This window comes from Canis aureus, chromosome X (genome assembly GCF_053574225.1).
Source record: "Canis aureus isolate CA01 chromosome X, VMU_Caureus_v.1.0, whole genome shotgun sequence".
Taxonomy (NCBI): Eukaryota; Metazoa; Chordata; class Mammalia; order Carnivora; family Canidae; genus Canis; species Canis aureus.
Genome location: NC_135649.1, coordinates 122,347,628 through 122,417,410, shown reverse-complemented (window position 1 = coordinate 122,417,410; position 69,783 = coordinate 122,347,628). Strand labels below are relative to the sequence as shown.

The following is a 69,783-nucleotide window of genomic DNA, read 5'->3' as shown; positions in this document are numbered from 1 at the left end:
TTAATTTAATAAATCAAACATTCATTAACTTGTTAAATTATTATATTAATATAACATAATAAATATCATTATATTCATATAATATAATAAATATCATATAAACATTATATTAATATAATATAATAAGTATCATATGAATATTATTATATCAATATGTAATATTAATATATAATATATTAATATATTAATATTGTATATATTAATATACAATATTACTATATAAATAAATATATTCAAAATATAATTAGATTATATTTAATTTAATAGTAAGTCAAATATACAATATTGATATATGTCATAACACACAACATATAGCATATTATAATTTAATAAATATATTACAATTGATAAATTATTGTGTGCATAAATTATTTATTAGTATATAAATTATTATATAGATTATAATTAAATATTAAATGTGTATTTTATATATTATATAATAAATAGATATTTACTATATATGTATTTTGTGAAGTGCTTGTTCAAATATTTTGTCAATAGCTTATTAGTTTGTCTTTTGGAATAAAGTTCTTTAGACATTCTGAATATACACCTATAAATATAAATATGTAATAATATTTTCTCCAGGATGTGGCTTATCATTTAACTTTCTTAATGCTGTCATCCCAAGAGGGGATGATTATTAATTTGGATAAAGTCCAATTTGTCAATTTTTCTCTAGTATGGTTCATGATTTCCATGTTCTAGGACGTCTGCGCGTATCGCAAATTCCGTAAGATTCCCTGGTGTGTTTTCTCCCGGAAGGTTGATAGTTGCAGGGCGTACATTCAGGGCTATGGGTCATCTTGTGTGTGGAAATAAAGCCCAGCCATGTGAAAAATGCAAGGCGGGTTTATTATTCAGAGGTCACTTTAGCAGGGGTGTTGGCCACCATCTCTGTGTCTGGTGGACGCTGGTACGCAGCTGGGGGTGTGGGACAGGTTTGTTGGTGGGAAAAAGGAAGGCTTCAGGGGTGCCCTGAGCAGAGCCTACGGGTGTGGGGAGGATGCGGGTGGCTCTCTACAAGTAGGGCATCCCATAGGATGGGTTAGGGGACCATGTCTGGCTCTCTGGTTGGTCCTAAATAGGAAGTTGGTCAAAACATAGGGAAGCCTTTAGTTACTGATCAAGTCCTGTCCAATGGGGCCTGGTTGTTCCAGAAGTGATGGTTTAATTCCTTGGAAAGTCATGGGGACGGACATCTGGCTCCTTGCATGACTGATGTGGAGATAGCAGGCTGGCTTTCTGGGCTGGTCCCCGTAGATGAGGGCTGGTCCCCTGGGTAGCTCGTGGGCCGGGTTCTGTTCTTAAACATGCTCTGCCCATTGTCCGTTTGTATATTGAGTCTCCCAGTAATTGTGTGTTGTCCCGCTTTGTGGGATGTTGTTATGCAGCAAACACACCCACACAGTTGAGTTTAGGGGCTCTTCTTGCTCAAGTGGTCAGGACCTGTGTGATGATGGCCACCAGCCAGCAGCAGTAGCCGAGGATTCCAGCCTCTAGGCTGGGGTGACCCTGTCCACTCCTGGGCAAAAACCCGTTTCTGCTCTGGCTGGTGTAACACAAGTAGCATCAACAACATCCCCAAACGTCCCTCCTCTGCCATTAGCTTACCAGGCTGTCTCCAGCTGTTGTTTGCATCTTGGGACAACTCAACATTTTTAGAAAGCGGTCAGCTTCCCAAAGCTACTTGTTAGCTGGGTGAACTGGTTAAATGTTTTTTTTTTCTCAAAATATTGATCCACCCAGTGCAAATATCACTTGTTTTCCTGACGCTTTTCATCACTGTCCTGAGACAGTCTCTTCAGTCTGCTGATAAAGCCTGAAAATGCTCTATAGGAACTTTTTGTTACTCCTGGGACTGAGATTCAGGGAATAAAAGGGCGATGTCGATACCTACTATCTTATTTTTTTTCTGGTCCGTAATATCGTTGGTTAACAAATGTATTGTGGAAAATTATTTTTGGATTTCCTAAGGGCGTTGTAAACTTTGTTGAAGAATGACCTGAAATATTGCCAAAAAACGAAATCACTTTGGAGAGGATGGAGATTTATCTCTGTGGGGATGGCCTTAATAATGCATGAAATACAGTCAGGGTCACAGGAAAGTGAGCTCAGTGCAGACATGAAAGATTGTGCTCTGGGCTCTGAAGATGTTTCTAGAAGGAAGGAATTTCCAAGCATGTGAATCAATAGCAGCACCTCTGAGTGTGTGATTAGCTCCGAGGAGGTGATTTCAAAGGACTCCACATACTTGGCTTGGACACCTGCAGAGATTTAAACGAGATACCAGTGTATTCTAGAACGTGCAACGTTGTCACTTGCGTATCATACCTGGCACTTTGCAAAACTCATTATGCCTGCCACCCTCGGGTCCAACACGTGGGTCTGGACGTGGAAGTTGAAAATACACCCATTTCTGCGATCTGCGTATCCAGTTCACCCCTGCAAATGGAAAATGCAGACACCACCACATTGTCTTCACTCCATCTTTCAAGAGAAATGCGCTGGAGAATCAGGGGTCATTTTGTTTATTTTGATTTTTGCTTTGGGGATCCAAGAAATATTCTTACTCCCCTCTGTGTTCATTACCCAAAAGTTCTTACTTGTGTTATTCTGGATAAATGATTTCTGTGGGGTTTTTTTCCTTCTTATTCTTGCACAAATATGTTGATACTCGGTCTAAGCTATGTGATACTATTTTTTTTTTTTCTGGCTTCCTAGAAATTCCTAAACTGCAAGACATGGTTTTGTTTTTAATTCATTGCAAAAGACTCGGGTCACAAGAAAATGAGCTTTTTTTTTTTTTTTTTTTTTTTTTTTGACTTTGCAGACTCATTGTAAAGATGAAGTTATATATATAAATGGGTTACACATCAAAACAGTCTCTAAGTGTAAAAAAAAAAGACAGATGTTTGATCAATGATTAAATTTTTACTTTGCAGCCTGTGTTCCTGGCTTTCCTTCACAATGTGCTAATTCAGATGGCTGGATTTATGTGGCATCTAAATAAATGAGTAAGAAGGACGATCAGGGACTCTAATCTCATCTCTGAAAATATCTGGATATTTGACCAAAAGGAAGAAGCGATTTGTGGTGTAGTGGTGTGGGAGTCATCGGTCCCTCATTTTCTCTGAATTTAGAGAGCATTCAAAGACTCTTAGACAAGAGGCATACATACAAAGCCTTAATATTTTCTCCTTGTCCTAGTTCTTGGATGATGACTTGTCACAATTCCACTATATTCACCATTAAAAATAGAAAAGAAAACCCCTTACTATGCAGAAATTAGATGCAGTGTGCCCTTTGGGAAGGGTCTTTCTTTGTCTTAAAGAACTGTTTCCCCTCATTAGGGGACCAGATGTCAGAAGATTCACCATAGTGTCATCTTTGGATTGTACAGTTCTTCTGTTTGCCTCTAAGAATATTTTCCCCAGGCGTGGATCATCATAGGGCAATAATTAGACTCTTTCTAACTATTTACTTTGAAGAGCAAGTTTATTTATTCACCACAGGCCCATCTCTGGCATGAGATGAAGCCAAAGACCATCATTTAAGCCACTGGAAAAGGTATTTCGAAATCTCAAGAGTCCACGCTAAATGATTTATTATTTAAGGGAGAAAGCCCAACACTATAAATCATTTTTCATGAAATTTAAAATCGGTTGTCTCATGAAATTCATGAAGAGTGTCATAAAAACTCTTACACCTTTTAAGAGTTCATTTTGTCCCCCTCCTTTATTAGGGAGTGAGACAGCCATGCCCCCAAGACTTCGCGAGGCACGTCTCAGTTTCTGAGCAGAGCGGAGAGGGTTTTGTCGTCCTACCAACAAGGCAGATCCCCTTCCCCTGAGGTTCTAAGCACAGAAGAGGGTAAAAAGATAGGATTGATTCTAAATGATGGATGACCTGATGCCTGGCAGTTACAATAAGCCCCGGTCCCCTGAATGCTGACTTTGCAATAACATCCATCAACAGAGAATGTTTCACAGAAAGACAATAGCCATGGGCTCCTTTTCCCGGTTCTTAAAAATTTCCACTTGAGAAAATATCCATCAATGTGAAGAAAAAAAAAAAAAAAAACAGAGACACTTTCTTTTCCTGAAATGAGAATGTCATGATGTAAATGATAAATTCGTTTATAGAAAAAGCCCAAAAGATGGTGCTTCGAGAAGCATCGCAAGTAGAGCGAGGGCACCCTTGCAGATGAAGGAGCTACAAGGTGGTGATCGTTGCACGGCGGCTGTAGTCACCGTGTGCACCATCGGTGGTAGAAAGTGCTGAGGCATGAAGATTTCTCAGGAAGCTGAATTCATGAATTTAAATGAGATCCAGCCCTCCGGGCCTAAGTTCTGATTTGAAACGGGGAGATGGCAGTGGTAACCCACTTCATCAGGCTCTTGAAAGGTGTCAACGGTAGACATGCAAGGCACATTTTACCTAAGCAAATCTCATCAACAGGAGAACAGAGGTGGTTACGGAGGCGCTGAATTTATACTATGTTCTGAGAATGCATTTCTGAATATCTCAAATCATTGCAACATTAAAGAAACAACACCGCATCCCTGACGAGAACACCTTTTTATTCATGAGATTTACACTGTATCACTAGGGGGTCTTTCACATTCTCTTATGTCTAGTGGCCAAGCTCATCATCATTATTAAATCATTGTGCATGATTTGGGGTAGTAGAATTCAGCTTTCTGATTTTCCTTGAGAGAGGATCATCCCACATGTCATTAGCTTGGGAAAAGATCCAATTCAAAATTTCCAGTAACGTTTCTAATGAAGGCAGACTGCTTTCACACCACCATAAAGTCGAAAAATCAAAGTGGAGGGCAGCTCCGGTGGCTCAGCGGTTTAGCGCCGCCTTCAGCCCAGGGCCTGATCCTGGAGACCTGGGATCGAGTCCCACGTCAGGCTCCCTGCATGGAGCCTGCTGCTCCCTCTGCCTCTGTCTCTGCCTCTCTCTCATTCTCTCTCTGTCTTTCATGAATAAATAAATAAAATCTTTAAAAAAAAAAAAAAGAAAAAAGAAAAATCAAAGTGGAACCATCCTAAGTGGAGAACTGCCTGTGTTTGAGGAGCAAAGTTTGCCTTAGCTTGTTTGGATGGACCAGTTCCCAATGCTGGGCCAAGTTTTAGGTCTATGAATTTCTCTTCCAGAGATTGCTTAGTGTAGGATGTCAGCCTCCCTGGAGATGGGAGGGGAACATTTTTACTGAGTCTTTTATTGTTTTAGAACTTTTGTCTTTTACCTGGGCATCTGAGTTTGAAATCTACTAAACACGGTGTTGGAAGCTAACAATGTAGGACCCTGGGATTCCTGTTTTGTGGGGAAGGTTGGACCAGAGATGCTCAGAGCATGGCCCCCAGGCCAACATCACCAGCAGGGCCAGAGATCCCAAGAGAAATGCAAATTCTCAGCTATTGCCCCTTATCTACTGAACCCAATCCCTGATTATTAATATGTGAAGGTAATTTTATCTCTCTGAGCCTTAGATTCCACAAATATCCTGCTGCTTTCATAATCTATTCAAGGGTCTAGACATGGCATCCTGGCAAATGGGGAGGAGAATCCAACATGAATGGTTTTGCCATGTGTTGATGCTAGGGAGATGGGTAAGCTTCCCAAAGGCGCCAACGGACCATTATTTGTCTTTCTCTGTGTGGATTTGGGCAGTAGAGCTGAGCCACAAGTGTGTTCTTTGATGAATGGGTTCAGGAGATGGTGTTAGCTCAGACTTCCTTCTCTACTGGCTTTTGTATTTGCTGTTGCTTTTTTCATGGCTCCAGTAAGTGACATTCAGTGGAGACTTCGGTCCTAGGTGAGCAGGTGTATATATCTCTCCTGACTTGAGAGTCTGGAGTCAAACATTAGCTCTTGCTATGACATGACAGAAATGCTTTGTGAATAAAAATAATATTACAGGAAACAAAAAAAATATCTTGCCCCTGAATCAGTTGAAGAAGATGATGCAAAAAAAATAAAAAATAAAAAATAAAATAAAAATAAAAATAAAAATAAAAATAAAAAAAAGAAGAAGATGATGCAGAGAAAATTATCTGACATGCTAAATAAAATTTTAAAAAGTGAGTAGGGAAAAAGTAAGCTGCTTTGACTATTTTAGAGGGATATGGTAAACATATTCTAACACAGTTGTTATTAAGATAGACTCCAGGTACTGCACGTTAAATTATTTTGTTCTGAACCCTCCTTCAGTACATTGAAACACTTGATCTAACCAGGCTTGTGATGGGGATATAAATTCTACTCAGAAAATAGTGTAATAAATTCTATTGTAATCCCAAATTGTTATTAGTACTGGCACTCCTTGGCAAAACTGAAGAACCGAAGTTCACAAATACTCCAACTCTTATTTATAAGTATTTTATTAGATATTAATTATGTTATGAAGTAATTATTAGGCATTTTAAGTATTAAGTAGTATAAGTATTAAGTATTCGACATTCAAAATATCTTTAAACAAAATGCCTTTAATTTTTTTAAATTTTTATTTATTTATTCATGAAAGACACACACACACACACACACACACACACACAGAGAGGCAGAGACACAGGCAGAGGGAGAAGCAGGCTCCTCGCAGGGAGCCTGATATGCGACTCCATCCCGGGTCTCCATCCCGGGTCTCCAGGGTCACACTCTGGGCCGAAGGTGGTGCTAAACTGCTGAGCCACCAGAGCTGCCCTAAACCAAATATCTTAAAAAATTAAGTCACCTACTATCTAGTCATGGATATAAGTTGGCCCTGTTTTCTTTCTTTTTTTTTTTTAATTTTTATTTATTTATGATAGTCACAGAGAGAGAGAGAGGCAGAGACACAGGCAGAGGGAGAAGCAGGCTCCATGCACCGGGAGCCTGATGTGGGATTCGATCCTGGGCCTCCAGGATTGCGCCCTTGGCCTAAGGCAGGCGCCAAACCGCTGCGCCACCCAGGGATCCCAGTTGGCCCTGTTTTAATTAATTTTATATATGTGCATGTTTTTAAAAAGCTGATATTCTGAATGTTTCTGAAAGTCACAAGTTATCAGGAAAGATCATTTTAGTTTTGTTAAGGTCATGTCTATATTTCCTTTCCAAGCCCTCACAAACCCTTGGGATGGCCAAGTGGCCTATGGGAGGGACATTGATTTGCAGGGCTGTTGATAACTGCAGTGCTTTATGGTCTTTATTTTCTCAGTCACTGTAGTTTTATATTGCTGATAAAACTTACCCAACAGAGAAAAATAAAGTTCTGTGAATGAGCCTATTTCCCTGCACAGAAATGGATTCCATTGTTAGCACAAAATAGGAGGAAAAGAAGCAAATAAAATATTTCAATGTTGAATTAGTATTAAGTGTTCCTTGATAAATTTGTGTCTACAGGTACGTGGCAACAGGGAATCAGTCATGTGTTTCTGGTAGTACCCCACCCCTGACACCCGTGGCTAAGACTAATAACTATTTTGCAGCTTGCGAATCTCTGGTTTTACAATAGGAGCTGGTTTTGGCTGGTGGTTCTGCTGGTCTTGCATGGACCACCTCATGGTGTGGAATTGGCTGCAGAAAGCCCGCTCAGAGTGACAGTCCCACCGCAGGGGACTTGGACAGGGAGGGGTGTGGCTGGTAGGGCGTTTGCAACTAACCCCACATAGGAATATGTACTACTGTCAGGATGTCTTAAGTGGTGTCATGTTTCAGCACAAAACGGCAAACAAATATTCATGTTGAAATCTCATGGGGTAAGATCCATCTAGGGAAACCTTTAGGCTTTCATACTAATTACGATGATAAGAAAACTCAAACTGTATTGAATCCGTTTGCAAACTGACAAAGAAGTGGTGCAGAATTTTCATGGAACTTCCCAACAATGTGTTACAAAAGAATATTTAAACCCAAGAAGAGGAGGCAGGCATTGTCAGATGGGGGCAATTTAATTCAAGGCTATGCAGATTTGTCACCAAAGTGTTATTTGACTTTGGCCTTGAAACAATGGATTCTCATTTTGTTTTATTTATAATTGAGATATGGTTGATATACTATGTTATTTTTTATTCTCCTATTTTTGATAGGAGAATTCTCTCTCAGGCATTCTCTATCATTCTCTATCTCATATCAAAATGATAGAGAATGCATTAAAAAAAAGAAAGAGAATGCATAATGTTTACATCAGGAGAGGGGGAATATAAGAATATATTTAACTTAATCCAAGCAGAGGTAAAAAAAAAAAAAGAAGAAGAAGAAAAGGAATAATATATTAAATGGAATATACAAAATAAGTAGGAGAAAACCAGCCCAAATATATCAGATATAATAATAAATAAATAAATTAATTAATTAATAATAATATTAATAATAAATAAAGTTCAACTTACCTCAGAAGAGACAGATTTTTCTAAGTGATCAGACAGTAAAATAAAAATAAAAAAAAAATCCAAGGAGACTCCATCGAAGCACAAAAACACAAAAGTGTGAAAGTAATATTAGGAAAAAGGAAAGCCAAAGTAAGGCTGAGAGGTCGTAGTGTAACAGAAAAGAAAAGACTTCCAGGCAGAAATGATTATGGTGGATCCTGAGAGTTGTTACTTAAAGAAGAAAATGGAACAATGTATCAGGAAAATACAATAATGTTTAACGGATCAGAATCTAACAACATAGCCATAAATATAGAATGGAACGAGGGTCACATTACACGGAGAAATGGAGAAATCTCAAGGACAAAGAGAAAACTTAACACTTTCTCTTAAAATCCATCAAACAGACCAAAAACTAGAAGAATGTGAACATTAGTGAGTCCAACACATAGAGAATTCAGGCTCATTTCAAGCATAGAGGTGGATGGTATGAGATCTGAATAATTAAAATTAACAAACTGACCAAATGGTAGGAGACAGAGAACCTTTATTTCAACACAGAAGATACACATTTTCCCAATCATTTTGACACATTTGTATTAGATAAGCACAGAGTTGATCGCCAACAATTTTTTTTACAACTGATAAGTACTATGAATTGAAATCATATTCTCTAACTGAAATGAAAAAATGAAATAATTTATAAAAAGATTCCTTACCTGTACATTTGGAAAGCAAAAAGAGAAATAAAATAAAATAAAATAAAATAAAATAAAACAAAACAAAATAAAATAAAATAAAATAAAATAAAATAAAATCACTAGTGAGACATAAAACTACAAAACATTTCAGAAAATATTTAGCATAACAACCCATGGAAGTTCCATGGACCCAAACAGGTACAGTTACATAAGAAGGAAATATATAATTTTAAATGCATATTCTAGAAAAGAAAATATGCAATGTTCATGCACTCAATATTCCATTGAAGAAATTTTTCAATAGGAAACAACAGAATCAAAAAAGCACAACCACTCAAATGAGCGAAGAACAGAAAAGCGTGAAAGGCAAAGCAGCAAACGTGAAAACAAGCATGAAAGAAATACCAAAAAAAGTGGATAATTACACTCAAAGTTATTTTTTTTTCTTTGCAACTACTAATAAAATAGAAACATCTGGGAAGAATAAGCAAGAGAGCTGGCATCAGCAAACAGTGTTAGGAATGAACAAGGAGTCAAAATATTAGATAAGAGATCAAATAAAAGTCTTAATAGAGTTGTAGGGGGAAAAAAAAACCCAACCCTGATGCCTATAGATGAAAAAAGCAGAGAAATGGGTATTGCTTTAGGATGACGATGACGTTGAGTTGAAATTCTGATTATGTGACCTCAACCCTGTGCAACTGATATATTTCATTACTCACAGTAAAAAAAAAAAAAAAAAAAAAGTGATCGCAAGCATCCTGATTAGTGAGCAGCCTGCCAGATACTTGAATCACCAACCTACATACAGTTTCTATGTAGAATCACGATAAATGACTCAAAAGAGATCCTGGTAATAGGTTGAGGGGGTATTTTGTCTTTGTGGGTAGGTTGTAGAGTTGTATCATGGGGGCACTTCGGCAGATCAAAGAATTAGGTTTTACTTTGCAAGGATAACAAGACTGACCTCTATTTGGAGAGCATTTGAGACGTCCCTTTGTTTAATCTCTGAAAATTTTGCCGGGCGAGGCAGGTCATTGTGTGTCCTTTCCTCGGCGGCTTGGCAACATCTCATGTGGTCCTCACATGGGCAATAGAATGTCATAATTTCACAAAGACGCCGCCATGTTACATTTTTATTTTGCTTAACACGCTGCAAAACATGCTCATGGGATGATATCTATTTGCTGATGTGCAATCTGTCCGAAAAAGCATGTTTTATTTTTTTGGTCATCATCTCAATATTATAATTCTGAATGAAGACACGAATGAAGACACTTAGCATAAATGAGGGTGACCAGTCTTAGTTTCATTTCGGCTGTTAAAACAAAAATACAACAGGTCACGTGGCTTATAAATAACAGACATTGATGCCTCACAGTTCAGGAGGCTGGAAGTTCAAGATCAAGGTACCAGGAGATTTGGGGTTTGCAGAGCCTTCTTTGGGGTTCACAGACCTGTGCCTTCTCACTATGTCCTCACATGATGGAAGAGGCTAGGGAGCTTGTGGGGTCTCTTTCATGGGAGCCCTATCCCACAGATGAGGGTTCTAGTCCATGACTAGTCTGATCACCTCCCAAACTCCCCACTTCCTAATACCATCGATTTAGGGATTAGGTTTTTAATATATGGGTTTTAAGGGAGACACAAACATTCATTCTATCGCATTGAGATCGGTCACCTGGCTTGTTAACAGATGTTGTGCTTCTGGGAGCCAATGACCTGGCGACTCAAAGCAACAGTGAACATCGAGTGTCATGTACCGAAGACATGATCTACAGGCATTGATGGGAGGGTCAGTGTAATGGGCACATCCTCCTACTAAGCAAGCTGAATATATGAATACCTCCTTGAGACGTGCTATAACCTACACGATAGGTGACCAGCCTCCGTAGTGATATTATCTGAGATCCAATGAAATCCGCTGAAAATGTAGACGCTACAGTCTGATACATAGGACATGGAGCCACTGATTTTAAAAAGAACACCCCCGGGGACACATAGGTTGCTCAGTCCATTAAGTGTCTGCCTTTGGTTCAGGACATGACCTCAGGGTCCTGAGATCAAGCCCCGAGTCACGCTCCGTGCTCAACGGGGAGTCTGCTTGTCCTTCCACCCCTCCCCACCGCTCGTGTTCTCACTCTGTCTCAAGTAAATAAATAAAATCTTAGAAAAAAAACGACACTCCCAAATAAATATTTTCAAATCTCAGTAGTCGAGCAGTGTGATATTGTGATTTAGAATAAGAAATATCTATTTATTCCTCATCCAGGTCCTGCCACAGAGCTAAGACCCTTGGGATTTCCTAAGGAAGAGTCATAAGGGTGTCTTCTGTGATGTCAAGGATGGGGGCTGGTTGCCAGGGGAACCAACCAGGTGATTGGAGGGTTGGAATTCTCAGGGGAGAGGAGAGGGCTGGAGATTGAGTTAATCCCTCAATGGTCAATGATTTCATCAATGTGCTATAGGATGAAGCCTCCATAAAACCTCAAGACAGGATGGGATCTGGAGAGCATCCAGGCTGGTTGACCCAGAATACATCCAGGTGCCCAGAGGTGGTGCCTCCAAGGTTCTCAAGGACAGAAGCTCCCGTGTTTGGGGCCCTTCTGGACTTCACCATAGGTAGCTCTTCTACTGATGGTTCTTTTGTGTTTTTTTTTTTTTCATATTCCTTAATAAGCTAATAACTTGTAGGCACTTCTGATTTACAGCTGGTGGGTCTGGAGCACACGTGACCATGGGGGAAAATAGGGAAGGCAATGTTTCTGGAACGTGATGCAATAGACCACCAAGCAGGCAAGTCCTGTTCTGGGTTTTCAAGACCTTCTGTATGCTGGATGCTGTCTTGGTCATTCCTGTCTTCTTCCTGTGAATCCTTATCACCTGTGGAGATATACCCAGTGGTGGGATTATTAGATTGTATGGTATTTGTGTGTTTAACTTTCTGGGGAGGCTCCACACTGTTTTCCAGAGTGGCCACACCTGTTTGCATTCCCACCAACAGTATAGCAGGGTTCCCTTTTCTCTACATGCTCCCCAACACCTGATATTTCTTGTCTTTTTGATTTTAGCCATTTTGACTGGTGTGAGGTGGTTCTGATTTCCATTTTCCGGGTGAGGAGTGATGGTGAGCATCTGTTGGCCATCTGCCTGTCTGCTTTGGAGAAATATCTATTCCAGTCTTCTGCCCATTTTTTAAAAATTATTTATTTATTCATGAGAGACACACACACACACAGAGAGAGTGGCAGAGACACAGGCAGACGGAGAAGCAGGCTCCATGCAGGCAGCTCGATGTGGGACTTGATCCTGGGTCTCCAGAATCACACCCAGGGCTAAAGGCAGCGCTAAACTGCTGAGCCACCCAGGCTGCCCTTCTGCAGGTTTTTAAATCACATTTCTTGTTTTCTCTATTCAGTGGTAGGAGTTCTTTATATATTTTAGATATTAATCCCTCGTATCTGTTTTCTCTTATCACCCCATAGCAAATTATGGCTAATTCAGAAGCTGAAAATCACATATGTTTATGATCTCATCATTTCTTTGGGTTGAGGGTCTGGAATGTTTTAATGGGTTCTCTGGTTCAGATCTCACAACATTGGAGTCAACATGTTGGCTGACTCTGTTCTCCCTGAGGGCTTGACCCATGGAAAATATTGCTGTCAAGCTTCCTTAGCTTGTTGGCAAAATCCTTTTCTTGGAGCTGGAAGACTGGGGTCTGTTTCCTTGTTAGGGGTTGACTGGGTGCCACTCAGTTCACAGGCTGTCCTCGGGTTCTTGCCTCATGGCCCCTTCCATAGACAGTTGACGGCATGACTGCTTGGTTTTCAAGGCTAGTGGGACAATCTCTCTTACTCTGAATATCTCCCTCGGTGAAGGTCTGGATCCAATTTAAGATGGCTCAACTGACTAGGCCAGGCCCACCCAGGAGCATCTCCCTTTTATTAACTCCCTGTGAGCACATTAGGGACCCTAATGACATTTCCAAAATCCCTCCAGCCTTTGGCATATAATGCCACATAATGAAGAGATCAAGCAGCCCATTGTATTCACAGGGCTTCCTTGCCAAGTAGCAAGAATCATAGAACTTATCTTGGAAATTCTACCTACTAAGCATGCAACTCTTACCTTAGAGTTATGAGTTCGAGCTCCATGTTCGATGTAGAGATTAGTTAAATAAGCTTAAGGAAAAAAATTAAAAAATAAGATAACCTCTGCCTGCTGGAGTCCATCCTTTGAGTCCCAGAAGCTCACATCTCTCCCAATGAAAAATACATTCATTTCCTCCCAAGGTTTCTGGGTATGTTATCTTCCCTGTCTTAGAAGGATGCCTCTCTCTCAGAAAGTTTTATTCGTGGTGCTGGCCTCCAAGAGTGATCTGCAAATTCTTTTAAAATGCCATTTCCCGATCAATGGACTCATGTGCATTGTTTTCCTCTTCAACTATTCGTTGTGTGATGGTGGAATGGAGAGTAAAATGTAGCTTCATGACGTTGTGTGGGATGCACAAATACTCTCGGACCTACAGAAACGTTTTACACTGCAAGTCTGCAAAAATTCAGGGAGCATAAAATAATGATCTTCCTCAGAGGTGGAATAAACACCAGAAGGAGGAAGAGGAGCCACACAAGCTAAGTTCTCAACTACTTCAAAAAAGATTAAATGCTATTTAGAATATTATATGATTCTCACAAATCCTAATAAATTTATTTGATTATATTATAGAATATATGATTCTCACAAATTCTAATAAACTTATTTTATTTTTTAATTTATTTCGTTAAAGAATACTATATGATTCTCACTAATTCTAATAATATTATTAGAATATTATATGATTTTCACAAATTCTAATTAATTTATTTTATTATATTATGGAATATATGCTTCTCACAAATTCTAATAAATGTTTTTTATTATATCATAGAATACTATATGATTTTCACAAATTCTAATTATTTTATTATAGATACTATATGATTCTCACAAATTCTAATTAATCTATTTTATTATATTGTAGAATATTCTATCATTCTCACAAATTCTAATAAATGTATTTTATTATAGAATACTCTATAGTTCTCACAAATTCTAATAAATTAATTTTATTATATTATAGAATATTATAAGAGTAATTCTAATAACTTTATAATATATTGAGTGTAACATGGAGAGGAAAAGTTGTGACTTATGGAGAGACGTCAGACATTGCATAATGGACATTATCTAATAAGGAAATGCAGGTTTAATATCTGGACCGAAATGGCCAAATCTTTGGTACCGGAAAATGCTACAAGAGGTTTGGATTTGGACACGCGCCTCACCCTGCCCTGCAGCACGTCCGGGGTGGTCTGAGGGGTGTCTGGTTTCTCCACCTGCTCAGAAGCCCAGCGGGTCACCGCGTGGTTGCCTCTTCTTCTGCTCCAGTGAGTGGGAAAGCGTTGGGGGCGGTAGAGGGGGCTGTTGCCCCACGGAAGATGAATGCCCTCGGAGCCCTGCAGGCCTTCCCTTCCATTTCAACGGAAACATTAAAAGGAAAGCCAAGCAGGTCAGGGAGCAAAGGAGGGCTACGCTTATCCTGGAGGAGCACACTGTGCAGGGCTGCACGTGGGGATGGCGCCCTGGGTCTGCTCAGCTGAAGACAGACCCTGTTCATGACTTAAAGGTTGCACGTGGTCGAGTCAGTAACCTGATTCATCTCCCCCGTCCTCCCCAGTGGGGCTCTGTGGGCACTTTCGGGTTCACTCATTAGCTGCAGGGGTAAATAAAGCCAGACGGGTGCTCTTATGGAGCCAAAGGAGGGAGAGAGAAGAGAAGGGAAGCGTGTGTGAGTCCATCTGTGCCAGAAGGAGCTGTGGGAAAGAAAAGTGCATGGTGATCCCATCGCTGAAGACGAAACAAGGTTCCCTGGTAGACCAGTTCACCACCTTCCAGTTCACATTTTGATTGCTTTCAATGTTCTGCACTCTGTGCCCCCAGCTGTTTGCATATTGGAGTCTACAATGCATGCACCTGTCTCTCAAAATGCAGCCGCCCTATTCCCCACCCCACGGAGAGCTGCATGGTTGGCATCAGCCCCCCTGATAGGAGACAATTCCTTAGCCAAGTGCTCAAAACTCCTGGGTCAGGTATGTGGTCTCAGGCAAGCGGGTGGATATGCCTATACTTCTTGCTTTTGGTTTTGTTTTTTTCTCAGTTTGTGTTTTCATTGAAGATTTTCATCCTTATATGTTTCATGCAAAATTCTCTTGGTATTTGAGTAGCCTCTTTTTTCTCTCCCCATAGTTTCATTTTTATTTATTTATTTATTTATTTATTTATTTATTTATTTATTTATTTATTTATTTTAGAGCTCTCCCCATAGTTTTATTGAGGTATAATCGATACACCGCAAAAGCGTGCAAATCTGTGATATGCACCATTTGATGAGTTTGGACAGACATCTACATCTGTGACACCATCTCACTTCGATCAACATAATGAATGTACGTTTGTTTTTTATTGATGTTTTTGCTTGGATCCCCCATTTTTGGGTGGTGAAGTCAATTAACGTGAGATGGACCCTCATAACCCACCTTTTAAGTGCTTAAAATGCTGCCTGGTTGCACTCACATGAGGTCTTTAAAATGGCTCAATTTATAGAAGCAAAAAAAAAAAAAAACAAACCCCATAATGATGAAGGCAAGAGGAGAGTTGTTGATCAGTGGGCATAGGGTTTCACCCATAACAGATGAGTAAGTTCTAGAGATCTGCTGCACGGTGTCGTGCCTGGAATTAGCAATGTGATTTTGCACGCTTTGGAGCAACTCTTAATAAGAGATTGATCCTGATTTTGACCCAGCAAGTGACGGTAGCAGAGGCAACCAAAAATCCCTCGATATGATTTCCAAAAACTCATGATGCTGCGCAGAAGCTTTGAACATCAACACACAGGTGTGTGAGGTCTTCACCTTTTGTGATGATGGCTTTATTTCTTTTGAATGAAAAGGAACATATTTCACTGTACTTCACCTGTGCTTTTTGTCTCTCGGTAGCTGGAAATTCAGAATCCCCCAGATTTTTCTCATCTGGTAGACAGGAGCTAGTGCATAGTTTTTTGTTTTGTTTTGTTTTCCTCCTTTATGTCTGTCTTTCATATTCCAGCTGGATAGGTTTGAAACTCAAAACTTTTCCTTTGTTTTCATATGAGGTGTTTAGCTTCTTTGGAACAACTTCCAGACCTCAGAGGTGGAGACAGCTGCCAAATGCACTGGTGGATCTCATTGCAAATAAAATCACATTCACTTTGGTGGAGAGCTGGTGGCCTGGGTGGTGTTAAATTGTGTCAGGTGGCAAGAAAGAAATAGGGCACGACAGTCAAAGCCGGATTATATGTCTCATGGGTGTACTTTGGAAAGGCAGGAGCTCAGCTAGAACAAAGCATAGTCATGGGGGGAAAGGAGGAGTTGAGGTGTTCCAGACCAACATGTAGATGGCACCCATGTCTTTAATGGGTCGTTGTGTGCTGTGATATAGAATCATACAAGACAAAACAATCTATGCCTACCTATCAGAGGCATCCAAGCAAGACCTGGTGGGAGGAAATCTGGGTGAGAAAACTCTTGCCCTGTGTTCTCCTTTGTGACACAATATGTCTGAGATGGTTGTACATGACAGTTGAGATAACTGGTGACTTGGACCTTGCTCCCACCTCTCATGCTGAAGGGTCTGATAGAGCTTTTTGTAAATTTTTATCACCTGCTGTGGGGCAAAGTCCCTCTCAAGCATTATTGGTGGGCTGGTTCCAACGTACCGTGCCTTCTCCCTCCATGGGAACCATGATTGAGAATTTTATCAGGTCAATGCCAACTTAGAACTTATGTTCTAAGGGAGATGTCCAGGATGTGTCCTTGAGTCTCCCAAAGAGTGGGGTATCTACTTCAAAATGCTGACTACAGAGTTTAGGGAGGTATTTTGATCTGCACAAAAAGGCATGGGGCATCTCATCTGGAAACCGAAAGGGTTAATCGGCCAGTGGTCTTTAGAACTTCACTACCCAGAGAAGGCTAATCCCCTTTAACTTTGACATCCTGGGCCAGCTGTTCACCTGCTCTGTGTTGGGCAGTTGAGGCTACCAGCACCTGCTGTCAAGATGATGAGGAGATGAGGAAGGGTGGTGATTAACCCAGCTTTATTCTTGACCTCATCCGCGTCTAAGGAGGGATATGGATATCTGTCCCCAAAAGTGAGAAAGGAACAGCATTGAAGATTGTCTTCTGTTTTTGATCAGTCATGCCTGGTTCCTCTTTTTAAAAAAAAAAGTAATTAATTTTTTTTAGAGAAGCAGGGGTGGAGCAGAGGAAGAAGGAGAAAGAGAAAACCTTAGGCAGGCTCCACACTGAGCATGAAGCCCGCCGTGGGGCTCGATCTCATGACCCTGTATTATATTTTATGTAAACATGTTTGAATTTTTATATACTTAATTGATAAAACATATTTGCTACTTGTATATCTATATATAACTTTATGGATATAGTGTGCATATATTATTATAAATTAGATAATATAAAATATAAATATTGCATCATAGTACGTACAGGTATCATATATATGAGATTATATTTTCCACATAATACATGATTAATAAAACATATGAATACATTTATTTTTTGGTATACATTTGTATTAACAAAACAGATTTACTATTCATATATTTATATAAAATATAACCACACTACTGTAATGTACTTATATTATTATAAGTATAATTTTTTATACTCCAGATATCAGCTATATAGTTATATATTACATACACTATAAGTTATGCAATTTATGTAAATATATTTGTGTTTAATTATGTATTCATATTAATATAATTTAATTAATTAAAAATCAATATAAATGTGTGTACATATATTAGGTTAGGTACTGTTATCATTGCATTATTATGTATAACCCATATATAATTCATAGTGACAGCTCATCTTTTAGACACTTTGAAAGGGTGCATTTCCAACAATTCCAGCGTGATCTTGAATGATACTTTTTCTGATTCCAGTTTTTGAACACAGTCCACAGGTTGTGATTTGATGAATGTATGATTGAGTCAAATGGTCTGCTAATGCTTCTTCTCCTTGAGTTAATTGCAGATCTATCCTTTCTCTTATATAATATGGACATTTCCCATTTTACATGGGTCCTATAAATTAATGCCACTGGCAAGATGTTGAAGCATCCAAAGAATTACTGAAGCCATGGTTTGCAGGTGCAAAGGGCAACATTGTGTAAAGTAAAGGCTGCACAGCAGAGGCGCCCTTTTGCATTCCCGCCAACAGCAGACAAGGTTTCCAGTTGGTCTTCAGGCTCTTATTGTCCCTTGGGAATGGAATTTCCAGTTGTATCAGGAAAATCATGTAAGATATCCCGCTTGTCACTTGGAGACTTCAATCTTAATGGATGACGACCAACCGATAAAAACATTGTATGTGAATTTTGTATGTGAATTCGTTGTATGTGAATTTATTTTTTTTTTTAAATAAAAATACAGCTACAAAACATGATGGAGGATGGCCATTACCTGTGACAAGATGAGGGCTCACAGGTGGGTACAGAAATGGTTGAGTGCCTTGCATGGAGCTGCTCTTGGTGGGAATACTCTCGATCTGTGCGTGATCCGTGAGAGTCCTACAGAGCAAACTATTATTCTAAAGTATCCGATTCCTCTATGTGTTGAATTTTTAACAAAAGTGCACTGCATGATTTAAAAATAACTAGCTGCATTTCCCTTACCCCCAAAGCTGAGCACATTAGGCACGTTGTTGCCTCCTTCGGTAACTGGGTGTGTCTCAAGACAAAGGGCTGAACCAGCAACTTCTGTTGCCACAACTCAGTCCTTGTCTTTCTCCAGGTGTAGGCTGGTTGTTTATTTTCCCCTCTGCAAATATTTCACAGGCTCTGTTGTTTGTCAAAAATATAAAAGGGATCAATGGAGCATTGAGGTTTAAAAGAACAACTGAGGTAGATCTGAGGTCCCCTTAATCTTGCAGTGCTAGCAGTGCTGGTAGGGTATTTCCATCACAAATAGTGTTAATTGGTGTTGTCCATGATCCTTTGGTGTGGAGTCATGGCCACCATTTCTTCTTTAATGACCTCATCAACATGTGCTATTCTTTCATCAATGCACTTAGTCTGAGTATTTTTCCCAATGAATAGCTTATGAGGACAGTCACAGAAGGATACCTCCTTAGACTTTGAGCAGTGAGGCGGGATCAATGTATGGCAACAACAAAATGATCAGTAGTCTAAAATATCTAATACATTGACACAACTTCTAATTTCTCAAAAAAAAAGTGTAGGTACTTATTTTGGGGGGCAAATTTTCAACATGATAATATATATCCAAATACACACAATTATTCTCTACATTACTGAAGAGACATGGAACTGTAGGTGCCACTGAATAGTTGATTAAAACTTATTTTAATTTTGTCCTTATTAATGCTTCAATTTGCAATTTGTTCCCTACAGAGTATATCCCTTTTAGTTTTATTAATTTCCCTTTATAATTAATGCTACTTTTCATCCCTGGGAAAGCAGGGATTACTGAAAAGATGGGCATAGGGGATGCCACCCAGAGGAGGGGTGTGGGGAGTCATTTGGGAATCAAACATTCGCTCTCAATAAGTAGCACTTGAATTAAAATTTGGCTGGAAACTGACACTGCATGCAATTTCCTGCGAGAAAATACATTGCAAGTCAAGTTCAGACGGCCTGGGCTTGCATCTCAGCTCAGGGGATCATGAGCACATTGACTCTAAAAATTTGGAGACTTAATTACTTCTTTTCAAAGTACAGATGGGAAGGCACAGCTGGAGGGTTATTGTAAGGAGAGTGTGGTGTATTTTGTGTGGATTTTCTGACCTATTGGGTGATTGTCCAGTGGTAGAGTGGGTGACAGGAGGGTCCTTTGAAGGAAGCCAGCTCCTTTTGGGAGGTCACGTGATCACCGGCTACTAGCTCTCTGCTGTTAGTATTTGCCACTTCAGTTTGCTTTTGTAAATGACAACTCGGCCAACATCCCTGTATGAATCGGTGAAGCCCTCAGGAGACGTCACCACGTTGGTTTTCTAGAGAAGCTGGCATGTGTGTGTTTACCAAAGGGAGAATCTAGACCCATGAATAAGACAAGTTGATCTCAGGTGCTTTGTGTACTGAGGTCTCTAAGCATCAAGGACCAAGTAGAAGGCAGTGCAAGATGACGATGCTTACATAACACAACACCCCTGGCACCCAGTTAAGATGCTCCGTGGTTTAGAGATGGTTGATGAGCCTCTGTGTACTCAAGAATCTGCACATTGAGGTGTTTTTCCTTCGGTTTGCCATCTGCAAGTTGCCTTGATGAGGTTCCACCAAGGGCGAGTAGATGACTTGCAAACCATTCAATCAAGCCGGTGACAGTGGGATGTTGGAGGGGGGCAAACAACCAATATGGTTTCTTTTTATTGGGCTATTTGTCTCCTTAGTGTCAGGTGAATAAAAGCATAGGGAATTCTAGGGACTCCTTTTCCATCGGCACCGGATACTGTGTTTCTCTGCTTCTCTCCCTGTAGAAGACATCAGCACAAGAACAACAGGTCCTAAATTGTGTCTTTCGTGAGCTGCTGCCATAAGAGTCTTTTCTTGATGATGGAAGATATAGAAACAGTCACAGAACAGGGGAAGCATCCTGTAGGCACTATTTTGGTGAAGACTATGACTTTGGGGAAAAGGATGAACACATAGGAGAAGGAGGTGGAAGATCTATTAAATGTACAAATTTCTCTTCAACAAACGTTTCCACTAGAAGACTGACGTGGGATCCTGGACGATACCTTGTGATGATACAGCCTTGAAAGAACAGAGTGCCATGACCCCAAGAGTGGCATTTTGAGCTGGGGATTTTGAACATTTTTGGTGGTCGCCCGTTGTAAGGAACGTATTGCACACTGTTTCTGGTGGGCTGAATTATGTCCTTCAAAATCTGTGCCCGTTGGAACCTCAGAATGAGACCTTGTAGAGAAATAGGGTCTCTGTTGAGGCAGTTCATTAGGATGAACTCATCCTGGATGAGGGTGGCCTTGAATCCAACAACAGGAGTCCTTGTAAGAGAAGAGGAGACACAGACACAGAAGAGGAGCCCCCTGAGGATGGAGGCAGAGACGGGAGGAATGTGGCCACCAGCCCAGGGACACCTGGAGCCCCAGACGCTGGAAGAGTCAGGAAGGACACTCCCCGAGCGTCAGGAGGGATCATGGCCCTGCCCCACCTGGGTCTCAGACTTCTGGTCTTCAGAGCTTGGAGGAGATGAACTAACTCCTATTGTTTTACGCCACTAATTTTGTGGCCCTTTGTTACAGCAACGCCAGGAAACATAAATACTGGCCTACTGATGTCTCCTGGGCTCATGTCTTAAGTAACACTTTGTCATAAAATCCTTTGTCATAAAATCCTGTTCCAGAGAACAGAATCCTGTTCTCTGGGATGTAAGGCTGAGGAGGAGTGTTCCCAGCTGCTTCTGTGGAATGGACTCCCGAGACATTCCATGGCACGAGAGGAACATGTTTTCGCTGTTCACATCCCAATTTTCTTAATCGAGACAAATTTCCTTCAGCACCTTTCAGGAATATTGTGGTACGTGGAAATGCAGGATACCTGTCTTTCTGCACCAGCTCCCAGGTTGGTATGGATGGGCCAACTGGAAAATTAGCCCTTGGATCTAGGATAGTAGAAGACAGTGCAGGATCATCCTTGGAAGAGTCAGGATTTGTCAGTGCTGGGTTGAGTGTGGAGGAGCCACTCAACCTCCAGCATCATGCAGATCTTCTAATTCGGAACAGCAAGCAGGTAGGCTGTCAAAGTGGGGACGGAGCATTGCCATGGCATATGGCCCTGCTTCCCATATAGGATTAAAACATGCAGCCGGGCAAAGTTTGGCTGCCACGCTCCTGGAGTTGTCTACGTGTTCACACGGCAACGTGGAAGAACAGTGTGATCAACATAGATGGCTTGGTTCACACATTGTGTGGGGTGCGTGAAGGTGTTTATCACATCAGCCCGGTCACTGGGAACCCAGGGGGTGCTGCAGCACCCATTTGCAGATCCCTGCAGCCGGAGGTAGTACTGTCAACATGCTTCTGTCGGGGAACTTGCACGTTTTGGGGTGCTGGGAGCGATCCCTCTGTGTGTGTCAGTTAACACCTGGCTCCCACCTCCCCTGCCCAGCCAAGGGCAGACCTTTGGCCAAGAGGTGGCACTTCTTTTTCCACCTTACTGGCTGGGGAAGCTTGGCTTGTGCTTTCCTGCCTTTCTCAATTCCTACCCACTTCAGTGAGCCCAGGCCAAGTGCAGACAATGAAAAGGTTATTGAAAGAAGGAATAGAAGGTTCCAGGCTGGTGCTGGATGGATGGTTATCCCTCTGGTGGGCTCTCTCCCCACTTGTGCCTTTGGAAGAGAGATGCCCCTGTCACTTGCCAATTGGCTAAGGAAGGATAACAATATATAGTATATAAAATAGTTATAAATAAAATTTATTATATTTATTATGATAAAATCTATTGTTATATGATATATTATCATAATATCATATAACATAATTATAATATTATTATGTATTTTTATTTTATAACATAATTCATATATTATAATCATATAATCATATTATTATATTTTTTTATTTTATAAAATAAATCATATAATATAATATAATTATATGATATAATAGGATCTATCATATATTATATAAAATATAAAAATATTTTATAAAATAAAAATATAATATTATAATTATGTTATATGATATAAATAATAATTTATTGTATTGTATATTATAATATATAGTTTAATAAATTAATTTTTTATTGGTGTTCAATTTGCCGACATACAGAATAACACCTAGTGCTCATCCCATCAAGTGCCCCCCTCAGTGCCCGTCACCCATTCACCTCCACTCCCCGCCCTCCTCCCCTTCCATCACCCCTAGTTCGTTTCCCATATTTAGGAGTCTTTATGTTCTGTCTCCCTTTCTGATATTTCCCACACATTTCTTCTCCCTTCCCTTATATTCCCTTTCACTATTATTTATATTCTCCAAATGAATGAGAACATACACTGTTTGTCCTTCTCCGATTGATTTACTTCATTCAGCATAATACCCTCCAGTTCCATCCACGTTGAAGCAAATGGTGGGTATTTGTCATTTCTAATGGCTGAGGAATATTCCATTGTATACATAAACCACAGCTTCTTTATCCATTCATCTTTCGATGGACACCGAGGCTCCTGACACAGTTTGGCTATCGTGGTCATTGCTGCTAGAAACATCGGGGTGCAGGTGTCCCTGTGTTTCATTGCATTTGTATCTTTGGGGTAAATCCCCAGCAGTGCAATTGCTGGGTCGTAGGGCAGGTCTATTTTTAACTCTTTGAGGAACCTCCACACAGTTTTCCAGAGTGGCTGCACCAGTTCACATTCCCACCAACAGTGTAAGAGGTTCCCCTTTCTCCGCATCCTCTCCAACATGTGTGGTTTCCTGCCTTGTTAATTTGCCCCATTCTCACTGGTGTGAGGTGGATCTCATTGTGGTTTTGATTTGTATGTCCCTGATGGCAAGTGATGCAGAGCATTTTCTCATATGCATGTTGGCCATGTCTATATCTTCCTCTGTGAGATTTCTGTTCATGTCTTTTGCCCATTTCATGATTGGATTGTTTGTTTCTTTGGTGTTGAGTTTAAGAAGTTCTTTATAGATCTCGGACACTAGCCCTTTATCTGATACGTCATTTGCAAGTATCTTCTCCCATTCTGTAGGTTGTCTTTGAGTTTTGTTGACTGTATCCTTTAAGATTTTATTGATTCATTTGAGAGAGCAAGAGAGAACATGAGTGGGGAAAGGCACAGAGGGAGAAGCAGACTGTCTGCTGAGCAGAGAGCCTGAGGTGGGACTCGACCCCAGGACCCTAAGATCATGACCTGAGCTGAAGGCAGATAGATGCTTAACCAACTGAGCCGCCCAGGTGCACCTAATATATTTTACATTATAAACAATAATGTATTACTGTGTTATATATTATATCACGAATAATTTATTATTATACTCTATATTATAGTATAAATAATTTATTATATTCTATTAATATAAACATTAATTTATATGCCATACTCTATCTTTATAATATAAATAATTCTTTATTGTATTATGTTATATGTTAATAATAAATATTTATTATTATTATTATTATTATGTCTATACTACAGAAGTAATGTTGGGTCCTTTTCAGAGTGTTATATCATCAACGATGTTGATATATCTCTTTATGAGTGTTATTAATTCTGATCCTTTGGTGAAGGTGGTGCTGCTATTGCAACTGCCATTTTTCCCTATTTAGCTAATGAGTGTTTGTGCTAGTTACTTTGGGATCGTGCAGATACCCCATTTCTCATCCTACAGTTGACCTACTTATTTTAGCCCCTGTGCGCGACCCTTTCCTGTGATGATTATTGTGATTTTTCTACTTCTGTCGTTTCTTCTACATTTATCAGTTGGGTTTCTGGTGTAAGGGAGGGCTGTCCCTTCTCCGCCATTTATTTATTTATTCAGTTAATTATTGATACCAGTATGGGACCATACGTATTACATTTTTTATGGGTAGCATCCATTCCTATCATTATTCATTTTTCTTGCTCCAGTTGTCCCATATTTGGCCACTGGGAGCTCGGAATGTCCTTCCTTGTTAAAGAGAAGCCAGCCCCCTTGTTTCAGCTGTTTCTATTCCTGGTAGTTATGAGAGCGTTAGGAATATTGAAGGAGGCATCTGTGCAGCCGTGTCCTCAGGGCACCTGCACCCAGGAAGGCTGTCCCAGCGATGACGAACACTTCTAGACGTCCTTTGAATAATTCCTTGGGTGACCGTGTTCTCTGCTTCTCCTGTTTCTGTCCTTAGCTATTCATTTTCACGACTGTCAGCCTCCTGGCCATGGGTCCCCATCTGCTTTCTGATTTGATACGTAACTGTCGGGTGAAGGTATGAGGGTGAGGGTTCCCCTTTTCCAAACTCACAGGCTGGTGGCAGGATTTGTTTGGTTGCTCACTCCCATTTCTGTGTTGTGCCTACAGTGGGTTGTGTTTGATCACATCGAGGTCACTAGATGGGAGGAGGTATGATCTTTCCTTTCCAGGAGGATTCCGGGAGGATTCTTTCTCGTTCCTGCCACCCCTGTAATACGAGCCACGCAGTATGAGATGCGCAACGCGACACCTGTAGACAACACGTCACCTAGAGAGTCGTGGACCAGCACGGCAAACACGAAGCATTTACTCAGAACTGAGAAGAGTAGAAATAATAGCCCAATGGAAATATCAAAACTATGGAAAGTTACAAAAGGTTTTACACGTCTCCCAGCACCAGCTTCCTGCAATACTGGACAAGGCATGGAATCTCATGGCAACAGCACAGGGTCACGCGGTCATTAGTAGACCTTGGAATAGGATAAAAATAATGACTCACCTAGTCCAAGTGTGCACTGGAGTGTGTCAAATGGTGGATTTAACCCGCAAGGTCACATTATGGGAAGTATCGCAAAAGACGTAGCTTCATAGGCATGGAGTGGTTGGTTGGTTGTTGCCTCTGCAATTTGCTACATATCCCTTCCCAAGTCACACATCATTTTTGTATATATAATATAATATGCATGTTATATATTATTATAAATAATTATACCATATATTACACAACTATAATGATTTTGCATTACAGCTATCATAAAATCGTGGCATATTATAAATTACTAGAATCATACATTACATTATGAATATAATTAGAACTATTATGTAATACATAAAATATATAATCTATAAACTAAAATTTATATGATTAATTATATTATACATTGTGTTATACAATTAAAATTATTATACAATTAAAATTATACAATTACAATTATTATAGTAATTTAATTATAATTAATTATACAATCAAAATTATACAATTATACAATTGTTATACAATTAAAATTATTATAGTAATTTAATTATAATTAATTATACAATCATATATTATAGCTAAATATATATCATGATAATATATAACTATATTATTAATAGAATTATATAACTATATAATAGGTAATTATTAGTCATATACTCATACATATAATTTGTTATAATAATTAATAATTTATAATTATTCCTACAAAATATTTAAAAATAAAATAAAAGATACATTATATATTATAATATGTACATATAGCAAATAACACTTTTCATGATATATTATAGCTAAATATATATCATAATAATATATAACATAATATATAATTATATTAATTTTAATAGAATTATATAATTATACAATAGGTAATTATTAGCCATATACTCATATATAATTTATTATAATAATTAATAATTTATAATTATTCCTACAAAATATAAATAAATAAAATAAAAGATACATTGCATATTATAATATGTACATATAACAAATAACACTTTTCATGATTATATAACAATATATTTATGATTATTATAGTATTATTATAATGCAATTATATTAATATATAAAATTATGTGTTTATAATATGTAGCATGACACATAATTATATAATCTGCAATAACATCATAACAATTGCTAATATTATACATATCTATAAATTATTAGGGTTTTCCAAAGAAACGGAACCAATTACAGGTAAACATGTCTATGGAGGCTGAAAAGTCCTGTGGACCATCACAGACACACAGACACAAAATCACACAGCCTCGAGTACATAGGGGTGCTGGTTGCTCACAGGAAAACATCGGGGTAGCGTTCTGAGAGCAGGTTACGTTGCATACCACAGTGGGTTTCCCCATCATAAGGCTCCGGATTATGGGTAGACAAATCCAGAAAGCTTGGGTGAGAGCCAGGAATTCATCAGCTAAATCAAAACCAAGGGGAAGATCACGATTCTGTTCCTACAAGGGTTGTGAAAGTTTGCAGATTTGGGGACGGGAGAACCAGTATTCCGACTCTGGTGGGTGCTCACACTTTGGCAGCTGCTACAACGCACAAAGCACATCCCTACCCAGTGGCTTGTGGAGGCCCAGCAATGAGTATTTTTGGCCGATCACTATTTTCGTTTTCAGGACCCTGGGGTTAAACTCCAAATGTCTATTGACTGTGGAAGCTCACGCCACTCTTCAACTCGGAAGCCTGGTTTCAGGTATTTTTAAAGACACTCTCATGGCCTTTGAGGGAAAATAAACTTTAAATTGAGTATATATTTTTGTTTGTATGATGACATTAGTGGGTTGGTGTGATTAATCAAGATTTTCGTATCAGATGCCCAAGGACCTGATGTAACTAAATGAGCCTGCAGTGCTCAAGGACAGGTCACATCAAAAGGGATAGCTTCGTAGGATGCTTTTTTTCCCTTTAAATTTCAACGAGAACGAAAATAAATGACAGGAGTGAATTCCCAGGAATATATTTGTGAAACAAAATTCCTTAATTATATATATAATATAGTTATATTATATTTAATATACACCACTGCATGCTTCGTTTTGTTTTACCGACAGTTCCCTGAATTAACTCTTCAAGATAGTTTTGCAGGGCAGCTTTCACGCCACACGCAATATTTAATGAATCACATTGGGGGTAGATAGTGGAAAATTGAACTGCGTAACAATACTCAGGTTAACGTCCTGTAAAATCTTGCAGAAGCAAAGGGAAACAATTGCTAACACAGGACTCTAACTCTGAAAGTAACACTCCCACACAACGTGTGTAACCGGTTGCTCGTGTGCTGACTCGTTCACCCAAGAAATGCCCCTGGACGCAGGCTGGGCAGTGTACGGACTTCACCAAGGGGTAAAACACAGTCACTCCTGTCGTGGACACAGAAATCTGTGCCCCTGAGCCACCTCATGGACGATCTTGCTGTCCAGGATCGCTGTCTGGTGCAGAGTTAGCTTTCCGGGGGCCCCGGTCTTCCCAGGGGGACCGCGTGTCCAGCGATGGAATCTGGGCTAAGGACTGGCCAGTTGGGTTCAACTCAGGTGGTCGGTGCTTGCTTCAGAGCTCAGGTGCGTGAAGCCGCGGGGGATCTGCTTTGCAGTTTGCTGCGTGTGTCTCTCTCTGACCAGCCGTGCTTTCCTTCTAGAGCCCCGATGTCTCGTAAACATCCTGCGCCCACAAATCCGTATCAGCATCTGCTTCTGGAGAAGCCCACCTGCGGGAGTTGGTACCTGGAGAGGTTTGAGATACAGAGACCACAAGGTGGCTAGAAGGTAGGTCAGTTGCCACCTGCTGGGAGCGAGATCTCCATGAGTCCTGTGGGTGGCCCACATGGGTAAAAGCTTGCTGGCGATGTGTCCTGATGGTGTGCGGGTGCAGGGGGTGTGACACAGCAGAGATCCCCGTGCTCTTTAGGGAAGGAGATAGTAGCTATGGAGAAATGGCCTTGCGGGGATGTGCTGACCAGCATGGCTCCTGCACCACGGGGAAGCGACTGAGAGGACAAACCGCCAACTGGAAGCCAAGCCTGAAAGTCAGAGATGCCTTTGTTGGCCAGCGTCTCCACGAGAAGGCAGAGAGGCTGGGACCCATGGCAAGCGCAGGAGTCCACTGGGCGGACCGTCAGAGAACGTCAGGTGCCCAGGGAAGGTCCACCTGTAAACGGGTCTGGAGCGCTGGTTGCCAAACTCTGGGACCCAGACCCAAGAGCCAGAGGCGTTTGGGAGCAGCCGGCGTAGGTTCTGGGCAATTTGAGACCAGTTGTCTTCCCATCGTGCAAGGCCGTTCGTCAGCATCGGGATACATTTTCAAAGTCGTATGAGGAATCGGGGCCTGCTCTACACTTTGCTGGTGACTGGTTTTCCAAAGCTGCCCCAGCGTGGCCAACAGTTCCACTTTTAAGACCTAATCGCAGGAAACATAGCTTTGTTTTGACATACCTGTCCCTCTAGATGTGATGGTGTCACCACCCCGAATGATCATCCAGTCATATAAACACAGCCCTGGACCAAATGACACTTTGTTGTATATCAGAACGATGGAAGTTGTGGGTCATGGACCATGGAACTCATGGCTTGGTCTGTGGGATATCCCAGAAGATGCTGACCCTGCCCGGTGATCCCATTCGGGCTCCTGTTGGGCGACATGGACACGCACGTGCCTGCCACCTGTTGTGTGCAACAGCGTGGTCTGTAGGAGGGCAAACGCGCCTGCCTCCTTCTGAGAGCCTGTAAAGCTGCGAAGGTGGCGGGTGGACACGTATTTCTGAGGCCTCGGGAGAAAGGCTCAGCTGTGGCTATACCAGGTGCTTCTCCCGGGACGGACCCACGTACGCTGCACACGGCATCAATGACGGAGGGGACAAGGGACAAGGGAAGGGGAGAGCGTCCAGGAGGCCTGTTGTCACTCTCTTCATTATGTGTCTTTCCGTAGACGTGAGATGCCATTTCCTTTACCCCAACAGAGCAATGGGAGACGCACGGTCACTCCACCCATCACCTTCCTATTCCTCATCCTGCCCTTCTCCTAGGAAGAATGTGTCTTAAACTTTTGTTCTCCATTGTCCATACCGCTCGCCATGTTATTGATGGCGGCTGAGGCCATTAGGCAGAAATGACATCTATCGGGGGGCTGTCACATACATTGGGCTGTTTTTCTGCCTCACTTGTTCTGTAAGGCACTTCTCCGTAGATTAATGGATCCAGACCCTCATTTCAATTATTTTTATTATGCCTGGCTACTGCTTTCTCCTATTAAAAATGAGAGTGTACAGTTCATTTAAGGATTCAATATTCCTGTTAAGCAGTAATTCACGTCGGTTTCTCCATTACCACGCCACCGACTCTTGGGATTTGTTTGATTTATGGAAGCACTTGGCGCTGGAAGTTTGCCTCTGTCCACTGAACACTGCATCCCGGGGACTTGCCCTCGAAATGCTTAATAATTACGAATGAAGTTCTCTACAGTTTGTTCAGCTACATGCACAGTGATTATCAGGGGGAACTCGAGGCAGAACTGTGAACGTTAATGCGTTTCTAGAGGAAGAGGTACTGTTTTGCTTGCAGTGGTACCAATAGGGGTGAATTCTGTGTGTGCAAATAGCTGAAAACCTACAGAAACAGCTGTCACTCACTGACATTTCTTCTGTATAGTTGCACTGTCGATTGAGATCTATTTTCATGCTAATTTTTTAAAAGATTTTATTTATTTATTCATGAGAGACAGAGAGAGCGAGAGAGGCAGAGACACAGGCAGAGGAAGATGCAGGCTCCATGCAGGGAGCCCGACATGGGACTCGATCCTGGGTCTCCAGGATCACGCCCTGGGCCGAAGGCAGGCACTAAACCCGCTGAGCCGCTCAGGGATCCCTATTTTCCTGCTAATTTGGTGATGTTTTGACTCCCCTTGCCTCATTGGAAATTTTTGAACAATGGAGTGTCATTCCCCTAATATTTATTGAGTAATGCACGGGATAGTGACGTTGGATGTGTATTAATTTCCTACACTAGGTAATAAATTGTCCCAAATGTCACATCTTAAAGCTACATCCATGTATTGGCTCAGAGTCCCGTGGGTGAGAAGTCCAGCAGGGCATGGTTGCATGGTTGAGGTCCATCTGCTCATGGTTGGTTCCACAAGGTTGAAATCAAGACGTTGGCTAGATTGAGTTCTTACCCAGAGGCTCTGGGGAAATAACACCCGCCTCCATGCTCGTCCTTGCTGTTGGCAGAGTGGAATTCCTTACAGTCGTAGGATTTAGCTCTCTGTACTTTTTGCTCTCTGGCTATCATCTGGGGACCTCTCTCAGCCTCTAGAGGAGATCCATATTCCTTCTCACGTGATCTCCTCATATTCAAGCCAGCACATCGAATGCTGGTCATCCTTCACGTATCTGGCTTTCTCTTCTGCCAAGAGCCAGAGAAAACTCTCTGTCTTTAAATCTCATGTGATTAGGTTAGTGCAACTGCATAATCTCTCCATCTTAGACTCAATGCAGTTGGGATTTTGATTATATCTGCAAAAATCCCTTCAGCGTGGTCTCTTGATAAGGTTTAGCTTGAATACCTTGCAGAAGTTGTGCATATACCAGGAGCAGGCCATCTGACCATCTGTTTTCCCTAAGGCTACATTTTTGGGTCTCCCCAAGTGGAATTATACAATAATCGAAGGGCTCACCAAGTCCCAAGGTTTAGCTCTGTTCTTTCCAAATATCCAGTGAAAGCAAAAAGGGAGAGGATCCATTTGCAACCGGACTGAGAATTTGGCCATAAATACAGAGTCGCAGAAAGTTTAAGTTTAAACAAGAAAAACACATGTTTGAGGATGATGCTTACCTGCTCCTCTCCATTACACGAAAGAACTTGGAACTTGACTTAATTGGAGTATATGTGCTGCCGAAGCGAGCACGATTGACTTAATCGAGTAAACTAATCCTTGGGCCATAAGAAGTTGTGACCTACATCCCATAGGTAGTGTTTCTTTGTTAATAAACATCTTGTTACCATATTTCACTATTTTTAATTAATAGCATTTAATAGTATCATTTATTTATGTTAGTTTATTACTAATAATTTTGTGGATAGACCACGGCAATCTTCTAAATTAACTCATTCCGTTGAGCTGTCTGGTTTCTTCTTGCATCCGTTCAAAGACAGGGCAATTTTCTGGTGGCATCTGAGCTTGTTTGAAACTCAAAATGTGCTTCAGGAGTCTTCTTTCTATGCTCTAAGATTTGGATGGATGGAAGTGCTCCATGGTAAATTACCATGATATATTATATTACATAACTATCCTTTTAAGCACATGAATTATACATCAGAAACATACCCTCCCCGTGCCCATTACCATGGCTCATTAGTACAGTTCCATTCTCTAACAGAAATGCCGTCATTCCCATTTCACAAAGGAGGAAATCGCTCCAGGAGAGCTGGGTTTATGTGGCTTCCCCATTATAAATTCTTCCCCAATAAGAGAAGTCTGACTGTAATAATTAATGTACCAAAATATAATATTAAAAAAGAGAAATTACCCCTCTCCAATGGAGATGCCAGTTCTGAGTCAGGGTTTCTCAACATGGACACTACTGATGTTTTGGGGCAGACCACTCTTCATCGTATGAGGCTGTACGGTGTGTTCTAGGATTCCTACTAGCATCCCGGGGTCCTTTCTGTAGATGCCACTACCAACTCTCCAATTCTTTTGTTTTGGTGACAATATTCATTTTTATTTAAAATTACATTTCAAAAAACTACATTTAATCCAATCCCTCAAACTGTGACAACCGGAAATGTCTCCGGATATTGCCAAATCTCCCATGGGGGGATAAATCATCCCCCTTGAAAGCCACTGCTCTGGATCATCAACCTAAATAATGGAATTCATTGAAAAGTTGCTCTTTGCAATAGTTACACATCTTGCTCTGAGAAAAGGGACTCTCAAAGCACCAGATCACTATGGCATCCAACCCAAGGAATGAGTCATTACAAAAAATCACATGAAGATTAGGATCCAACAATTCTCTTCTGATGACACTCTTGAACCTCTTTAGGGAATAGAAAAAGTCTTTAATTTTGTAACGACCTTCAGCACTGATACAGCTTAGGCTTTTCAAGGGCAGTGTCTCTGCTTCACACAGGTGCCATGTCCTGGGGGTTCCCACTTTCTCCGGGAGAATGGCCTCACCACTGGGAGATTCCTACCAAATTCCACAAATGACACATTTTGTCTCATTAAAAGCCTGCAAGGAGATACATGATGTTGGGAACCAGTGTTAGAGGAGGACGTCCTTCCCACAAAAGATGTAACCATCTTTAATTAATTTATTAATGTAATCAGTGTTTATTTTATATAGTATCATAATTAGGATTTCATGAATATTTAATACCTGATATTTGATTAATATATATTAATTAAGTCATTAATTAAATAGAAGAAAAGATTTGGACATGCGGAAAGTTTGTTGTCGGAATTTGGCCACATGGTCAAGAGACTGCGGGTCTTTTACAAACAAATCTTTGGCAACAAAAATATTTCCATGGTGTCAATTAATACGCAGAGAGCATCATAATTAATAATCCATTAGAGTGCAATTGGACGCAGCTGGAGGTCTGGAGCGGGACAGGAGCTGCTATTTATTTTGAATGTAATATGTTGATGGCCTCTCCCTGATTCTTGTTGAATTATGCTCAAAACAGCATTGCAAATAATCTGCTACTGATGAAGGACTATGGAAAACATAAATTTCTGGGAAGTTTGGCTAATCTTATTTTGGCTTCTTGAAATATTTTTTTGCGGGGTTGAGTGATGGAGGGTATCGTATTTCACCACCGTGTTCCGGTAGATTAAGGTTTTTGGCGAATCATAAAAATAGAAGAGATTATTTTTGTATCATGCAGATATGCCCCTTAATTCATACAAGCTTCTACCAATGAAATATTCTCGAGTTGCAGTATGAAAGGTTATCACTATCAGTGACATCAATTGAAGGGAAGTTTATGAAAAATTGGCTAATAAAAGTCATACACAACGGATAATACCCCTTTTTTTCTTGGTCTTCCCATCCTTCATGCCTTCCCTCTTCCATGTTTCTTTTCTTCCTTCCATCTTTCCTTCCATCTCCCTTCCTTCCATCTGTCCATCTTCCATTCTGTCTTTCCAACATCCATTATATGTTCCACCTGCGCTTGGCACCAGGGACAGCACAGCACGAATAAAACCATATTTAGCATTCTGAAAAAAAACAGAAATGCACTCTGAGAATGCAGGCATAGATAGGACCTTTACTTTCATAGCCTCCTTGTACTATTAAGTCATCCAGTTTATCGTATTTCTTTTGAGAATTTGATTTTCAAAAAAAATGCTGAAAATCATAACATACTGTTTGGGGAAAAAAAAGTGCCCTCAAGGGATCCCTGGGTGGCGCAGCGGTTTGGCGCCTGCCTTTGGCCCAGGGCGCGATCCTGGAGACCCGGGATCGAATCCCACGTCGGGCTCCCGGTGCGTGGAGCCTGCTTCTCCCTCTGCCTGTGTCTCTGCCTCTCTCTCTCACTGTGTGCCTATCATAAATAAATAAAAATTAAAAAAAAAAGTGCCCTCAAAATGGACAAGTGGCTTTATCACCAAATTAATTAATACTCATCAACTTCATCCATATTTTATCGACTAATCTACACTCTTGAATAAGGGGGTTTGGCTACTTGCATTATCATTTAACTCAGATTTCTTCATCTTGCCTACAAGGATGTTATCAGAAACCTTGAGAAATATCCAAAACAAATCTATACACCCTATGCCTTTACCCATAATGCATCAGTTGCCCATTGAAAATGTAGTTGGCACCTACCGCTGTGTAGGGCAATTTTTACCTAACTACTTCAAGTCAGTGGTTCACCATAAACTATTCCACTGGGATCAAAATAACAAAATAGTAGGGACACAAAGGAGTGTATTTGATTTTGTCTCCCCAAATATTTAGAAGTGAAACTTGTGATTTTATATAATTTTACGCTATCTCTGTAAAAGTCCTTTCTACATTAGTTCATTGAGCCATTAAAAAAGCCAGCAAAGGATCGTTAAATTCTACCCCTGAAATTAATATCAACATCATATGTTAACTAAATTGAATTTAAGTTAAAAAATGTAAAAAAAAAAAACACATCAGTAACATCTTAGTGCTTTATCAAATCGTATGGAGAAAACCATGTTTTTGTGAATATTTAATTTCGCTATACAGGTGGGATAAAGTACAGATTGTTGTCCTCGCTATGCCTTTCTGGGTTGGAGATCCTTTGATCAGTAGGTATTCTGTGTGGTTTCCTATACTTTATACATCACTGTGCAACTAAGACAGAAACTCTCAGGTGTGGTTCAAGTGTTCTGTCGGCACTTATATTCCAGGGTCATCCAGAACATTTAGCCAGGGTTCAAGGTCAAAACATGACCTCATTGGCTTCCAGTGGCTTCCACACATTAGGAGCTCCTACGCGTCTTTGCAGTGGTTGGCGTTGATGTTTATATGGTCAGACGGCCCATGATAGGAGCTTCAATGGAGTTTTTCAGAACACACACAGGAGCCAGGAGACGGGAGGGAGGTAAGCTCTGTATCTACTTGGCTCCTGCTGATCCAAGAGTCATTGCATTGACCTTCCCGCAGATGGAGATTTGCCCCCTACAGAATACAAAGATGACCAATGGGGCTGCAGATCTGATACAGTCAAGTCATGCCTCAAACTCATCGGTTGGGTTCCGGGTGGTGTAGCAGATAATTTGGGCAAGTCGGATTGTTTGAACCGGACACGTTTTGTTGGTCTGTTGGAAGGCTGGAAGGGTCAATTAGGCTTTCCTGTCCGTGTGCCTTATATATTCTGGGATCTCCCTCTGCGCTCTGGCCGGCCACCCAACCTAAAGTCTTTATCCTGTATCTTGTCAAAGTTTAGATCTGCTGGGTGGCTGCCCTGTAAGTGATATTGATCTTTCTTTGGGCTGAGCCTCCTTTGCTGATGAGTGCAAGGACTCAGGGCTGTGCTAGCTCCAGAGGCACCTCTCCCCGTCCCTCAACGCTTACAAGGATCCTGGCTTCCTTCTTGCCTTTGGAGATGAGTGAATTCCTCTTTTCGTTGAGTTCCGGTTTCCCATCTGAGTCAAGAATTTCTTTCCGTACACCACATTTGGGCATTCCCTTCAAATTCTCTCACTCTGTTTTCCCTTCAACACTTGCTAAAAAAAAAAAAAAAAAAAAAAAGACTTGCTAATGCTCTCTTTTCATTGAAAAAAAATTTGCAACTTTCATTTATCAACCATTACTATGAAATTGCAATATAGAAAGACACAGAAAGGCTAACAAATATATTATCTTTATTATTGTTTATGGTATCTAGGTAATATATATGATATATTTAGGATTACATATGATAGGATACATATATGATATAGAATATATATATGAGACATGGTGTAATAGCATATAAATGTCCTAAATATCCAGGCATAGAGAAGTACGTATAATTTTGCTTTGTTTTCATGAGTTTTTTTTTTAAACGAGGCATAAAATGTTAAAAAACCAGGAGCTCTGCGCCCTGTATTTCTTGTACCTCGTCTCAATTCCACCCTTTTCCAGAAGTATGGTGCTGTTTACCTTTCTCAGATTTTAATGTTTACTCACAAAGGGATGCATTCATAAACAGCAACGGAATTGATTTTTTTTCATGTTGCAAGCTTTATACCAATTGCATCCCAGGATCCGTAGCATTTAGTAATTGGGGTGCTTTTTGTACTCAATTTCATAATTTGATGTTTACTGGTGCTGCTATGCCATACAGCACATGCTGCCTGCAACTCTTCTTGTTGCTTTCTTTCTTTTTCATTTTTAAAAAAGATTTTATTTATTTATTCATGGGAGATGCAGAGAGAGGCAGAGACACAGGCAGAGGGAGAAGCAGGCTCTATGTGGGGACCCTGATGTGGGACTCAGTCCCAGGACCCAGGGGTCATGCCTTGAGCCAAAGGCAGATGCTCAACCACTGAACCACCCAGGTGACCCCCATTATTGCTTTCTGGGATGCTGGTGCATTAATGCTTACTCATTATTTTATCCCTCATTTTGATGAATGTTTAGGGGTTTTTTGTTAATGTTGTCTTCCACTTTTGTCATGGCAAACATAAAGATGCAATTAATGTAAGGATCAAGACAAGGTCACCCTGGATGAGGTTGGCCCTATGTCCAATGACAGGGGTCCTTGTAAGAGATGGAAGAGGACACACAGACACAGAGGAGAAGCCCCGTGAGGATGGAGGCGGAGACGGGAGGGACGCGGCCACCAGCCCGGGGACACCGGGAGCCCCAGACGCTGGAAGAGGCAGGAGGGTCCCTCCCCGGAGCCTCAGGAGGGAGCACAGCCCTGCCCACCTGCAGCTCAGACTAGGGTCTCCAGAGCTGGGGGAGGATGGATTCCTGTGACTCTAAGCTACCTACTCTGTGGTGCTTTGCTCTAACCAACAGCGTCCTAATCCTGGACAAGATTTATTTTTTCATCTACATGACACAGATCGTCTTATCTTATTTGGAACAAAGCCCACTGGAAGGATTTGGTTAATAAATGTTTACCTGCCTTAAGCTTCTTGCAGTTGGGTGAGCCTCAAAGAAGAGTTTGGAAAGCAATTGGAAATTGCATTCTGCACCTGTGAGTATTAGTTTCCTCCCACAGGTGCATGAAAGGTTTTTGCAAACTCTTGGGTATCATATTTGGGCAATCAAAATAAATCATAAATAGGGATCAATATTAATTTTCTTAGAACTCTCTGACAATGGCAAATATATATTAATATATACCTTTAATATACATTAATATATAAATTTATGCCTTACTATATTAATCATATATAATATATTGTATTTTACATAAATAATATATAATTTTAATCAATATATTATATATAAATAATATATAATTTTATGAATTAGATATAACATAATAATAAAGAATATATAATAGTACAAAAAGAATACATAATATGGTGATATATAAAAATAATATATAATTTCAATTAATATCATGTATTAGTTAATGTATTAATTAAATTTATTAAAATATATTAATTAAAATTAACTTAAAATATATTAATTAAATCTATTAATTAAAATTTCTCTTTCTGGGATCCCTGGGTGGCGCAGTGGTTTAGCGCCTGCCTTTGGCCCAGGGCGCGATCATGGAGACCCGGGATCGAATCCTACGTCGGGCTCCCGGTGCACGGAGCCTGCTTCTCCCTCTGCCTGTGTCTCTGCCTCTCTCTCTCTCTGTGTGACTATCATAAATAAATTTTAAAAAATTAAAAAAAAATTGCTCTTTCTATTCATATCTTTAAGTTGAGAAATTATGATTATAAACACAATAACATATAGATGAAAACTAATGCACTCACTATGCCCATGGATTCAGTTCAGTGAATAATTTTAAAATATTATTCATTTCCTTGCAGAAAAGAGAGCAAGAATAGTGGTTGCCAGGGCCTGGGGTGGAGGAAACGGGAGACATAGGTCAAAGAGCACAAAATCCCGGTGTAAGATGAGGGAGTTCCAGGATCTAATGCATCAGGTACCTATAATACGATGACTGCGGTTGGCAACGCTGTACGTATACTTGAAACCTCCTAAAGGAGAATAGATCTGAAATTTTCTCACCACACACACACGAAGCAGCTGCAGGGGAGGATGGGGGTGTTCGCCTCATGCTACTGATTATTTCACAGCATATATGTCGTGTCAAAGCACCAACACTGGACAACTCGGACATATACGATGTAATAGGCCAATTATAGCTCCCTAAAGATAGAAAAAAATATCTCTCGTTTCATTCTTTTCAAATTTCTGGGTTGGGGGTTCATTTCACCAAATGCATGATCCATTTGGAGAGATGCATATGTGCAATTCGATAGGCAGAGCCAAAGTCAAATATCGGGGTGTTTGCTCTCATTCGGGTAATCTGTGATCCAAAAGGTTTGGAGGCGACTGGTCCAGATGAACATGAAGCCCAGAGGTGACCATTCCTCGGCTGAGCGTCCTTTCTCTTCTCTGGCGAGCACGAGCTCCTGCCTTCTCTGATGAAAGAGAGCAGAGTTTAAATAAATATGGTCACAGGGCGACCCCCTCTAATATTTTTATCCTTAGGAGATTTCAGGGCTCAGATACTTTCACAGCATCCTGAAAGGCGAAGAATCAAAATGACCAGGCCTTTGAAATCGTAACTCCGAGAAAGGTCAGAGCAAACAACTCTCCGTGAAAAACAATTTGCATAGCAAATGATGCATTAAATGATGATCCCAGTTTTCCGTGGTCTTAATTATAATGGGAATAAGAACAGAGTCCACAAGTGTGGTTGGTAATGTGAATGTGAACACAGCAGATCCGTAGCCCAAAACACACAAACTCGTGTATTTATTCTTTATACCCACGGAAGAAACAATCCTGCTACATTCGTACCGAGATCGATTTAAACTCATGGAACCTACAAGCTGTCAACAGCACCGAGTGGCACAGCATAACTTGTCTAATTTTGGAAATCGGTGGCTTTGCTGTTTCCGTTTTTCATGGTGCGGTCTGCAACCCCCATGGCTTTAACGTAGTTCCACGTTCCTGCAAGAGAATCATTGAATTGGGGTTGGCAAATGGGGACAATAGTTGCTGGCGGGATTTATGGAGTGGTTTCTGTCTAGAACAATGTTTCTCAAATTTTTGTATCTTTTTCTGTTATTAAAGATTTTATTTATGCATTTGCCAAAGAGAGAGAGAGAGAGAGAGCACAAGCAGGGGGAGCTGCAGGCAGAGGGAGAGGGAGAAGCAGGCTCCCTGGGAGCCCGACCCAGGGCTCCATCTCAGGATCATGACTTGAGCTGATGCTTAACCAAGTGTCCTCCAAACTTTTCTTCTTCATTATCACTTTTCCAAGCAAATGTCTTTAGACTTTTTTTTTTTTTTGGTGTAATATACATGTATGAACCCTGATTAAGGTCATAAGAAATATGTGCTTTGTACCATTTAACATCTCGAGTTTCTTTACATGGGATTTTGATCTTTGCCGTGTTGACAAGTGTAATCAGAGGTATAACAACTCATTGGAAAAAAGCAAACAATAGATGAGCACGAGATATTTTTTAAATCATTTGTGTTTTAGGAGATTTTTAAAATCATTTGTGTACAGGAGACAGTGAGAAGGCGTGGGAAAACATTGAGCTTGGTTGATGCGGGCATTCATTAAATGTGAGAGGCGATTAATAAACTCCGGGCATTTCAGTAGATTATAAGCATCTCCCACTTTGCTCATGTTCCAAAAACATACAGTCAGGCCAAATTTATTTCAATGTTATTTCAATGATTCTATGAGGTCTTGTACTGTGGCATGTGGTCATTTTACAGACTGGTTATTGTATGACACGATTCCATTATTTAACATTTGCCCAAAGCCTGTACTGCTGCATCATATTTGAAAATGCATTGAAAAATATAAAAATAGAAAATGCACTGAAATAATGAAATGTAGGGATTTGAGAGTATTGCAGGATTTGGATATACTCAGATGCTTACAGGTGCCGGGAAGATAATGAAAATATTTTGAATTTAAAAATAAGCATTGGTGGTCCTCCATGTGGTAGATGCTTGCTCCCTCTGATGAGCAGCCATAGGAGAAGGAGACAATGGAAAATGGAATGACTTGTGGTCCACATCCGACACCAGGCACCCAGTTTTGCAAACCCAGCTCTGTTAAGGCACCATGATGGGCTTCTGGGTAAGTCTTCCGTTCAAGGGTAGGAACTAGAACATTGAGAATTGGCCTTTTTGTTCTTTGACGTTACAAGGGTTCATAGGAGCAAGCAGGTGAGTCTTGAGTATTCAAGATCTTCGGACTCGGCAAGCACAGGAGGATCTCGGAAAGGTGTGAGGAGGGCAACTTTGGTCATTTTAATCAGCAGCCAGTGCAGTGGCTGGTGGCTGATGCGGTCAGGATGAGGCGTGGTGGTCATCCATCAGGCTGAGTGGGGGGATCATTGGATTGTTGGACCAGAGGTGGTAGGCTTTGACCCCTGGGGCACTGGAAAGAGGGAAGAGGCTGCCTGCAGAGGGTAGAGCCGCTCTCCAGCTGTGTCTATGGTGAGCAGGGTAAGGTGCCTCTGGACCTCTGGACGGGCAAGCAAGCCACCTGAGCAATCTCTCCTGCCCTCCGTGTCTCTACGCTCTCTACATTGAACATCTAGCAGCATCTCAGATATGGTTCCTACGTCCAGGACCAAGAATCCAGTAGAGTTCTACTGTGAGCCACAATCTCCTAAATGACATTTGGGCAGGCAGGGGATGCCTGTGGGATGGGGAGAGGTCAGAGATGGGGCAACAGTGGGTCATATTGTTGATGGACACCCAAGAGAGCATGACTGAAGGCTTGCTTTTGATGTCCCACTTCTGGTATCCTGGAATTGCCTGGAAGAAAATGCTGAATTTTCCTACTGACTGAGAAGCGAAGAGCCAGTGGCAGGAGTGAGAGAAGGGAAACGCAGGCTGGGAAGCACGTGTTGTTGGGTGAGCCTTGACTGATGTGTGAGACAGGACAAGGCAGGTGCTCCCAAACTAGCATCGCCAGTGAACTCACCTGTGGGGCATGGCAAGTTTGCACGTTGTTCGGAAAGGAGGTCTCCAGTCCTGTGGGGTTGCCTTGTCAGGAGGTGTTAAGATAGAGCAGGAAGTCCAGACAGGGAGCAACATAAATTATTCATCCCCACGATGGTTTTGAAAGGGGAGAAATAGTCATCCAAGCATAGGGCCTGTCTATGCAGAAGGATGGCTCCAATCCACGACTTTGCCAGGCCACAGTGGACCCCCCAGGACTGCGGGTTTGACGCTGTTGAATACCATGCACTTTGGGATTTTAGCTGGAGGAGGAGCCTAGGGTTGTTACTCCCGGGGTGGTCCCCCAATTAGAGCCACCGGACTGCTATCATCACTCAAAACCAGCACTGCCCGAGCCCATGGTCAAGACAATAGCGTTGAGCACATGGAAACACCACTGTTTTGGGGGATGTGGGACAACCCTGGCAATGTGCTGCCTCTTGGAAAATACCCCAGTTTGACTGGATGATGTCCTGGAGGAAACAGAGAAGAGGGACACAGTAGGACATCAACCAAAGACCTTGCTTCAATCTATGGTCATGGAGATCCCAACAGCCTCCACTTGGACACAGGCTGAAGGGAGGCCGGCTTGCGCTCATGTCCCCGGATACCTTGGTGGGTTCCCCAGCCAGCACGGCATCTTTCTTCATCCAAACACCTAGGATACCTGTTTGTTATGAGGTCAATTCTAGGAGGACCCCTCCTGGCCAGCCAGGTGCAGCCTTCCCTGTCAAGATCCATCGAGAGTATTGTCCCAGAAGGAAAAGAAAGCCATTTGAGTTTTGCCAGGATGGGGCACGTGGGGCACGGGTTCCCGCCAGGGTCAGGCTGTATGTTTCCTGTGCTCCAGAGGACACTGCCAGGGTATGTTTAGGAGCTTTACCGACGGTGGCAGCTGTAGCCCTCAGGTCATGTGTTGAAGCTTTTCTAAAATGTGTCAACGAAAGAGGACATAAAACGCCACCCACAGAAAATGTATAGTTAATAGGGAAGGAATCCACATCCTTTTAAATTAATGGACCTACTTTGTAGACTTATTCTTAATAAGCCTGATGCACAAAGTACATTATTGCCTATTATTATTTATGTACTGTACAGTGTGCACTAATAAGTCAGTTTACTTTATATATTTTACTGTAATGCGTACTCTAAGTATCATTTATTTTATTAAGTGTCTTGCACTGAATTATATTTCATATTATGTCATATTTTATATATAGTATCATTTGATTATTGTATATTATACAGTTTACTCTTACATGTTATATTGTAAGTGCCACCAATTTTAATAAGTTAAGACAATCATGATATATATATATTTAAAGATTTTATTTATTTATTATTTATTATTTATTTATTTATTTGAGAGAGAGAGCATGAGCAAAGGGAAAGAGACAAGTGGACTCCAAATTGACTGCAGAGACAGACATGGGGCTCGATTTCACCACCCTGAGATCATGGCCTGAGCTGAAATAAGGTTTTATTTTTAAATAATCTCTACACCCAGCGTAGGGCTTGAAACGACAACCCCAAGATCAAGAGTTGCACGCTCTACCAACGAAGCCAGCCAGGTGCCTCCATATTATGCTATGTAATACATTGTTATATATTATGTCACTTTGATCATTGTATCTTATTTATATACTGTGTTATGTATTTATGAAACATTATTACATTTTGCTATTGTATTCCTATGTATTTTTATAAATATCGCTTATTTGTAATGAGTCGTTTGCAAGGAATTATTAGCATGTCGTTACGACATTATGTACATTGAATACTATGCATGCTCTATGTTCATTTACTCATGGGTTATGTGAAATTGCATCATGACAAGTATCACTTATTCTTTAGCGCCGTATATCTATATCTTAGCACCCTTGAAGACGTATCATTTACTGTGATTATAATTTCTGCATACTAAGTCATTGGCAGCGAATTATGTGGTGGCTTGTTAACAATTATTTAAATATTTTTTGCAATGTATTTTATGATTACCTATGACATATTGTATTATAAGTATTATGAGTATCACTTACTCTTTTTTTCTTGAGTATCACTTATTCTTAATAAGTCCGACGTGCAGGGATCCCTGGGTGGCGCAGCAGTTTGGCGCCTCCCTCTGGCCCAGGGCGTGATCCTGGAGACCCGAGATCGAATCCCACATCGGGCTCCCGGTGCATGGAGCCTGCTTCTTCCTCTGCCTGTGTCTCTGCCTCTCTCTCTCTCTCTCTCTCTGTGACTATCATAAATAAATAAAAATTAAAAAAAATAAGTCCGACGTGCAGAATCATTCCTGACAAGTGTCACGTTCTCTTACCTGCTGAATGATAATTGTGAATCAGGGTCTAGGACTTTGTAGTGTGTTTGCATGATCCTAAACACCTGATGCCCGTTTCATCGTTAGTCCTTACAACAACCCTGGGAAATAAGTACCTTCCTAATCTTCATTTTACAAGATTTTAGGGAGATTCTAGGAAGAAGATGAGGCCCAGAGAGGTCAAGTGACACAGGTGTTAATGTGGTCAAATGCCCGGGAAGTCAGTCAACATGCATTGCAGAATGCCAAGGTTTGCTTTCAATTCTCTGATGTTTAAAAATTGGCTTCTGGGGCAGCCCTGGTGGCTCAGTGGTTTAGCGTCACCTTCGGCCTGGGGTGTGATCCTGGAGACCCGGGATCGAGTCCCACATCGGGCTCCCTGCATGAAGCCTGCTTCTCCCTCTGCCTGTGTCTCTGTCTCTGTCTCTCTCTCTCTCTGTGTCTCTCATGAATAAATAAATAAAATCTTAAAAAAATAAAAAATAAAAATTAGCTTCTGATACCAGCCAATAAGCATTTGAAAAGTGGATGTGATCCTCTGATCTTACGATAATGACGACGCCAGGCAGCAAAGGCACTATTACCTCATGTTTACATTTCCAGAGAACTTTCTCAAGTGTTCTCCATGGCTTTATCCACATAGCAATTTTGGGGAGGCAGAAAGCACCGGGATTGGTTTAGTTCCTTTAGGTAAATTAGACTCAGCAGTTAGGTTACATATCAAAAAAATATATGGCATATCAGTGGCTTACACATGTCATGTGGCCACTGTCTTATAGTCCTTGTGTTTTGCAACATATTTTTTGCATAGACATTGTTATGTGTCACCTTGCAGGCACGGAGAGGCAGGTGTAAGATAACATCCTCACCTCTTTAAGGCAGGGTGTCTGACCCTCGGCACTGTGGACATCTGGGGCTGGGTGGCTCTCAGAAGAGGGGGGTCATCCTGGGCACTGTAGGGCATTGAACAGTGTCTCTGGTGTCCACCCACCACATGCAGGGAGCATCCCTTCCGCTTTGCAGATACAACTAACATCTCCTGGGGGAAACCGTGCCCACAGCTAAGAACTGGATAAAACTGAGTACATGGCAGTTAAGTGGCCATATGCCCAAGATCATATGTCCAATTCATGGCAACATAGAAATAGGATCCTTTGAGATCCCTCCTTAGATTACGCTGCCCCACCAATAGAACTAATCTTCAAAGGTTCAACATGATATTAATGCAATGATATCATCTTTCCTTGCATTTAATTACCTTCCTGATTCTTGCTTACAGAGTTTGGGGACCGTCTCACAGTTTATATCCTGCTCAAAATTATTGTTTAATCCTGGGGATATGAGGATACAAGACTTGGAAAAAGCATGGGTGTGGCCAGCTTAGGGAGAAGGGGCTTTCCTTCTGCCCTATTATCTTACTTAATGCCTGTTAGCCTCTCTGTCCTCCTCCTCTGGATCCTCAAAAGCATCAAACTCCCTTCCTGCAAAGGGCATCTCAACATGTTCCTCCCAACCCCCACCCCCCGATCCTGCGTTTCTTTGTCTAGTGACTTTGTTGTCTTGTGATAGATCTGAACACCAATGACAGTTTCTTAGAGAAAGACTCTGAAGTCCCGGTTGGGTCCCTTTCTCTGCATTCTTATGGTGTGGCGTGAATTTTCCTTTGTAGCATCTTTCACCGCTGGTAATCCTGTGTTTATTTGTGTGATTATATCCCCAGTGTCAACCTTCCTGTGTCAACTGTAAGCTGCAGGGAGACAGAGTTGGTATTTCTACTCACTCATCCTTTATCCCTAGCCACTGGGCAGTCAGTGGACATGGGCTGAATCAGTGAGTGAGGAACAAGACACAAAGGAGAATATGACATTGTCCCCACATGTAATGGTTGGATGGTGGCCTCCAAAAACACATATGTCCCTGTCATAATATCTGGAGCCTCCAAGCGGGAACTTGTTTGGAAATCAGTCTTTGCAGATGTGATGAGTGAAAGATTTGAGATGAGCTTGTCCTGGATGAGGGTGGCCCTAAATGCAATGACAGGTGTCTTTAGAAGGGACAGAAGAGGAGACATGGAGACACAGACACAGAAGAGAAGTCCATGTGAGGACAGGTGCAGAGACAGGAGGTATGTGGCCACCAGCCCAGGGACACCTGGAGCCCCAGAAGCTAGAAGAGGCAGGAAGGACCACCCCCCACCCCAGCCTCTGGATCTCAGTGGTCCAGCACCCCCTGAACCTCAGACGTCTGGTCTCCAGAGCTGGTGGAGGATGAATCTGTGTTGTGTTAAACCCTTGGTTTATGATCATTTATTAACAGCAACAATGAGAAACTCACACTCTACCCAAATGTATTTTATTTATTAAGACATAGTACACTTCTTTCTCATTTTTCTTCTCGGGACGTTGCACCTTAGCAGGGAACTGATCATTAACCCATATTGTCTGTCAAAGGGATTAAACCAGGTGTCATTATTGAAACTATATTCCAAGGCCACCTCTACTGTTGGACCAGTTGTTCATGACAACTCATTCAGTATGGCATGTAATCTTTTTAATATATTGGCACCCACTTTATTGTCCTTGTCTTTCTTCCAAGACTGACTTCATTCTTCCCCCCAGTACGTGGGCTGCTTGAGGAAAGGGACCGAGTGACAGTGATTTTCTTGTGCTCACTCCTACCTGCAGAAGTTACCCTATACCAGGTCTGCTCAGAATGGATTGTTGGGTGAATACACGCACCTCCAATCTATAAACACTGTGGACTTTTCCTGTGTCTTCATCTGAGGATATGACACCAAAGATGTGCCAATCAACTTCCTTAGATTTCAACCCTGGGGCGTTCCAACAACGGGTTTGCCTTTGGTTGGCAGGGAAGGGGTGTCCCAAGAGTGAAAGGCAAGAACGCATTTATTTGCCATTCTCTTTCTCTGAGTTCGATTTGAAATGGACTGTTGGAAAGTCAAAGCTCATGTCACTCTCCTCTTTCCCGTTTTTAATTTTTTAACTCTCATCTATTTCAGAAAGGCTCATTGCTAAACTTTATTAGATCTCGATTTTTTTTTTAACATCTCCAGCAGGGGATCTCTATGAAATGTGACAGTAAAACATGTGTATCTTCAAGAAGCAGCAATGCAATAAAATGCATCACTAGTTTTGATTGCCCCAATAGGGCATAGGGAGAAAACTCCCTGTAGGAGTTGTACTTTGATATTTTTAAGCAATAGAGAAGACTCTCTTCTGAGGAACAATGGAGGCATTAAAATATGGTTTTATACAATAAACTCCTGTAAACTGGATGGTTTTATGATTGAGTTTCCCCAACTGCTATTTTGAATAAGATGTTATAGGGTTTCTTGGGCATGATAGTCTTCCATGGGCCAGATTAGTTCTGTGTTAGCTCAGTAGTTAAAGAATCCTAAAGACAGGAGGCATCTGGGTGGCTCAGTGGTTGAGCTTCTGCCTTGGATCCCGGAGTCCTGGGATCGAGTCCCACATCGGGCTCCCTGCATGGAGCCTGCCTCTCCCTCTGCCTGTGTCTCTGCCTCTCTCTCTCTCCTCTCTCTCTCTCTCTCTCTGTATCTCTAATGAATAAATAAAATCTTTTTTTAAAAATCCTAAAGTCAATCCATTATAATACAGATTTATCCCAAACTCTGCCTGTAGTGAGTTTTTGGGTTTTTTTTTGAGGGTTCATTGTCTCTAATTCCAATCACTTATCATACAAGACAAGGTTGTATGGTCATAAGTACTTTTGAAATTCCTTGACTTCAGAGCACAGATCTGGAGAGGGGGGTGTGGAGGGAGAGAAGTCAGTGGAAATGAATAGATGAGCTTGAACGGTCTTTGAGTATTTTGTGTCTTCCAAGTGTTCAGTCATGGAGTTGAAAGAACTAGAAGTCGCAGTTGGAAAGCTTGATTGTTTTCTGTGGATTTGAACAGATTCTAGGAGTTCCAAATGCTTGGGTCATCCTTGCAGGCACAGTAAAGGGTTAACTCAGCAGATCTGGGGTCTTCCCACCCTGCCTATGCCAAGGACAGAGCTGGTTCTTGACGGGCACTTGAGAGAAAACCGATGACTCAAGGGGTATCCTGCCTAATAAGAGTGCCTTTGCGTACCTGAGGGCTTTGGCCCTGTGGGGTAGTTTAACCACGCCATCTATGTTGAGCCCATACTTTTCTTTGGCTCAGGACCTGGGCCACCCTTTGTCAGTTTAAACTGTGGGGGAGAAAATTAAAGGATGAGTAATGGGTCGGTCAAAGTAAGGTCACCAAAAATGGAACACCAAGGCTCAGATGATCTTCCCTCGTTGACCACACTCCATATATGTTGTCACACATCCTGTGTGTTGGCGAGAAGAGAACTGGAAGATGGTGCCTGGTTTCTCCCGGATTCTTCTCTATGTGCTTTGGACGCTGATTTTCATCTGTATCATTTCACTGTAATAGAACACGACCACAAGTGTGACAGCTCTTCTAATCTCTGGGAGTCCTCCTTGCAGATCATTGAATGTGAGTGTCATGTTGGGGACATCTGGTGCAGCCTGCCCCTCAATGGTTCGCATTATGGGAAGGGACCCATGGGATGAACCAACAGCACTGAGAAAATAGATAAGGTGCGGCCATGCACATGTACCTGCTTTCATTTTGTTATAGGCGGCAACAATAATGCTTGTAGAATCTGTTAGCAAATGTGAAGTTCTTTGACCAATACCACTGTGCTGTAACTTTTCCAGGGTAAAACGCTCTTGAAATAGCAAGTTGAGGAAGATAAAATGGAGACAAGGGATGCAGATGACGCATATACATGTAGGACATGGAATGTGATATTACATCAAGGAGATTCGACCAGGAAGCTCAACCACTGGCATCCTGGCAGCCCCTAGGACAGGTGTACGTGTGCATACATTGGCACCTGTGCACGTTTGTGCTCATTGCAAGTACATGCAGGGTCCTTAACTGTCAACTGGGAAAGAATCGGTTATTTTGTGTCTCAGTGCACAATAATCTTAGGGCATTGGCAAGGGGATCTGGAACCCTCATGAGAACACTCGAGTCATTTGGGACCAGCTCAGGACGCAGATGGCAGAGGGAAGGTTACAGTATAAAAAGTCTCGGGGTCTAAGTTAGCATGGAGTCTTCTGAGAAAAGAAGCATTGGGCAGACAAAACCGCCAAGCAGGAAGGTCTAAGCTAAGGATCGGAGACTGTGAGCGCCTGTAAATGCCTCTGTGTGAAGGGAAATACTTTCCTCTCTAGTGACACGTATATTCCTCTGTGGTACAACTCAATGGTCTGCATTCTAATCGGAGAGCCCCTTGCAATACAAATCTCTCTCCTAACAAGAGCAGAAGTAAAGCAGAACTCGGTTTTGCAGAAGCTTCCTGAAATCGCTGAGACGGCCCTCAGTATTTCCTAGCGTCTCGATCGCCCCACCCTTCGCTTGCTTCTTCTATCTAACGCAACCATTTAGCGTCTGGCTGAGCTTTGAAAGGTTGGATTAACCCAGCTCACTTTGTTCTGCGGCTCAGCGCTGCACTTGGCTTCGGTTCCCAAGGCGCCTTTCCATTGAGAGCCGGCCTTTAAGCACAATCTCTCCAACGGATACTCCAGGAAACTGTGCCTCAAATAATACCCGCACTCTATTTGCTGGCATTTCAAGCATTAAATTAATATTCTTGAAGTCGATTCATCAGGCTTCGGACCTGTAATTGGGATTCTGAGCATGCAGAGGGAGCATTAGGGGGGGAGCAACCGTTCCATGAAGAAAGGCGCCTTTTCATCTTGCATCTCACCCCAGAAGCCAACCCCGTCGGCGGCGATCTCGGAGGCCCAGGGACGCTATCCCTCTCATGAGTCAAGCGATAAGACACGGCAACTTGAAGCAAGCGCACAAGAAGGCGTGGTGGCTTGCGAAACCCTCCCATGTAGCTCGTCCCCAATTTTTAGCCCATTGACCCCAATCTGGCTTCTAATACATCTTTATCTTTAAGAGGCTTCCGAGCGTAGCAAAGGAAACGCTGTTTGCTGAGCACGTTTAATGCACACAGAGCTGTGAGGAGCTCAGGGAGCCTTGGTTTCCTGCCAGTGTGCAGGCTTCAGAGGAGAGCTGGCCTCTTACACAGTTGACATTTTAGATTATTGTGGGCTAGAGTCTCGTTACAATATTTGAGAGCCCTAATACCTCTGGCCACGCTGTATCAACATGTTTACACTCAAGAGGGTCCGCAGCCCAATTGGATTTGTCTGAATCCCTTCATTCCTTGTAAAGTCCACAGGCTTGCATTTAAATTGGGACGTCCAAGAGAAATACAGGGGGGAAAAAAAAAGGAGCATCCTTCAGGATGCTGGCAGTGTCAACTCCAAGTAGGAGGACTCTCCAAAAAAGCTCAACAGAACTTTGTGAAAATTGCAGGTGGATGATCCACTCCAGACTCTTAATACAATCCAAATATAATTTCCCGTTGGCTGATGTGCAGGTTGCGGGTAGCGGCTCTTTAGAATGTCATTTGTCTAATAATATAAGAGAAATCTGGGTAAATGGCACTAATTAGGTTTTAGAGAAGAACCCACTCGCTACGGATGGATGGTTTTCCTTTTGGAAATATTTGTCCAAGGCTTTTAGAAACTGTGGTGGAGCAAATCCATCGATAGAGCAAAGCCTTGGTCCGTTGTCAAGAATGCATGCTAATGCCTTTCTTGGGCACTGCAGCTTCTCTGGAGACAGACAGGAGGGGCATGGGATGGCCGTATGTCTCGGTTTTAGGGCTTCCCGTGTGCGTGTCCACCTGTGGAGATTCAGAAAGCCAGGCAGGTGAGGGTACCATGCACCTGCCAGGCTGGAAGCTACGAGCTGCTGTGTTAGCGATGATTGCTTTTCCTTCTGTTGTCACCCATCTGTGCCTGGCAATTCTTGGCCCTTTGTTTTTGTTGTTGTTGTTGTTGTCGTTGTTGTTTTGTTTGTTTGCTTTTAACGATTTTATTTATTTATTCATGAGAGACACACACAGAGAAAGAGGCGAGACACAGGCAGAAGGAGAAGAAGCCTCCTCGCAGGGAGCCTGATGGGGGACTCAATCCCGGGACCTTGGGGTCACGATCTGAGCAGAAGGCAGATGCTCAACCACTGAGCCACCCAAGCGCCCCAATTCTTGGCCCTTTGAAAATGAGTTTGCAGATCCTATAGCCTCTTCAGCTGTTTGAATTATTTGAATAAGAACCAAGGTCAATGTCCTTAGAAGTTGGAGGATCAACGCTTTAATATTTACAATAGGAAGTGAGGACAAAGGATTGTACAAATGGCTTTCCATAAGGCCAATGAATTTTGGACCTACATTTAATTTTTTTCTCCCAATACTCACAGGAAAGTTTATGGGGAAAGAAAAATAGATGGAGATTTAAGTCATTGAGAAAATGTCAAAGCCAGCACAAGAAATGCATAATTTGGGAAGCTGAGAGATGTTGAAAAATATACATCTTCTTTATGTAAAAGTACATAAAAGCCAGACAAAATGATAGACACATGTTAATGGATCTGAAATATTTATTCAAATCAATACAAAAAAAGTAGATTGCACCCTCGTTATTGGTCTTGAGTAGGTTTGCGTTCATGCCCTGGCATGCAGATAAGTTGTGTACACATCACAACAGTTCCGGCACAGCAACTGGCCAGGAGGAGCTTCTCTGGGGGAAAACATTAGCATTTCACAGGTGAGGGAAGGGTTTCCACATCTGTATTTAAGTGCAAGCCTAGGGGTGTTGTAGGGAAGGACGAAAATGTAACGATGGGCTTTCAAGGTGATGCAGTCACCTCAAGGTGACGTCACAGCTCATCCACCATCTCCAAGTAGCTGGAAATTTAAAGATGGTGTCCAGAGGTTTTTTTTTTTTTTATTATATTTATTTGAGAGAGAGAGAGAGTGAAAGAGATAGCAACAGAGATAAAGAGCGTGAACAAGGAGAGGGAGAAGCAGACTCTCTGCTGGGCAGGGAGCCTGTCGCAGGGCTCGAAATCACAGTTTAAGGGCACCTGGGCGGTTCCGTCACTGAAGCGTCTAACTTTGGCTCAGGTCATGATCTCAGAGTCCTGGGATCTAGTCTCACGTCAGGCTCCCTGCTCAGTAAGGAGTCTGCTTCTCCATCTGCCCATATCCCCACTTGTACTCTCTACTCTCTCTGAAATAGAATCTCTTAAAAAATAAATAAAATGACACTTTAGTTAGCTGTCCGATAAAGAGAAACTTCCGATCTGTGTGCTGCACAGAGCTCATTGTCCGAAGACCCGGCTTTCTTGCAGCCGCAAATAATGAATGAAAAACGATGAGCACGTTCGGTGGTGGTGTGTCTCTCATAACCCCGGTCACCAAAGGAGCGATGGTGAGGAATTGGCGGGAAGTTCTTTGCTCTATTTTCTCATCTCTCAATTTATGTTGAGAGTCTATGTTTTGAGTAGATAAATTTTCCTGGTTTATGAAAGACGTAACCAAATTGCTTATTGGGCTCTGTGAAGGCAAAACTGTTTAACGAGTCCCTGAACTCAAGGACAAAGACTTGCAATAGCATTTTCTAGAGTGCTTTATAATATAAGGCATTCTTCATGTCTTCTAAGTTTAATTTTCTTGACGATCTCATGAGGTTGGAGTCACTTCCTTATTTTTGTGAATCAAATGCATTCATTCTGATAAGAATATATTCTCCTTTTGACGTCTTGAATATTATATGCGTGGTTGAGGTGAGTAGGTAAATAGAGATAAAATCCCTGACCTTATCCTCATCACGATTCACTCCCATCCAGACGTCCTTTGACATAAGGAATGCAATCTATTTACTGATCTTTTGCACTTGGGTAATAGGTGGTGAGTTTGCTCCTGTTTTTTTTTTTTTTTTAAATATTTAGACATATATCAATTTGTAGACCCAGAGGAATGGTTAAGAGTCTTGTTATATTTTTATTACTCTGAGACTCACTTAATCCACATGGATAAGCATGGTGCTTAACCCCCTGCCCCCAGGCAAACTCAATATTGATTTTATGTGGATTATTGGCTGTTGAATGCATCATTGCTCCATTTAATCATATGTACATTCAACACCACTTCGCTTAAGAAATTGCAGATTGGCAGAAATGATTATTGCCAGGCAGTTTTTACTCATCGTGTGTGTGTCTCTGTGTGTGTAATTTAAGGGGAGACGGTAGCATTTCCAGTACTTCTGAACAGTGGGGTTTTAAACTAGTGGAAGATCCTATTTATGCCTTGAAATAAGAAAAAAAATTAATGTATTTCTTCAAGTGCCTTCTTTGGGGGATCAGAATTTCACTGTATAAGTTCTATGTATTAAATTCTGTATCTGTTAGCCTAGGCTGAGTTAAGCTGCGGTAACAAGTGTCCCCCAAACTCCCATGTTTTAAAACAAAAAAAATTTACTTCTTATTTGAATTCTGTTGTGGATGCTCCATTTATATATAAAAGCATGAATATGCAAGTGATAATGCTGAGATTCTTTTGATAAAATCAACCAGGTAGTTTGTTGGTAAGGTGGCAAGACACTAGCCGAGCAAACAACCAATGAAAAGTCACTGCCATGCTTTGTAACTGGTGCTGATGTCTTCAGCTTGCCAGGTGGCCTGCACTCTGCTGTCTCCGTCCCTTCCCTTAGTGAAGCTCCAAGTGACCTCAGTAGATCTCTCCCCCACCCCCTTGGAAGAAACAGGTGCTCCTCGATATTTCCTTTTATCATCGCTCACCCACGGTGGTAGCAAACAATTTTATATCTATCCTCGTTCTTTCCCTTTGTATTACATGACTCACTTGATTGATCTCAAGCTTAGCCACAGAAAGGCAGATTCACAGAAACCATCTTTCCTTTGGCTCTAATATCCAACTAATGTGCATGAACTGCTGCTTTGATTTATTGTAGGAGGACAAGTGCACACAGAGGGAGATACCTATGGACTCACATTTACAATTTGATCTGAAGACAAAGGAGGGATTTGTGGTGTGTATTCTTATCGAACAATGCAGAATCTGAGCTCTTGGGGTAATGGGTTCCATTCCCCGAGCATCTATCAACGCCAGACACCGCTCATCAGTAGGTGGCCTTTGGGCTCAAACAAGTTACTGTGTCAGACAGACAGCTCTGAAGACCTAACATCCGGCAATGATTGCATGATCATTTATTCAAGTGGATGAGCTAAATAATGCTTGAATGATTTCAACAAGGATGGGGGGAAAGGCTGATTGTCAGGAAATGAGAGATGTGGGAACCATGGGAGCTGTTGTTGGCTTAGAAAGAATCTAGTCCAAAGAAGTGAAATCAACTTCTGAGACCTAAGGCCGGTATTTGAAAATAACAGAAGGAGACAAAGTCAAGAATGGGAGACCCATGGATGACAAACAATTTCAAAAAGCCCTGTTGAATTAGCTCCCCTTCCATACGACGCCGATTTTAAATCCACAGCACTTACAAACACACCCAAAATGTAAAAAGACGTATAGACAGCTGCAGAAAACTAGCCTGTCTGTTAGATCAAAGAATTCACGTGAGTTAAATTACATAATACAGCCAGTTCGTACAGCGGCCTCCGCACGTTAAAAGCATTCAATTACATCGTCAGATATTATGATCACTCAACAGTTCCGTGGCATACACAGAACCAGTGCTTACGGGCAGGTGGAATTGCAGAAGTACTCACGGAGAAGTACATTGTTTAGAATGAGAAGTACTGTTGCTTGTGGGAGCTTTATTTTATGAGAATCTGACCGATACGTAACACGCCAACTGACCTTTTCCTCTGTGAAGGCGCAAGTGTGCGGATCTGCTTGCCCACGTCCCTCAGTGGTCCAGGGAAAGTGGACCAGACCTCATTTTGCTCACAGGGACTGCTTTGCTTCTCGCTGCAGATCTGGAACGCTGATTTTGGGATTTGGGGCTCATGATTTTCTCAGGAGTTCCTGTTTTTCGTTACCCGGTACCACTTGATCACAGAGACCCTCTACCCTGAGAGCACACCTGGGGACCTCCTTTGGGAGCACACCTGGGGACCACCTATGGGAGCACACCTGGGGACCACCTATGGGAACACACTTGGGACCTCCCCCGGGAACACACTTGGGAACCTCCTTTGGGAGCACACCTGGAGAACCTCCCTAGGAACACACCTGCAGCACCCCTATCCCCGGAGCACACCTGGGGATCTCCTGTGAGAGCACACCTGGGGACCTCCCCTGGGAACAGACCTGAGACCTCCCCTGGGAACACACCTGGTGATCTCCCCTGGAAGCATACCTGGGGATCTCCTTTGGGAACACACCTGCAGACACCCCCCCCCCAACCGGGGAGCACACCTGGAGGCCTCAGGATAATGGCCAGGTTACACACACATACACACACACACACAGAACAAGGACGCTGCATTGACCCGCCCCCCCCCAATCTATGTTGATCTCAGACCTTCACAGAAACCCCAGTGGTTTAAACCATTACGATTGCAACAACCACAATATGACGGTTCTGAGTTTAAATCAGAATTTGAATGAGCCATGTAAAAGGGCTTGGCTTCCCCAACGCAAAATAAAACTGCTTGTAAAATGGCTTGTAAAGAGGTATTTATATGCTATCTGGAATCTTCCATGAGCCTTGGGGTTTCAGATTCCAAAATCTCTACATTTGCATTTGAATATGCCCTGGGTGGTGTGATCTACCCTAATTCCAAATGAGTCCTGGCAGGCATTGCAGGCAGGCAGAGGCCAGTGTCCTCTTCCTTGTCTCTTCCTAGCAGATTGTGTGCATCCCCAGATTAAAAAAGGAGTAAAACCATATTGTAAGCCACCATTTTCCATGGGGAGTGAGAATCTGAACCACTTCATAAAACCTCACTTTCCGTAAACCCTACAAGTCCTTCTCATGAGTCTTCCAAGAATAGTAAAAGGAAGTTTAATTCAGATTTTGCAAATAGAGAGACCGTACATATTCTATATATTTCCTACTGTTGGCTATTAATACCTTCAAGGGAGCTTCAATTTCCATTTGAAAAAGGCTTAGAATTGAAGAAAATAATAGTCTGGCTGTCTCTATTGCCAAATAAAAAGAGGGCTGTATTAATTGTGTATCCAATTCCAGGAAAGGGATTTTTTTTTTTTTCATTTCTCCCACCTCCCACCTCCCCAGGAACATTTTTCCCACATGAAGCCAATTTCTCCTCATTTTGTTTTTCGTTTCTTCCTCAATTAACCCCAGGCATTTACCGTTTTCACCTTTTCAAGGTACAAACTTGTATTTTGCAGTGCCTGCTGTTCAATTCCTTTCCTGGGAATCTTTACGGGCTGGGTTTCACGTTCTTTTGGATTCATGAGATATTTCTTCAGTTTCACTGGGGTTTGCTCCCCCAGCGGCAACTTTGATGGGGGGTGAGGATATTTTGAGCATCTGGATCTCTTAGGAGGAACAAGAGCAACTTAAAGAAATTGTTTAAATTCAATTTAATTAACATATATTATTAGTTTCAGGGGTAGAATTTGGTGACTCATTAGTTGCGTAGAACATCCAGTGCTCATTACATCACATGCCCTCCTTCATGCCCATCACTCAGTAACCCCATCTCTCCACCAACCTCCCCTTCAGCAATTTTATTTGTTTCCTGGAGTTACGAGTCTCTTATAGTTTGTCTCCCTGTTTGATTTCATCTTATTTTATTTTTCCTCTCCTTTCCTTATGCTTTTCTGTTTTGTGTCTTAAATTCCACATATGTGTGAAATCATAATTGTCTTTCTCTGACTGACTTGTTTCACTCAGCATAATACCCTGTAGTTCCATCCAAGCCGTTGCAAATGGCAAGATGTCAGTTTTGATGGCTGAGTAGTATTCCATTGTCTGTATATACCACATCCTCTCTATTCAGTCATCTGTCAATGGGCATCTGGGTTCTACATATGGAAACAAGAGCATCTTTTTATTCACCTCTTTTAAAACACAAGGGGAACAGCCCACATCTGTGCTGAAGAGTGTTGGGTTGAGGGGACAAAGGGAATTCATTCACAGGCAGGGGTGCAGAGGGTCACATTTGCACCACCTCCACTGTTCTGGTTGTGTCATTGCCCTGATTGAAACTGCCTTACTTTCTGGGGGGTAAAAAAAAAAAAAATATATATATATATATATATATATATATATATATATATATATATATATATATATGGCTCAGCAGAGTTATTTTGCAAGAGTTGCCAGAAAGTTGGAAGAAGGAAAAAGGAAGCGAGAGGGCAAATGTCAGCATCAAAGGCATTGTGGCTTCAGGCGACACCAACAAATTGAGGAGGAGGACAAGCCTGTGGCTCTTCCATCTTTTATGAAGCCTGCGTCTGGTTATTTAAATTATGCCTCGCCCGTCCTGTAAGTCCAGGACCTAGGGCCAAACTTCAAAGTCAGATGGATATTTTATCCATGACAGCTTGGACAGATGTATTGGGAAATGAGCAGAAAGGCTAATTTCTAAAGTTTTATAGGTGAGAAAGAGCATAAAACATGACTTTCTCTACAGGCTGAAACCCTGTACAAAATGATAATCTCTAAAACAGCAAAAATTTGGCAATCTGTACTCCATTTCTTGGAATTTAGATAGTTCAATATCCAAAGCATTTTCTTTTTCTTTTTTTTATAAGAAAAGCAACCTTGTAGAGAATAAGACAGCATGATTTGATGTATTAAAGATCTTCTGATTATGTAGAAACTGGTTTTGAAATTTTACTTTTTAATGCACTCAGAGCTCTTTGAAACTTTCCCTGGAAATTCTTCCCAATGACTCAAAAAAAAAAAAAAATTAACTGCGTTTGGAAAAAAACAAAATTAGCCATCAGCTATGTTATTTTGTGTATGGTGAAAGCTACAGGCTCATTATCTAGGGATTGAAACTTTCTCTGGATGAACATGGTTACCTTTACCCACAGAATTGAAACAGGGGAAAAAAAAAAACAGATAGCTGAAGGCTATTTCACAAGGGGATACAATATTAGGAAACAGAACCGTGGGGGAAATTAGAAATTTATATTTAAAATGATTTCTCTTTAAACAGTCATGATGGAAACATAATGAAGTTTCTCTCTTTAAGAGAACGGCATTTATTATTAAAGACTCGTTTTAATAGAGTTCTTCTATCGTCCTTTCTCCTTTAATACTGAATTGCTCAAATGCATATCACCAATGTTAAGAGCAGTAATTTGTGTTCATGTACGGGCTAAAATATTCTTTAGGGTGGAGCCTCTGTACTTGTGCAAAAATTCTTCCTGAAACTGGAAAGACCAAGACCCCATAAGCATGGGGTTGGCCTTGTAGGTCCAGGGTGCTCAGAGAATTCTAGGTTCCTGGTGGATGCAATATTGCTAGACGTCAAGGCATCCCACACAACATGAACATTGTCCATATAAATAAAATAGGGTGGTCTCCCAAAATAAAATGTACTGAGATGTTACATGAGATGGGTATCACCAAAATCGTATCAGCTTTTTATGTGTATATACACACACCCACACACTTTATTCTGAACCATCTGATAGTAGGTAGAAGACAGTATCATCTTACCCCCAAATACTTCAATGTATTTCCTGGAATAAGGATATACTCTCAAATAACCAAAATATTGAAATCAAGACATGGAGCACCAATATAACTACAAAAGGTCCTTGTAATAGCACATGCATGAGACATAGGCCTTCAGTGCTTTGGATGAAACCCATGGGCCTCAGATTTTTCTCTGATTCAACCCTGAGCCTTGATGCTTTGAAAGAGCATCCTCCTCTTGGACTTGAACATCTAGCTGTTTTACAATGAAATTGCAGAAAGTAGAGAGTCTGTGTGAGTCTCTGGTCTCCTTTGGGTTCACAGGGCTATGTAGGGCCACATAGGATTGCTGACCCTGGTTCCTCATGCCTTCAACCCTGCCCTGCCTGGACATCACCTCGGTAGTGGAAGTGGTTCTGGTTAAGATAAAGAATGAGCTCAACGGGGGCCAATCCTGGGATGGCAATTCCCACGTTGTCTCGCTTGACCCCAGAGTGGTGTTTGACCCCATGATCTGCCTCTTGGAGTATTTTGGGGGTCTCCATTTCCCTACACTTCTGAGTGTTTCAACAATCATTCCAGGGAGACAATGAGGAAGCTTGATTCTAGCAAGAGTATGAGTGAAAAAGTTTGTCACAAGAGGAAGAAAAAAAACAGTCATCATCACCTGGCATTTCACCGGTGATTGGGTTTCAAGTCATCCTGGAGGAGTCTTTGCTCTGGCTTAATTACTCAGGGTAATTTTGACTTTCCACGCACCCCAGTACAAGAGAATATTAGAAGGTCATCCCTAGGACAGCAGTCGGTACTCAACAGTGTACACCAAGGGAGAAAGAAGCCACACTTTGTCAAACCTATCCAGTAATCCCATATAATTGAGTGAGAAAAGCACATTCTCCATCACTGCTCATTCAGATCAGACAGATAGTGTGGCTGTTCTCAAACCCATGAGCTATTATTATATCTAGAGAGCTAGATGGCTTTTATACGTGTCCTTTCATTTTCTGTATAGGATCCTGCCTTTATTTCTGTATTTCTCCCTTGGTTTTGCGTCATAATCCTGGAACAATGGTCCACACAAACACCTTTCTTCCCGTTTCCCCAGGAATACTCATTCTAATTAGGGGTTGAGCTCTATAGGGTACTTTTGGCTGTTCCCAATAATTCAAAAGGGATCTATCTCATGTCTCATTCATTTTTAGGATCTGACAAATGCTGAATGAATAAGATACCTGCTTGAATGCCACTTCTTTGAGAGTAGATTTCCTTGAAATTTCACAGGTGTTAAATCTAGATTTCAGTATCACAGGATCATATAGGATATTTGTAATTCTCTTTCCCATTTATTTTTTAAAGATTTTATTTATTTATTCATGAGAGACACAGAAAGAGAGAGAGAGGCAGAGACACAGGCAGAGGGAGAAGCAGGTTCCCTGCAAGGAACCTGATGTGGGACTAGATTCTGGATCTCCAGGATCACACCCTGAGCCAAAGGCAAATGCTCAACCGATGAGCCACCCAGGTGTCCCTCTCTTTCTCCTCTTTCTCGTTTAGTGTTTTTGTGGGGTTTTTTTTCCCGAAAAGAATACTTAATGATTTAAATAAAACGCTTGTGTTTCTGTCATCAGTAGGTGTTGTGTTAGGTTCTGGTTTGATACCATAAGATTTGGGAAGCTCTAGTCTCTAAGAAAATAATCAAATGTATGTGATGAGGGATATAAGCATGCTTTTGAAAGTGTAACTTATCATGGAAGAAATGGGGAGAATCATAGAATAGTGAATTAGACATTTTTGTAATTATAAGAAATAGCTTATTGGTGTGTACAGACAGAAGAATTTTGATGGTAAACCTCTCATAGCATAAAAAAAAATAGAACTCTGGATTTTCCAAGTCTCAAATTTCAAAATAAACAGGTTTAGTTAATTTCCCATGGGAATGTTCCCAATTGAGTGACAAAGCATGCATGAAATGGAATGATATAGGGTTAGACTTTAAGTATCAGGACTGTCTGACATTTCAGTGATTATTTTGAAGACCTAATTGCCACTAGGTTAGATCTCCAACTGATGTACTGATCCCCACCACCACCATCTGCACTCTTTGCTGTGTTGGGGTATAAGGGATAAGATTTTGATGCTGCCCCAAATAAAAGGGACCGAAGATATCCACAAGACTTATTTAAATAAGTGAACAACGCTCATTTATATCTATGTGCCAATTTACTGGTGTGGATATAAGCATTGTAAGAATTCAGAGGAGAAAGTGGCTGATGTGGTCTGAGGTTTTCGGCTAAGGCCTGAGGGATTGATGAGGACATGAGTCTGGGTACCGAGTATGATTAACACTTGAACACAGCACAGGAGGCAGAGTGGAAAATGAAGCAGGAAGATGCCCATCGTTGACTGCTGCCGGAGATGTGTGCTAAGATGGCCTTGGGCAAATGGGGAGGAATTTTATGGGAAGCTCTGTAAAGACCATGCCTCCAATTTAGGAGGCCTGTGGACACGTGGTTTATGTGTATGGGATGTATCGATGTGAAAAGAATACTCTAGGACATGATTTATATCAGTGAGTCTATGTACATGAGTCGGGAGGAGAGGGAGAGGGAGAGACAGACATTAATTATGAGGAACTGAGCTAATTCTTCAGCTGAGGAATCCCACAGTCCACTCTCTGCAAGCTGTAGACCTGGGAAGTCTGGTGGTATCATTCAGTCCAAGTCCAAAGGCCTGAGAACCAGGGGACTACTGGTGCTAATCTGAGTTCAAAGGCAGAAGAAGATAAGATGATATATCTCAGCTCAACAGTGAGGCAGAAAAGAAGAAGAGGGGGTGCAAATTCTCCTTTCTCCACATGGTCCACACTGAGGAAGGAAATCCGCTTTAGTCTGTCTACTGATTCAAACGCCAACCTCATCCACAAACACCCTCATGGACACAGTTGGAAGTAGTGTTTAATGTGGGCACTCCCCCTGGCTGGTCAAGTTGACAAGTAAAATTAACCATCAAAAACGTACATGTATAACAAACAAACAAAAAACGTATAAATATTACACATATGTGCGCACTATATGTTCCTCTACAGAGAACCTTCCACATTTCTTCATAGAATGTTCCCATGAAGAAAATAAAGGAGTTGGGTCTGTTACACAGAGGTACAAACTGAGGCAGGGGTGTCACAGCAGAAGCCAATAGGTAGGTGGGCCTATTAGTCTACATTGATTACTGGTTAATTTCTTTTGGGGAATCTTAAGTTATTGCCTTGAAATACGTGGTGTTTGTTTTGAAATAGGATGAGTCTGTGCTGGTGAATGTTCACACGTCTTTCTCACCTGAACAGATGTGGCATGTATCTCCAACTATTGCCAATTTAGGCTTATAATAAGTTACTTCCAATCACCATTTTTTTTTTAGATGGTCACTCTAAGGTTTCAGTGGGAACACAGAAAGGAAATTAAATTGTGCATCTGGAAAGAAGTGTGGACATCAGTTGGCCTGAGTCTCATAATTTGGCAAAGAAAATAGATCTTGGAAACTGGGTGGTGTAGGCCCAAGCTCACAGAGGAAATGAGGGGCAGGGATACTTCTAGACAGCTATGCTCTAGGTCTTGGTCTATGGACAGGGTTGAATGATGGCTCCCCCGAGAAACCCAGAACCTGTAAGTGACAACTTACTTGGAAATAGGGTCTTTCCAGATGTGGTTAAGGATCTCAAGATGAGGTCATCTTGGATTAGACCCCAAATCCAATGACAGGGGTCCTTGGAAGAGACAGGAGAAGAGAGACAGACACAGAGGAGGACCTACGTGAACACAGAGGCAGAGATGGAAGGATGTGGCCATAATCCCAAGGAGGCCTGGAGCCCCGGGAACTGGAAGAGAGAGGAAGGACCTTCCCCTGGAGCCTTGGGAGGAAGCACAGCCCTGCCCTGCCTGGGTCTTAGCAGCCCTGTCCTGTCTGGGTCTCAGTGGTCCTGTCCCACTTGGATCTCAGACTTCTGGTCTCCAGAGCTGGAGGAGGATGAATTCTCATGGTTCTGAAACAGTCAGTTCCTGGCTCTTTGTTAGAACAACCCCAGGAAACCAACAGAGTCTCTATCAGGGCGTTTTGTGTGGCTCCCAGAGCGAGAATATGATGTATCTGTTGGATGAATTTCTCCTACCGTGTTCCCAGGCACCCACGCCCTCACTGTGACAAAGCCCGTGTCGCCCCCACTAACAGAATCGAGATGGAGGACTGACAAGCACCGTGCCTAATGGCAATCTCTGATTTCTCCTGCACACCATTTGCAGACGGGCTGTGGGCTTCCAGCTCAGACCTCAGCACTTATTGCAGAAGAGCTCTGTTTGCTTACACGGGTCCATTCAGATTGGCGTTTTCATATTCTCCCCCACAAGATGGGGCATTTGGTATCACAACGGGAAGTAGAGTCCTCCTAAAGGGATCACAGAAATACTACAAACCCTCGGCGTCGGCGATGTTATGATGTGCTTTTCTGACCTTCTCATCAGCTGCCAGGACTGAGTCTGAGACGTCGGAAAAACTTCCCAGAGGTCAGCTGTCACAGGGAATCTGTTGTTTGCCACAAACTGCCTCTTTGAAATATGTTAGTGCAACCAAAACATAGCTGTTTGAAAAGGCCAATAAGTCATTTTTTTGTTGTTGTTGTTTTTGCAGGATGCAGAAAAGCATCAGTATTGTGGGATTTTCTTTTAGAACTGAGTTCTGAAAACTACAGAAAGGTCGGATAAATACATAAATTGTACCCTTCAAAGGATGTTTAAAAAACACAGCTGTATTTTATTTTCTATTTTTTAAAAGTTTAATTTAAATTCGATTAGTTAACATACAGTGTGTCATTAGTTTCAGAGGTAGGATCTAGTGATTCATCAGTTGCATGTAACACCCAGTGTTCATCTCGTCATGTGTGCTTCTTCATGCCCATCACCCAGTTACCCCATCTCCCCATTCACCTCCCCTCCAGCAACCCTATTTGTTTCCTGGAGTTAAGAATCTCTTATGATTTGTCTTCCTCTCTGTTTTCATCTCCTTTTATTTTTCCTTCCCTTCCCCTATAATCCTGTTTTGTTTCTTAAATTCCACACATCAGTGAACTCATATGGTATTTGTCTTTCTCTGATTGACTTATTTTGTTCAGCATAATATCCTCTAGTTCCATCCAAATCATTGCAAATGGCAAGATTTCATACTCTGATGGCTGAGTAATAGTCCATTGTATATATAGACCACATCTTCTTTATCCATTCATCTGTCAATGAACATCTGGGCTCTTTCCATAATTTGGTTATTGTGGACATTGCTGCTGTGAACATTGGGGTGCAGGTGCCCCTTAGGATCATTACATTTGCATCTTTGGGGTAAATCCCTAGTAGTATAGTTGCTGGGACATAGAATAACTATATTTTCAACTTTTTGAGGAACTTCCACACTGTTTTCCAGAGTGGCTGCACCAGCTGCATTTTAAATATCAATACTCACATGATAACATCTATAGCCATTTTGTTGAATAATGGAATTAAAATGAGATTTTATTGAAAATAAAATTTGCTTCATTAGCACACATATCAGAGTAGCAAAGAAACTTACACGTCTGAGGGAGACAATTTAATGTCAACGTTTCTGTGATTTAGTTTCACAGAGTCCTTGTAATAGCACGTAATTTGGGGGGCGGATCTTGGACTCTGGATATGTGATGGACTGTCTGGAAGTAATATAATTAAGCTCGACCCTAAGAAGAAATAAGAATCATACAGATTGAGCGGAAGGGGAACAAAGGCACAGAGGCTTTACTGGGGTTCACTGTATGTGTGGGGTTGCCTTCCTTCATCTCTGTGTTGTGGCATAAAGCTGATTCTCCTGACTTTACAGAATGAGCCCTAGAAGCAGAATCCTGGGTCCCAGCTTATGCATGTTAACAATCAAGAACACCACATTTTCTTTTTCTTAAAAAAAAAAAAAAAAAAAAAAAAAAACCAACACAGGATTGCAGTCACTAATTACTTGGCTTTTCACCAAAAGAGACAGTCAATGTCTCTTAAATTCTTGCAGAGGATGTAAAATGGGTAAACGTTAGCTTTGATTTAATTTCCTTTCATTATTAAAAAAGTTTCTGTTTCTTTTCATCTGGCTTTTGTGAATTTGGTTTACCTGGGTTGCCTTCATGTCTTGGCAAACTATGATTTTTAAAAGGAACCACAGGGAAGCATACACGATCGGTTGTTTCCCTGGTTTGGAAATGTAGACATTCAGAGAGGTTTTCCCTCTCTGCAGGGAAGAGGTAGCTCACTCTCTGTGTTGCTCACTCTCTGTAGCCAGGTAGCAAGAAGGGCATGCTCGGGCTGTGGGGAAGAGAGTCAAGCATGGCAGGTAGTGGGCATCCTTGTGCACTGCCTGACGCCCGCCTAATTGTAGGGTGAGTGTCAGGTTGTGACAGTCCTGTGCTTTATCATCTAGCACTGTGCACACAGAAATCTTTAGGGTGGGCTAAGTTGGCCTGAGGGAGGGGGATGTATGAGCAGAGGTAGATGCTGTGGTACAGGGAAGTTTCCCGGTATTGGCCATTGGGACCCTGCTCTCTCTGCCATTTGAGTATCCTGCTCTCTCCCTCTGCTCTATGCTGGGTTTGCTCTATCAATGCGTGTTTATCAATTGTCGGGTTTGCTCTATCAATGCGTGTTTATCAATTGTCGAAGCATCAGGTGCTGTGTTGGGTCCATGTCATAGAAACCAGAGAAGGAAGCATGCTGCTTCCCATGTAAAGGGAGGTCCCACCTCACCTAGAAAATTAGATGTCTTTTCTCTTGTGTGCCCCGTGCAGAAATGCACCTGGGTGAACAGGGACCCAGGGACAAAATTATTCCTGGTCCCTCTCAGGTTTCATTATTTTTCCTTCAGAAGGTTGTTGAGTCTGGTTTTCAAAGAATAAAGATTAACGTCGTGTCTTTGATCTGAGCACCGTGCAGTCTCAGGTAAATTTCACTTTTCTCTACATTTAATTGCTCCCGTCAGCCTTGACAGGTGTCAGATGGCCTAAACTATTATTTATAAGGAGGTGTTTGGCATTCCGTTTAATTCAAACTGATCATCTGCGCTTTTTATCCTCCTTTTACAACATAAAAGTTCCGTCCTGTGTTTCAAATGCCCAAGAACATTGAGTGAGATTCAAGAGATTTCTCCGGTTCCCACATCTAGTGAGGGGCAGAAGCAGGATTTGTCGGACTTGCAGTTCAAATTTTTACCAGTGCACAAAGCTAGCCACTCTGTTATATATGTATATGTAAATACACATACGTGTACGTATATGTATGTATGTAGACACACATATATGCATATTGAATATACTATACGTAAAATTTTATATTTATACAGCTATAAATACATAAAAATATAGATTACATGTACAAGTACATATACATTATATATGCAATATATATATCTATGTGTATATATATTTTTGCATACTACATAGAAAATTCTATAGGTATATAATTATATATAAATGCGATAAGTTAAAGATATAAATTTAAATTTTATGTATATGATACTACATTAGATATAATATGTTATATTTATATATTACTTTTATGTATGCAAATATAAACGTTTATAACAGTGTATCTCTAATACAATATAATATAGTATAATATGCATCTCTACTGTAAGACATACTATCTATAATATATCTCTAATGTAAGATACAATATCTCTAATATAACATAGTATAATATAACATATCTCTAATATAATATAACATGTAATATAAAATGTATAACATATAGGCTTTTTCTTATTTATTATTCTAAATGTTAGAAAACCGAGTATTTAAGCTGTGACCATGTGCTCTAAAACCTATGTATTATATATTACACAACATATAACACACGATAATGTAATATAAAACATCACATATACAGTGTACAGAGGCCAGGAAAGGGATTCCCCCTACAGCCTCCAGAAGCAACTAGGTTTGCTGACACTTGGATTTTAGACTAGTGAGTCTTCCGGCCTCTATTACTCTAAGTGCATAAAAAACTGTTGTTTTAAGCCACCATGTTAGTAGTAGTTTGTTATAGCATCCACAAGAAATTCATGCAAATGTGCTGCCTTTTCTGCTTTGGAGAAATCTCTTATAATCCTTCATTTCTTCATTCAACACACATCAGTTGAATGTTTGCTATCATGGTCAAGAGCAGATAGAAATTTGCCCTTTCCTAGCAGGACAAGTGAAGCATAAGATGGGGCACAGCCAAGATAGCTAAGCTCTAAGGCACCAAGCAACAGAAGTAGAACCCACCAGATAACCAAGGACTGATGGATTGTTTGTTCTCCGGGGAATAGCACGTGTGTCTAAGTGCTGGTGGGCATCTCACGTTCCGGGTGGTGGTCTCGTTGTGCTGTTTCTTTTTTTCAGGAGTTCTAGGCTACCTTGTATCGATTTGTTGATTTGGCTCTGGGACACTTTTCTTCCTCCAAAAGGATAACCGAAGACCAGGCCAAGGCAGCTTCCCTCTGGCTTTGAGAAAGGACAGACTCCTCTTGGCTCCACCATTGAAGGTCTGGAGGCCATCTGCAATATACTCTTGAACTCTGGTTTCACGGGCCGTTGGCCATGTGAAAATGAATGATGGCAGGTATGGGCATGCTCGAACTGAAGGTGAGATGAAGGGGGTTTGAGTGGGGAAGGACAGCTGTCTGCTAGGGAGGGGTCATGCACCTGTAACAGTTTGCAGCTTTTGTGAAACTGCAGGCAAGTGCCGCCATGCTCGTCTTCAAAATGGGGCTGTTACTTCTGTGCTGAGAAATTACTGAAAGATTTAACATTTTAAGTGTTTTGGAATATCTTTAATATTTTACATCCGACTTCCTGCAGGAATATGACATGATTGATAGAGACGGTAATTAAAGCCGCCGGTACAACCGTGACATTTCTCAAGAAGCTCTTAGTACAATCAATGGAGGTGTTCTGTGCTAAGTGGTTTCATTTCCTTGTATCTTTTTGAGTTTCAATTTCATTAGGCTGATCTTCTCTTACTAGAAAAGAAAATTTTCTCAGAAACACAGTATATAAAAACATAAAATACGTGATACTTTTTAACATAATGTGTTTACAGGCACTGAATGATTGATGAGATTGTATGAGAAAGAATATGAAATTGCGGAAATACGTATACAAAAAAATGGCTCTGCATATCATCTTTGCAAAATTCTCAAAACTAAAAGCTGCAGGACGATGGTCAGAGGATGGTAAATTGGAGATCGTGTCTTGTTCCAAGACCACCTTTTTAAAACTACAGACATGTCGATACTTTCTGAAAGACTCATAAAACATCATGAATTCCAGAGGACAGATCTTAGCTCAACAACAGCTGGAAGGCAAGATGATTTGAGAAGATTGCATCAGAGATCTTTGGAAGATGCGTGAGATTTGATTCCTTGTCATTTCTCCTCATTTGACTGAAAACAGAGAAACTTGAATCCCTTTGTTGTTGACTTAACAAACCTTCTCGAATGGTGCCTCTATGTTATAGTGAGTACCCACCAGAGTATATACATATTTTCTTGAGTTTATGATGAGAAATTGCTATGGACTGAATTGTGTGCTCCTCAAATCCATAAATTGTACTCCCAGGACCTCAGATGTGGCTGTTTTGGAGGTGGGATCTTTAAAAAGGGGATTAAGGTAAGATGAGATCATTAAAGTGAGCCTTAATCCTGTAGGACTGAGGTCCTTATAAGAAGAGGGGATGAGGATACAGACACGCACAAAGGGATGCCACTTGAGGACACGGGGAGAGCTCGGGGTCTACACATCCAGGAGAGAGCCCTCAGGGGGACCAGCCTTGGCTTTGCCTGGACCTCAGACTCCCAGCCTCCAGGACTGGGATCAACAAATACCTGTTATTTAATTTCCCTGGTCTGTGATACTTTGTTAAGGCAGCCTGAGTACAAGAATACAAAAATCATTCCAGAATATTCAATTAAATAAAACCCAAAAATGTCCTGATTTAAGAAGACTTTGTTCCCAAACCAGAGAGTCATTCCGTGATGCCTGACTGACTTGCATCTTTTCTGTGCAAGGGGCGCCTCTCGACGGCTTCCATCTTTCCTTCAAAGGAAGATCCAGGTGTCATGGTATTTATGCCAGCCAGCCTTGAGTATGTACAGGGAATTCATGCTTCACTTCCCTTTTTTGATAAGCTCTACCTTCGAGCCAAAAAATTGACACATTGTGGTCACTGGGTTTTAAGGACTAGAAGTGTAAGTAGGGTGCTTAGATTCTGATATTACAAAATATGAGGGGCTATCTCCCCAAAATAATAGGTCATCAGGGGTAAACATATGTGTGCCTCTTCTCTGCTCTCCACAGTGAGAAAGACAGACACCAAGAAATGGAGGGTTTGAGAATCACCATCCAGGGAAGCCTATTAAATTCTAATGCTATAATAATAGAAACTGGTTGAAGTCCCAAAAGATGTGACTCTTTTTTTTTTTTTTATCTTGAATCATTTACATTCTGAACTTTTAAGATACCGCAGCATGTTCTAAACTGGGACTGAAGTAGAGGGGCGTTTAGTTATTCTCACCGTGTTATTTATTATTCATTTTGTACTTTAGGGCCGCTGTATCTCACCACTCTTGTTTGTCTTTCTCTTAACTCGACAAAATCAAAGCTGTTTAAATTTTAAAAGAAGCAAAGGTAGTAATGGTGAGGAACACAGGGCATATTCTTAAATTTGCAAAGCAGAAACGTTATTGGCGTTTGAGCAAAGGCTGCAAAAATCCATTTTATAAAAGCTTTCTAGTTCAGGATTTGCTGTATACATCAATGGTTTTCAAATTGAATCACTGAGACTCAAATAAACACATTTCCTAGAGGAGAAAGAGCATGGAGCTGGAAGTCAAAATATCTCCATTTAGATCTTGGCTTCATCTCTCTCTACCTGGGAATTTGGACATGGCAGTTAACTTCTCTTGGCTTCCATGGCGTTGTCTCGGAAATAAAGAGTTATATCTGCTCAGACACGGTGGTAACAAAGATTCAGTGAGATGAGGAAAATGTGACTTGTACACTGCAGAAGGCCTCAGGAATGGAAGGCGTGGTCTGCAGTAAAGCACCTTATGTCTGCAAGACCGTATGTTGTCTGTGCACGTGTCTCTTTAACATATATTTAGCCAACCTCCAGCATCCATCTAATATTATTACTGGATTCACAACACACACACACACACACTCACACACACACACACAAAAGGGTGAAGTGTTTCCAATTCCTTTAAAACTCATACAGGATCTTTGAACTTGTGACCAATCTTTGGACACTCACAGGCCGGAATATCAACAGCTTATCTGATGTCGATTGGGTAAGTAGATGAAAGCAAAAGGGACCTTCCGCAACACAGAAGTTTCCAACCCCAAATGTCAATATTTCTGAGGTTGGGAAGCCCTGGTTTAAAGTCTGCATATAATATTGAGCGCCTGGCTAGTTCATTAATGAGTCACTGGATACCCACTAAATTTAAGTATTCTATGCACAACGGAGTGAGCCGTTTGGAATGTTGCCAGTTCCAAATGTTGTAAGAAATGGAGCATGCCCTCCAAGAAGCATATCCTTTTTTTTTTTTTTTAAGATTTTATTTATTTATTCATGAGAGACACACAGAGAGAGGCAGAGACACA

General features: G+C 41.4%; 1 protein-coding gene and 1 long non-coding RNA gene across 2 annotated transcripts; both read left to right on the top strand.

Annotated features, from left to right (window-relative positions):
- Positions 1 to 11,533: 11,533 nt before the first annotated feature.
- On the top strand, positions 11,534 to 31,522 carry LOC144307861 (uncharacterized). Its single transcript, XM_077887903.1, has 4 exons — positions 11,534 to 11,681; positions 27,197 to 27,273; positions 28,216 to 28,342; positions 28,485 to 31,522. The coding sequence occupies exon 4, from the start codon at positions 28,510 to 28,512 to the stop codon at positions 28,888 to 28,890; it is 381 nt and encodes a 126-aa protein (XP_077744029.1). The 5' UTR covers positions 11,534 to 11,681; positions 27,197 to 27,273; positions 28,216 to 28,342; positions 28,485 to 28,509; the 3' UTR covers positions 28,891 to 31,522.
- On the top strand, positions 14,067 to 15,724 carry LOC144307609 (uncharacterized). Its single transcript, XR_013374414.1, has 2 exons — positions 14,067 to 15,187; positions 15,410 to 15,724. It is a non-coding gene; the product is annotated as an uncharacterized LOC144307609 (long non-coding RNA).
- Positions 31,523 to 69,783: the final 38,261 nt, after the last annotated feature.

Excerpts from the sequence above, each read along its gene's own strand:
- LOC144307861 (XM_077887903.1), top strand. The coding sequence starts at position 28,510 with ATGGCCTTGCGGGGATGTGCTGACCAGCATGGCTCCTGCACCACGGGG.